The sequence below is a fragment of the Stegastes partitus genome, unplaced genomic scaffold (genome assembly GCF_000690725.1).
Source record: "Stegastes partitus isolate 25-593 unplaced genomic scaffold, Stegastes_partitus-1.0.2 Scaffold134, whole genome shotgun sequence".
Classification (NCBI taxonomy): Eukaryota; Metazoa; Chordata; class Actinopteri; family Pomacentridae; genus Stegastes; species Stegastes partitus.
The window spans coordinates 1-69,945 of NW_007577865.1; the positions used below are offsets into that span (position 1 = coordinate 1).

The 69,945-nt window shown below is 41.1% G+C and overlaps 4 protein-coding genes across 4 annotated transcripts; 1 reads left to right on the plus strand and 3 right to left on the minus strand.

Moving 5' to 3' along the window:
* Window positions 1–2,094: 2,094 nt before the first annotated feature.
* On the minus strand, window positions 2,095–25,922 carry LOC103355149 (E3 ubiquitin-protein ligase MARCH6-like). The gene is made up of 26 exons (XM_008278839.1): window positions 25,774–25,922; window positions 22,271–22,370; window positions 21,925–21,998; window positions 21,675–21,818; window positions 20,110–20,182; window positions 19,279–19,459; window positions 16,136–16,376; window positions 15,438–15,499; window positions 15,103–15,135; window positions 14,821–14,872; window positions 14,574–14,632; window positions 14,398–14,478; window positions 13,932–14,000; window positions 13,690–13,764; window positions 13,336–13,470; window positions 13,116–13,235; window positions 11,499–11,599; window positions 11,196–11,333; window positions 10,810–11,002; window positions 10,652–10,721; window positions 10,351–10,532; window positions 10,127–10,261; window positions 9,649–9,738; window positions 9,379–9,511; window positions 8,139–8,274; window positions 2,095–6,975 (listed from the first exon to the last, which is right to left on the minus strand). Exons 1-26 carry the CDS (start codon window positions 25,790–25,792, stop codon window positions 6,891–6,893), a joined length of 2,781 nt encoding a protein of 926 aa, XP_008277061.1. The 5' UTR covers window positions 25,793–25,922; the 3' UTR covers window positions 2,095–6,890.
* Window positions 25,923–26,044: 122 nt separating this feature from the next.
* On the minus strand, window positions 26,045–28,242 carry atpsckmt (fATP synthase c subunit lysine N-methyltransferase). Its single transcript, XM_008278838.1, has 4 exons — window positions 27,677–28,242; window positions 27,040–27,177; window positions 26,847–26,897; window positions 26,045–26,757 (listed from the first exon to the last, which is right to left on the minus strand). Exons 1-4 carry the CDS (start codon window positions 27,950–27,952, stop codon window positions 26,536–26,538), a joined length of 687 nt encoding a protein of 228 aa, XP_008277060.1. The 5' UTR covers window positions 27,953–28,242; the 3' UTR covers window positions 26,045–26,535.
* A 1,376-nt stretch (window positions 28,243–29,618) lies between these two features.
* On the minus strand, window positions 29,619–41,302 carry LOC103355151 (neuropilin and tolloid-like protein 1). Its single transcript, XM_008278840.1, has 10 exons — window positions 41,275–41,302; window positions 40,990–41,055; window positions 40,085–40,219; window positions 39,764–40,012; window positions 33,809–33,850; window positions 33,337–33,464; window positions 32,600–32,828; window positions 31,752–31,865; window positions 31,526–31,670; window positions 29,619–30,156 (listed from the first exon to the last, which is right to left on the minus strand). Exons 1-10 carry the CDS (start codon window positions 41,300–41,302, stop codon window positions 29,619–29,621), a joined length of 1,674 nt encoding a protein of 557 aa, XP_008277062.1.
* A 4,825-nt stretch (window positions 41,303–46,127) lies between these two features.
* crispld1b (cysteine-rich secretory protein LCCL domain containing 1b) lies at window positions 46,128–58,675 on the plus strand. Its single transcript, XM_008278841.1, has 14 exons — window positions 46,128–46,394; window positions 53,074–53,192; window positions 54,360–54,492; window positions 54,742–54,857; window positions 55,300–55,400; window positions 55,670–55,837; window positions 55,924–55,984; window positions 56,117–56,183; window positions 56,273–56,403; window positions 56,552–56,595; window positions 56,700–56,772; window positions 57,487–57,556; window positions 58,358–58,491; window positions 58,624–58,675. Exons 1-14 carry the CDS (start codon window positions 46,128–46,130, stop codon window positions 58,673–58,675), a joined length of 1,536 nt encoding a protein of 511 aa, XP_008277063.1.
* Window positions 58,676–69,945: the final 11,270 nt, after the last annotated feature.

Consider the following 69,945-nt stretch of genomic DNA (forward strand, 5'->3'; position numbering starts at 1 on the left):
CACATTTTTGTTTATGGTCATCAGGCACACCTCTGGTGACTCCAATTGCATCTATGTAGTCGGGGAATTCTGATATAAGGGTGGCTTGTTATTACTGGCGACCTGGGTTTGAATTAAACCATGTTCAATCCATTTATTTCTCAGTTAACATTAGAGTCTGCGATTCTAGTCCCAAAATACAGCTGTCAAATTCAGTAAGTCTCCTCGTGGTCCATGCGGTCTGATGGAGGAGGAGATGAGGACAAAGGAGCCAGTGGGAGCTCCTGACTGTACATTTTGATGGATGAACCCTCCATGACCTCACCCATGGGTTTCCAGAGAAGCCGTTTTGATCCTCATTGTGGTGGCTCCGGACTTTGTTATCTTGGCAGTGCCTGATTCTTTTTAACTCCTGGCTAATCCAGATAAAAGATGGAGAGTGAGTGGAGCTGAGGTGAGCCATGCGAATGTGTCTGGGTCATGGACTGTCCTCTGATGGCACCCAGCTGTCATGCGGGCTTCAGTTAAGCACAACTTTAAACCTTAATATCATTTAAATGGGTAGGTTGTAAAACAATTTACTCCTTGTACAGTTGCCATGAACGAAGAAATTAACTATAAAGACCAAACCTGTTTCTGTGTAAACATGTTTAACTCTGCTGTACAGTTTGACATTATAACACAGGGGCCAATGGGGATTGATTTACTTTTGGAGCAGCACCAAGTGGCCGTTTGAAGAACTGCAGTTTCTGACATTTCTTGGCCTAATTTTTCAGCCCTGGAGGATGCCTAAAGTTACGCAAAATTAAGGACATGGCTGCTGTGTGTGATAGGTGAGTATCATCACAGCAACCTCCAGAACAGCAACCGAGTGCATGGAAAATTTGAAGTTTGAAGGACTTGGATCCTGCAGTAAGGCGGCTCTGCTAGTTTTTTAAAAAATTTTATCCATTTATTATTATCCATCTCTGTGGATGCAAAGGTTCAACCACAACAATTCAGCCTGTCACTGTTTTGATGGAACACTGGAGCCGCATCTCACAACAACTGTGATCAGTTTTAAAGAAATACAAACAAGCTTACGGTGGCCGGCAGGGGCAAATGACGTGCATATACACAAACGAGCTGCATATACATGAAAGGGTTGCATGTACAGAAACCTGCTGCAAAAGGAAAAGCAATGCAAAAAGAAAATGCTGCATATCCAGTCACACAATGGAAGTGCCACAGGCCTCTAGGGGCAGTAGTGAGCTTTTCACCTGAGAGGCAGACGACTGAGCAAGACAAGTAATGCTAGTTAATGGGAAAGCTGTATGAAAAGGTTTGTATTCTCTCATCTCCATGGATAAACATAAATAACAGAGAGAACACAGGGAGACGGTAGTAAAACACCACTTTAGCATCACAGTGACTGAAAAGCTACAGACTTAAAAACTGCCCCGAGAGGCCTGGGGCACTTCTGTTGTGTGACTGGATACGCAGGGTTTTCTTTTTGCAGTGCGTTTCTGTTTATGCAATGCTTTCAGGTATATGCAGCTTGTTTGTGTACATGCACGCTATTTGCCCCGTCGGCCACCGTACAAGCTTCAACATTTTATCCCCTTAAACAGAATGATAGTGTGGTGCAGACAGACTAATATGTTCTACAGAATAGGCTGGCAAAGTGACAATACCAACATGGTGGTTTTCAAAATCACTGCTTAGGATGTGGTGATCTCTACAGAGAGTGAATGTAGTAAATGTTGCATAAACCAGCTTTTTTTTTTAATGGTAATAATAATCTGTAAAGGTTACAAGAAATGTAATCTAATCTAGTGTGTAGAAGTCAGCCTGAAGATTTCAACACATATGGTCCTCATCACCGGGTACGTCCACCAAATAGTACTTTGAATCATTTTTAGAGGCCAGTGGAGGAAATCTGAAATGAAAAAACACTGTGACGCAGAATTTCTACCTCCTTTCCGATTCCGTTATCCATCTCGCCAGTCCTGACATTTATCCTGCAGCCCTCCTGGGTGCCATGACGACAGCGGGAGCCACAATCGAGAGCCAAAATGGATATGAGCAGCATTCATTTGCATTTTGTCTGCAGTGTGAAGAAACCGCACTCTTGAGGCATCTTTACAACTATTTATTATTGTTTCATACGACTGAACCAACAATCAATAGAGCTTTAGGTTCATGTTACAGTACATGCCACTGCCTTTTTTTTTTTTTTGCACATATAAAAATAGAAATCATTTGCTCCTAGAAATTGAAATTCAACACCAAAATTCAAAGTGTCCAGCTAGGTTCAAAGATACTAAAAAGGTCACTTTATAGCATCATATAATGTGAGCATTCCACACAGCAGCAGCACTACAGCTGTCAGCGCTAAAGTTATTGTAATCCACGATCCATATCAACAGAAAAGCGGTTTATATTTACTAAACTCCTAACGACGCAGTGTGAAAAGAAACGGATGCAAAACCTTCAATGCGTCCTTTGAGCAAAACCCACCGCACGGAGTCACCACAGTGAAATACTGACAGTCTTAGTGGGAGCTAAATGAAAACAGGAACAAGGCTATGACGACTGTTACAGTGGATCCTGACATGACTGCAAACAGTGGTATAAAGTGCAACACATGAAAACATTTGCATGGAAAAACAAAACATCTAAATCTGTACTTGACCATAATTGGTCCAAATAAAATAAAAAAACAAACAAAAACATTTCAAACGTCTCTTTTAGGACTGTAGGACCCGTCGGAGCATTTGATTCTGTTCTCATTGGCAGCAAGGATTAAAAGAATGGCTGGAGCTTGTTTCTCTCAATGAAAACGCCTTTTAACCTTTTCATTGTCCTGATTTGTTCTGCTCTGGGTCTGTAAATTCATATCGACTTTGAGACGTGAAAGAAGGAACTTTCTGGCATGTTCTCGAGAGCAGCAGAGAAAAAAAAAAAGAGACAACGTGGACACACAAGTGACTTCACATTCGCATGCAAAGAGGGATTTCGGGAGAATATGTGGCTGGAGAGAGTGAAATTTTGGAAAATACATTTTCTTGCCACTAGTCAGATGAGTAAACTTCCGACGGTCTTGAGGGAGGCGGGCAATCAGCCGAGACACACGTCCAGTTCGTGACCTCTTCAAACTGCAGCTTCTTACAGTTAGTTAATTAGCGGACTCTCCTTTCTCTTGTTGACATGACAGCGGTGCCCATGTTTTCATCCAAGAAAGCAAATTAAAGTATTCACAGAAAGTTTGAACTATTTCACAAACTGAAGTTTAGTAGAAAGACAGAATTATCATGCGAGCGTCACGGATTATTTCCACACAGCTTGTTTATGCTGGTTTACAGACACACTGTTTCATGCACGTCTATAACGAGTACGCCAGGGCACAAGAACAGCCAGCGGTGTTTAAAAATCCTTCGCTGTGTTCTCCATGCAGCGCAAACTGTCAGACTATTATACCAGCAACAGAGGACCTCTGATTTGTCTGATCCTGAAAGCTTGTTGTTTTTGGAGCACGTATTTAGTGAATAGCTCTGCTACTACTTGTGGATATTGGATGCGGGTAGTGTACGCGTTTGCTCGGAAAATCAACTTAAACGCCCGACTGCGATTCGTTCCTGCTCACCAGAGTCATTGTTAAACTTTAGGTAAATCAGAGATGCAGCTGTGAGAAGGAATGTAGTTGATTTAAAAGAATCCCTGTGAGTCAGCTTCAGCTCTCCACTGCTTTCTATCACATACTGCCGCTTTGTCACTTTGATGTCACATTTAAATACAAAGACCTAAAAAAATAAAAATAAATAGACATCATGAGTCCAACGCCACATGCTCTCATCTGGTGTCGCCACTGCTGTCAAGTTCTCTTTGTAACATGCTTAATGTTGTCAAAGGGTGTATTTTAGCCAAGTTGTGGGAGAGGAACTGGACTCTCTGATGGTGGTGTCCGAGGAGGATGTTGTCCAGAATCAGGACTATTCTGGACTCTCATCTTCTCCACAACATGCTGACCAGCTGCAGTAGACTGTTGCTGTCACAGAGCGACACAGGAAATCATTCCCACCTGTTGCCGTCAAATTGCTAAATTCCTCATTTTAAATATGATACTGTTTCTGCACAAATCTTCATACCATCTGCACGTTAACTATATATATATATATGTGTGTGTACATTTTTTTTGTAGAGGTTGATATTTTTTGTACTTTGATATTTATCTATTACCTTTTATGTATCATTTTATTCTTTATTTTTATTATTCTTGGGCAGGAAATGTGCATGCAAGGAAAAAGAATCTCTCCTCAGGGACTGTTACAATAATTCTATGTTAAGATCCAATGATCTTTGTGCAAAGTCTATTAGAATGCTGTGAATGTCCATTGCCTCTATTGAACCTTGTGAGTGTGAGATGAGGACAAGCTGTTTTTAGCGGGAAGTCAGAACACCATGAGAACTTCGCCTATTCTCACCCTTTTGCAGGAGGTTGTTTTCTGTTTCTCTTCACTGTCTGTATGTGAGAATCACTGCTTCGAATTTCTAGTCACTCACTTGTTCAGAGAATTTTCCAAACAGGGATAAATAAAGTATTTTTGATTCTGATTTAAAGCCAAACAGCAAATGAAAACGAGACTTAACCAACAAAATAAGACCAAGTGAACAATGGTCTGAGACAGAGTGGTAGAGGTTCCACTTCCTTACAAGGCTCTCTTAAACTGGAACAACCCGTAACCATCTATCAGCGTTGAATATTGATGAGGGGTGGCGTCGACACCAAAGGACAGCTTGTGTGCGTCTGAGATGCCGGCTGCTTTGACAAAATGGCAGCATCTGACGCACTGGGAACGAGAACAGACTGAAATATTCCTCTTTTCCTCAAGTCCAGAAGCACCACAAAGGTGTTGTTTAAGCCAGACAGTCTGAGTTCAGACGATGTGATGCATGTTAATGGCCCGACCCGAAAGACGGAGGGCCTTCAGCACAACAATGATCCTGTTAAGAAGCAGCACCTGAAGATTTCCAGAGAAAAAAATAAATAAAGAAAGAAATGTTTTTCTTCTTGTCTTGTGTGACACCCATATGTTCTGACCAATCGGAGCAGAGAACTGTAAAGACGGTGTCAGTGGGTAGACAACCCTCACTGTCTGCAGTTGATGCTTTTTTAGGCTTTTCCAACACAAGAGATGAGCTACATTACGACCTGACGAACTGAGCATTTGGGTGATTAGATGGAGCTATGTAGTGACAAAAGGTAAAGTGTTGAACCTTTCTATTTCTGCCAAGAAAATTCCTAAAGGAAGCCCAGTATTTGATCGAGTAGTGTCTTCTTTCAGTTACAGGCATAAAGCTGTAGATTAGTGTAGATCACGAGAGTCCCTTTCTCCAATCAAAGTCACTATTTTCTATTTAACTTTCACCTCTGATCCACACAGACAGACAGAACAGCTGATTAGCAGCACTATGAGCCTGACAATCGGTTATTTGCTTTATGTTCTGAATAAATATTTCTTTACATAATCAGTGTTCCTCAGCAGACATATTCTGAGACCGTCCACTTTAAATGTTCTAAACTTGGTACATTCACAACACATATCTTTGTCTGTCCTCAATCAAACGTCGTCTTTCTTCCCCCAAAAACGCAACTTTTCCAAACACGTATATCGCTGACAAACCAGACGGTGGCATTTCATAGTTTTCTTGGAACACAATAATAACAGCAGCAACGCTTTGCCGACTTTACACCAGAATTTAAAAGCAAGTTCTGGTTCTGCTGCGCAAATGGAAACAGTATAGTGTTCTGTCGTTGGTGGATTTGTGTGGTTGCCTCACTTGTGTGTCGGCTGCATATTAGGAGGAGAGCTACCTGTTTTAATGCTTTAACGTGGATGGAGATATTGGCTCAAGACTGTTCTTACATGAAAACGATAATTAAAAAGAATCCGGATGCTGCACGCCACTAGTTTTGTGCTGTACTCTGCTGTTTTGTACTTTCTTGCCTCTCCTCTCCTGAAGGTCAATTCACCTTGTTTAGAAATGTGTGAAACCGACCGAGAGCTCAGAACGGTACAACACAGCCCAGAACTGTTGTTAAAACTCACAGGAGGGAGAAAAAAAAAAAAAAACACGTCTCAAGCTGTGTCCACAAAATATGTCATTTTCTTCTTTTCTTTTTCTACGTCTTTAGTTCAAAGGAATCCTCAGAGGACTATCTACCGGCTCACTCCAGAAAAATAACACTAAAAATCAATGAAAACACACCTAATAAAAAACATCTAAAAACAATACAATCACATTGCCACATCATCTATGTCCCTCCTTTTCACTGACAGCCTCGACTTGACGAAGGGTGTCATTTGAGAAAAACCAGCAATGGAAACAGGACCACGGAGGCGTCCCTATTATCGTCCAAATATCTGCTCCACTGCTCCGAAAATGTCTAAAAGACACTCTGTGCGACTGAGACAATATTTCACAACAGACATTCAAAGGGAAGCACAATCTGAGGTAAAAGCTATGCTCGAGTGACCTGACTTCCACCCAAACCTTTGTAAAAACAAAGTAAATACAAATGAAAACATCAGCTGCATCGGAGGCGAAACCCGGACACGTTTACCGAGACGGACAGTTTGTGGTTCTGCTGAGATTCAGTCATGCTGACAGTTCTTGCGGGTTGATAAACAACCTCGTTCGGAAATTCTTCTTTTTCCGTGAAGACTTGGGTGTTTTTGTCTTCCGCGTCTCCCCGACCTGTGATTGCTGTAGGTGTTGATGCAGGTGAATAAAAGGCTGAGGCTGCAGTCCAAAGTTTAGAGGTTTTGTTTGAAGTCGACAGCCAAGCAGGGAGAGAGCTAAAAGTTTTCACCGCAGGAGCTGGCGATGTGGAGCGGAGTGAGTCGGCTCCACTGATCCTACAGCAGAGTCTATGAGGAGGTGCTGAAGGAGGAGGTGGACGTGCTCCTGCCTGCCTTGCGTTCGTAGTTCACCAGTCGCTGCCCAACCAGGTACCTGGAGGAGGAACGAGAAACATAGTTTAGTGGTGTTTTAGAAACATAATTCAACTCTACTAAAACGTTCCACCCTCATTTACAACGACAGAAACATTTCCTCAGTAAGAAAGAAAGGCAGCTTTGGCACACACTCACAGAACGTACACACCATACTAACAGCTGATAACGTGACCAACTGTTATTTTTAACCAGCTACAAAACATTTCAAACACTCTCCAACAGACTGCAAGAAATCTGGCGACTGTGGCTGAACTGTAACTTTGATATTGCATCTGTCACTATTCTGTCATATTTTGGATCCTACAGCCTCGTAAACACTCAGTTTTCGGGGTCTCCTGCATTGACAATAAAACTGAACTGTATGCCAACATGACTTGTGTGATGGTTCACAAAATTCCCTGTTCGATATGAGCCTTGGTTCTGGAGTCACAGTTCGGTGCTCTTTCGGCACAGCAGAGAAAACTTTTTTTGTGTTTATTTTTAATGATTACATTAAAATGCATCTAGTTATTCTTAATATAACAGTCAAGGAATTCAAATGTATACTATCGGTAAGAAAAAGAAGAATCAGAATCAATTTATTAATTTCTAAACTATAAGCAGACAAAACAAGCTCCTCGGCTGATTGAGCCAAACAATGTGAGCGAGAAGTCAAAGATTCTTGCTACAGGAAGGCAGATTAAAACGTGTAGTGTGACTTCACTCATCACATCTGTTTAATCATAGTGTTACAGCATCCTCCCAGCTAATCCTGCTAGCATGCTATAGCTGATAGAAAGGAACAACTGGTGCCGTGCCAAAGCATCTGGGGAGGAACTTAATGTAGCTCCTACTACGTTCAACGATATAAACTTGTAAAGTTAATATTTGGATCTTAGTGTTTATCAAACCCAGCAAGTCTCATCCTGAACCAAACATTGCGTACCAGATGGTAGGACTAATAAATGTAGATTACACTCTGAGTAAATTTGCAGAAATACAATTTTCTGGCAGCAGCTGAGATACATTTCTAAGTCAGATTTTCTACTTCTGGTGAATCTTTATGATCTGAAAACGGTTATATTTTTTGTCTCATATCCTGCAGCCTGTTCTCTGGAAAGACTAAAACCCAAAGCTTGTTTGTTTGTAAGGTGACATTAAAGGTTATAAAGGTCTACTAACTTGTCATTTTTGATGTGTTCGTAGAGGCGCTTGAACTGACGTATCTGAAAGGACAGGATGGCCAACAGCATGACCACCATCAGCAGGAACGGATAGATTCTCCTCTCCACCAGCGTCTGCATCTCTGGCTGCACTCCTGCAAAGAGTGAGGAGGACAGACAGAATAGCAGAATCTCCTTTTAATGAGTGAGCAAGTCTGTGAAGTCCTGTCTCTGGGAGCTGATGGAGTGGAGTAGAGAGGCTGAGAGCAGGTGGTTGGCAAAAAGCAAATAATTCAGTTTAATAAAACAGCATGGCGTGACTTAATCAGCTGCACTTTATTTTGCACAACAGCTACAATCTCTATCCCCACAAGGGCCGCGGGAACTTAATTGACTAGTTGTTTAAATGCAACTGTTGTCCAAGTCAACATCAAAAACACTTGTCTGAACTACAATTGGTGCCTTGGGTGGGCTTTGAATGAAAAGCAGCTCTCAAATGAGCCCTGTGTTCAAATTAGTGAGGATCTGCCTGCACTGTGGCCTGAGCGCGGCTGCTGTCTTTGTTCCCCAATTTCATTTGCTCCTAATTTAGTCTGAAACCTAAACAAAATGAGCAACAAATAAAAGTTGAAGACTTGTTTCAGTTACTTAGAAATAAACACCAAGCACGGCTCTAATTTGATGAATTATTCATGGCTAAGCGAAGTCCTTAAAAAATGTATCATGATCAAATGTTTAATTTCGGTTGATATCAATAACTACTGACAGCCTGGACATTTCACTATCGCTTTGTCGCCCAGGCTTAAAACTACACTTACTTTACTTTACTTGTCCAGACATTTAGTTTTTGTGGTTAAATGAGATACTTTTATTTTTTTTACACTTCCCATTGGAGTACACAGATTTCATGACAGCTTTTGATAAAAAGACAATGTGCACTCTGACCAGGAAACTAAGGCTGCGTTTAAAAAGACAGCTGAAATAATACAACCAGGAAGCACCTATTAAGCAATCTGGTGTGTAAATTACCAATGAATATTAAAAACTTCAAACAGGGAGAACAAAAACAGAGGTGTTTCTCTTCATTACACCATCTTTGATCCCTCTCAGAGAGAAAACTGGAGCAGAGAGACACACAACAGAGGAGCGATGACAGAAGCAAAAAACTGGTCCTCTTTTACCCTGAAAACCGATGTTAGGGTCGACTAAGGCACCAGAAAATCCATGCTCAAGTCAGACACATAAACATTCAGACTTACCCAGCAGTGGTGTGATGCCTTTTGAGATGGTGTAGGGCACGACGAGAGACAGCAGCAGGACGCAGATGACTGGGGCACCCAGCCTTCGCACGATGAAATGGAGGTCGATGTTCCTGATGCCGTTGGCATAGACCTGCAGGAGATGGAGACAGTGATTTACTTGACCTCATTCCAGTACCAGTTCCACTTGTTTTTGTCCTTTGGGGAGCAAAGAGAAGTTCCTGTTTTGTTCTTGTTAACTGAATGCAGTTTGAAGACTGTGAGACTGACCTGCTCAATGACGGTTTTGAGCCACCACTGAGGCCCCATCAACGTTATGGCAGCGATGATTTTAGCATGAAGCACACCCAAGGCCCAGTCCTGCCACGCACACAAAGAGCAGCAGTCAAATTACAACCAAAACACAATGAAGCTGTCACAAAGTTTCATCATCTGCCCAATTTTAAGGCAACATGGTTGCCTTTTTCAAAAGGGCACTGACTGGTAATTAGTTGGCAGTTTGGTCAATGTTTTAGTAGAGGTACAAACTTTTTTTTCCAGATTACATAAGAACACATTCTTCCAGAAACTGCATCTTAATTCAGAATTATTCAATAAAATTAGAATTATTCTTAATGTGCTGCAAAAAACAAACAAACATGAATGCACCACAACATGAACAATTTCTGACAAAAGAACTAAACAGTTTACGGTTTCGCAGATGGATCAGATCGAGTGATATCTAACTTATTTTCACACACAGTCCTACCTGCCAGGGGTAGAAGAGAGGTGTCTGGTCCAGTGGGACTCTGAGAGGAGCGACGATGACCAGCTCAAACAGCAGACCCAACAGCAGAGGAATCACCCCCGCTAACAGCACGGCTACCACAATGGTCTTCAGGATCTACACACAGCAAAACACAGCAGGTTACCATATAACACACGGAGCTATAGCTTTGTCTTCGGCTGACAGCGGAGACACATCTAAATTACCATTAGTGTCCATTCGTGGACTTTGAGCATGATGACCATCCGTCCCTGTGGCATCCAGGACAGCATCACTGTGGCGGCTCGAATGGACAGCCAGCAGACGTATAGGCCGCTGGCTGCTGTGTACAGCTCATGAACCATGGCGCTGCCCATCCAGAAAGACATCAGCCATCGACCCACGCACACTGTGTCAGAGGAAGAGGACAAAGTAAAGTGTAGAAAAAAGAGAGAGGAGAATACCTTTCACTGACTGAGAACAGGGAAGAGCAAAGGTAGTATAAAGACAATGCCTCATGTGACTTACCCGGCAGCGTAAGGCAGATCAGACTAGCGAGTAACAACGTCACGCACATGAAGACAATGAGCAGAACGATCTAAACAAAAGACAGACAAAATAACAATAAGTATGAGCTTCACAATCAACATGACACTGATATGGGTAACTATCCAGCTGTCGGTCACCTTAAGGGGGAAGTTGATGGGCCGGTGGTACGGCTGGAAGCCCACTGGACCTCCCTGCTGCAGGATGGCCTGATGGGCAGCGTGAAGCCCCTCCCCCAGACCGGGAATCCGGTTGTTGTTATGGCGACCGGGAGGGTTATTTGGCTGGTTGTCTTCGTCTTCATGGTCGCCTAGCAGGTATGAGTGAAGGTCACTGTGGGAAGGGGGCCATGAGAGCAAATACTTTATTACCATACACGAAAAATGTCGTGATAGCAAAGGACATGTAGAGAAAACTAACCAACTATGATCGTGGAAGATCTTTAAAGCCGGCAAAGTTTTACATTGTACCCGGTCACATCTAAATGTGCAGTGTGTGTGTGTGTTGTTGCGTATATCCAGCTTACAGCACGTATCCAGCTGTGAATGTCCAGGCGTGGACGAGGCGTTTGAGCCACTGGCGAGTGTGACCCTGCTCCAACAACGCCGGCAGAACAACCTGAAGCAAAAGCAGCTCCAACGACAGCTCGCTGACCGGGGCATCGCTGCAGAAGCACCACAGAAACCAAACTCCATTTACACTTATGATATAATATAGATGGCAGCTCATTTTCTCTAGTGGCTCCCAATTTGAGTTTTACCTGAATAGAAAATAGCCACTGTCATCTCTAGTTTACAGACACTGAATGTTAAATGATGACTTAGTGTACCTGTAAAGCATGACGTTGTAGGGAAGGAAGGTTGGGAAGAGCAGTTTAATGATCCTGATGGGAAGCCAAAGCATCAGTAGAACTATGGAGCCAAACACAACCTGGAAATGCACAAACAGACACATAAACAATCACATACCAGCGTTTCTTTAGTAAACATGCTAAATATTCCAGGACTACCACATGGAAATACAGAAATACTCAATATGCACTGGGTTCCTTCAAAACCTGCACCAATCATCTACCCATAATATCCACAATCTTTTTTTCCCCCATTTTACTCATGAAACTTGTTCAAAGATAGAATTACAAGATCAGTTCTCTCAAATTACAAACAAGCGTTTTCTCATCAAGATCCTCAGGATTAACCAAAAAAGTCTGACATTCAGCTAAATACTGAAAGAAAAAACGTCTCTCTGTATTTGTTTGTATTCTCACACACCTGCTTCAAGCCATCCACAGCATTCCCATACTTAATGAAATACTCCGACTACTGTGTACAACCCTAGCTGACATGTTTACACTGCATTAGCAGCCTTCAAAATGTGCTGCGGTATCATAAAAGATGTCTGCAGCAGCGCATACCCTACTACTAATTTAATAAGTTGCCATGCACGCTGACAGAAGAGTCAACACACCGCAAGTAAACCTGGCATTAGAAGCTAATGCTGCTTCTGACTGGCCCTGACTGCTACCCATTACTGAAGTCATGTTCGTTTTATTTACTGGCGCATAGGTTTAAAATGTCAAACGTTCAATGTTATACGTATACAAGAAATACCACATTCATAGAGAGTCTTCAATACATTTACATTCAAGAGTTCTCCAGTGCATCGCTGTCAAATATCACTACATAACTACTGCTGGAATGAAACATTTTCTCAGGTACAGCTGCATTTGAAATAGAGATTGTGGAAATAATAGACGTGTTAGTTCAAAAACTACTTTAGTAGTAGGAGCCCAAACTCCTAAAGAGAACCACTGTGCTCGTGGTATCTAGCAATGCGGACAGATTTGGTTATATTTGAGCAAGTTATGGGATATCTACGGTTTATGCAGTCACATAAACGCAGCGGTAATGAATCATGTTTCATTGAAAGAGCTCAAAACAGACACAATGCTGCAGTACGACAATCCACTGACTTGCCAGTCAACACTTCTCACTGGGACTATTGATGATGAAGAAGATCAAATGATAGAATAGATTAAATACAAGTTATTGAAGCCTTAGATTTATCCAGAATAACAAGGACATTTCTTTGTGTTGAATTTTTTTAAATGTCAGTTTTAGTGCTGTGAGAAAAAAGAAGTTTCACTCAACTCTATTCATTGAACTCAAGTGGAGAAATCTCAGGGACAGACTTTGTAAAACCTGACAAATTAAAGCCAAACTCTGTGCAAAGTAGATACCACTATACTGCAGGTAAATGAAAGAAAATCCACCTCTTTGGTTTATGTGCTTCAATCTATTATTATGTGCAATGTTTTAGCAAATCTACACAATGCCCGTACACCTCCAGTTCTGTATTGTGCATTTAATGGTAAAGTAAACAAATCTATATGTTGTCATGCCACTAAAGCTAGGGGAAGAATAAAGCAGGAGGACATTTGACTGACCACAGAGAGTATAAACCTCCTGAGGTGTCTGTAGATGGGCAGGTGGATCATCTCTTGGACCGGGTTGAAGTCTGGATCGTTCAAGTTCCTCAGGAACCAAAGCACACCTGGCCGCAGCACCTGCACACACACACGCAAAAGCTTAAGATCTCAGACACCATGTTTTTTGAGTTTTTGTGTCACAGCGCATAACTTTGACTTGATGACATCCTCCACTTACCTCTCTGAGCAGGAGGATGAAGGAGGCAAAGTAGAAGACGTAGACCATACCAACCAGCCAGTGGAGGAACATGGTGGTGCCAGGAGCCGAGTCAAAGCTCTGCTCCCTGTCCTTGAGAGTGGCATCAAACATCTCCTGCAATAAATAGAGAGACAGGCTTTTTAATGTCAAGGACTAAATCTAAATCAGTTTTCATGAATTGGTTCAATCAGTGTAATATTCTGAGACTTTTTCTCTTGATCAAATTTGTACACGATGCATCGCCATGATTGCGTTGTGTTTGAGTGTCATTAGGAACCAGTATGTGGTTGTATCAACAGGATCAGCTGAGTTCACTCTGCGTGTTTGTCTTACCAGCGAACAAATGTCGAGCCACCAACCACAAATCAGCGGGAACAAGCCTATCTCCATGACAACCAGCAGGGACACCTGCGACGTATGAAAAAAAAAAAAAAACAACTTCCAATTTAGTTGCTGTTTTCATGTAATCATCATTTTCCTAATTGCTGTTTTAACTGAGAGCTTCGCTAGTTTGATAAACACAAAATCAACAGCGATTACTGAGAATACCTCAGAGCTGCATCTCTCTAGTTTACCTTGACAACAATGTAGCAGACACCCAGGAGGCGTTTGGACCGCTGGAACTTCAATAATGAAGCCAATGCCTAAAGGAGGGGCAGTTAAGGACTCACACAGTGTGACACCAACAGCTTGCAGCTCTTATTGAGTAGTAATAAAATGGAAAAAAACATCTTGTGTAGGCACAACTTTAACACATTGTCTCAGTGCCACAATGGGTCCCTGAACCATTTCTCTTGAGTTTCCTGTATGAATACGTTACTCGTAAGGCAGGCATGTAAAACTACAGGACAAACATGGATGTCAATAAATGAGTGAGGACCTAAGAACTAATTATAGCAAGTTTATGGCAAATGTTACAGAAATTTTAAACACCTAAGCACAAACTATACTTAAAACAAATTAAACTGCTGATGCAACAACTTCACATTATGTGTAGATCATTTCATGCACATCAAGTAATTTGAAATATGTGGAGGATACATGGCAGACAATGAGAGCTCCAGCCAGGAGGATGTATCCCAGTATGGTGGTGATGAGGCCATCAAAGTGTGAAGCTTTGATCTGCAGTCAAACACAACATCATCATCATCATCAAATAAAAGTCTGAGAGTGCAGGACAAACTCAAACAGTACTCTGGAATTGTACAAGCACTTACATAGTCTTCAAAGCCCAGTCCAACCACTGAGAAATGGCCGATGTGGTACGGACAAAAAGCTAACGAGAAAAACAAAAGCCATGTTAGCACAAAGTGTAAGAAGGTCCACAAGGCTCTCTCCCACCGTTGGACTGTCTCACCATCCCTGAACTATAATGAAAATCCTGTTTATCTCCTCATATCAACATTCATATTGTAGCTTCTCACAGGAGAGCAGTGACTACATGTAGTTGCGTGTTTGACTTACCAAAGACCAGGATGAAGAGCGTGTTGAGAGACACAACCCAGAAGACATGCTCCTTCAGAGGACACACAACAGGGAGCTTCGTTAACGCTGCATGAAATCTGGTTCAGTTTGAAACCAAACTCTACAAACAGCCTCATCTTTGGAGGGGATTTCATCATTTTTGATTTCAAACAGGTCAGATTTAATGTCTCCTAAGGTTCACATTTTAAAAAGTACAAATGATACGTACATGTTAACAGAAGGAACATTTGAAATAGTGTTAGAACAAGGGTGTATACTTACCAAGAAAACTAGGGAACCATCCAGGCCTAGCATCTGGGAAACAAACCAGAGCAATGTCATAATCACCACTTAAAGAAATCAATTTCACTACAACCACAACTCCTATTAACACAAAGGAAAACTCCCTTATTGATCCTACCACAGGTCAGCTACCGACAGCACCCAGAAACGCACAGGAATTCAGAGCGCTGTGTATGCAAACCACACAAAAGCCCTTAGCCCAAATTTAATTGCACCATCCCTCCTTATATTTTGCTTTTTTAGCATCGCGGCCCAGCTACATCACTCCACTTTATGGAGCAGGAGGCAGAGGAATAAAAAAACTAGATTCCCACCCTTTCCCAGGTCAGCTCCTCTGCTGCACGGTCCCACTCCAGGGCGTTCCAGTTCAAGTCTTCTGCAAAGGAGAAACAGACACAACAGAGATGGTAAAGAACAACCACAATGTACTGTCAAATATTCTCCCATTGTTGCATTAATGTGCAGGTTGTTTTCTTGGATTTCTTCAGAGAGGAAACAGCTCTGTCCATTTAATTACAACAACCACATTAAATGACTGATTATCACATTTCAATAAATGTATTTACGGAAAAATATGTTAAGTGCCTACAGTGCAGCTGGTAGAACAACTATCCATCCATCCATCCATCCATTCATTATCTATACACCGCTTAATCCTCACTAGGGTCGTGGGGGGCTGGAGTCTATCCCAGCTGACTCAGGGCGAAGGCAGGGGACACCCTGGACAGGTCACCAGTCCATCGCAGGGCTACACTTAGAGACAGACAACCAAGCACACTCACATTCACACCTACGGACAATTTAGAATCACCAATTAACCTCAACATGTTTTTGGACTGTGTGGGAGGAAGCCGGAGAACCCGGAGAGAACCCACACTGTACGGGGAGAACATGTAAACTCCACTCAGAAAGATTCCGGTGCCCCCATCTGGACGCGAACCGGCAACCTTCTTGCCACCCTGCAGCCCTAGAACAACTATTTAAAGATAATAATGTTTTAATGCTCACTAACCTTGCCCTCCATTATTGGCATCAGCAGCATCCTCTTCCCTGCCTTCCTCATCCTCCTCCTCCTCCTCTTCGTCTTCCTCCCCGTCGTCGTCCTCCTCATCATCGTCCAGTTCGGCCTCATCTCCGTGGTTGCCGGCTTCGTGCGGGTTGGCGGGTGGCGGCTGGTCTGGAGCCGGGTCAGCAGGGTGCTGGGCAGCTGCGGCGTCTGCAGCAGCCTGGGCGTTGACTGCAGCGTTACCACCCTGCAGAAACACGAAAACGTAACAAGACATATTACAGTTCATTAACAACAGCCAAACCTGCATTCAGTTTAATGAGGTAACATTAGAGTTCTTATTTGCTCATTAACTACACTCATAGTTTACAAATTGCCAGTCACCAAGGACGGCTACAAAGTGTGGAGAAAATATAAGCAACTGTTTTGTCATTTGTGAAGATATTTCGGTCCTGAACTGTGTGTCTCATTCCAATAACGACAGCAGAGGACGGACAATATCTGGAAAGCGCTGCTTTACTCATGTGGTTATGTGGAAACGCAGACAAATGTCATTGCTAGCTTGGCAAGCACAGTCTCCATCGGAAAAGATAAATGTCCTCAAGTTTCCCCCTGAGAGAAGAAATGTTGGCCAAACCACACAAGCAAAAACAAATGTGACCCAACACAGAAAAGCAGCAAAGATAAACATGCATTAATTATTTCTCACTATTTCAAGTACTTTAATTAAACTCAATGTGACAAAACAGCCTGGTTTTAAATAAACTTTGTTTTAGAAGTCAACAAAGTGAATATCTTGTGTAAATAGAAATTCTACTGGCTTATCTTTTGCAGATACGAGCCTGTCGCTGTGCCAACTATGCCAGAGAACATTAGTGGTCAAATATGGGGGAAGCTTTGGGTTTAGTAGGTCAGCCTGTACACATCTGTCTTAATCGATCTCCTATTCTGAAGCAAAAGCAAAAATAAGTTGTTTTGGGGGAGGGGGGGATTATAATTGTTTGTATTAACATTTTAAAAATGGAAATAGGGCTGCATTCTGGGTAATTCTACCCTCAAAACAGAATTTTGAATTCTTTCTTTAGAACAGTTTTCATACAACAAATCCAACAGGAAAATGACAGTTTCCAGCAACACAAAACGCAAAAGTGGGACGATTTTTTTAGAGATCTTTGTTATCAAAAGGTGAACCAGGGCTGAGTGGGTTTGGTATTCCAGTGAAAACCTCTGGAAGCGTGCTTTATTTGCCTGCTGTATTGTCAACATGGTTTTAAATGACTGAGCCTATTGTGTTTTTAGTTTTGCTCAAAAGTAATGAAAAACCTGACAGAGAAAAGCCAATTTACTCATTCTGTGGTCAGGAATTTAAAATTTCAATAGTTTGACATTTCCATTTCTGCATGTTTGTCTGATGAGATCAAATGACCTACATCTATGTCTGATCGTAGAGCGATGAGGCTACTGCAGGTCACTACTGACTGTCGATAGGTTCTGTGGCCATGTGAGTGTTCCACACTACAGTGTGTTGATGCTCGTTTCTGTCCTGCCTCGTCTTTGTTTACTCCTGACAGAGGCACTCACCAAAGGATTTACTCCCTCTTGTGGCATAACGGGGCTTCAGCTCTTGTTTTCATGTTAACTCCATCTTACTGCAGATAGCTGGAGCAGAGTGACTGTTTTGCTCCCTACACTGCAACATAAACCAGACTTTAAAACTTAGAAACATTAACTCTACTATACTATGATGTTACAATGAAATAAACAATATAGAACGGCTTCTTCTATGAACTTTTTGTCCTCACGTGATGTTGATTATGTTCAGGTAACTAACCAAACACTAATCAAACATTATAGCCTAATGTTGTGTTATTGTGTAGGCTAGCCTACCAGGTTTAGATTTCTTCTGACCAGAAGTTTTATCCTCCTAAAGGGATCATTATTAGGAGTAGCTTTTATGAATAGGCAAATTTTCAACTAAATAATCACTAACAGACTGTTGCTCGACCACTTGCAGTTATAGCAGGTAGGCAGAGTCTTTAATATGTGCTGTTGTATGTATAACTTTAATTATTCATTTGTCCACCCTGCTAGCCCCAGGCAGTTTGTGTGTGTTTTTGTCACATTTCTATCATGGCAGGCTCATATTTTATTGTAATACTAAGTCCTGCACCTCAATAGAAACAGCACAAGCAAGGCCAAACACAGACAGAACTCAAAAATCTATTTTGTTCAATATGACAAAGCTATAATTTCATAATTCATTTAAAAAAAGAAATTTAATTATTTTGATTGCTCATTTCACACAAAAAAAACTGAAATCAACATTTTACAACATTACAACATTGTACGACACATTTCCAAGCTCCCACAGGTGTTACCAATAATGGAAAAGAAAAGATTGGTTTGATATATTATAGATATTTTGATACTTACTTGATAATTATAATTATTTGCTACATCCTTGTTTCCTGTCTGTTCTTTGTGAGCACAGCCTGCAGTTCAACCCAGCTCAGCCAAAAACGTGACCTAACTATTGTCACGTGATTATTGGTTGCAGCAGAGGGGCTTCTCTTGGATGTGATGAATTTTCACACATTTCTTTTGTTTTTTTACAGAATCTGGTTACAGCTCATGGACTATCCATTCATCCATCCATCCATCATCTATATACTGCTAAATCCTCACTAGTGTGGTAGGGGGCTGGAGTCTATCCCAGATGACTCAGGGTGACGGCACGGGACACCCTGGACAGGTCGCCAGTCTATCACAGGGCTACACTTAGAGACAGACAACCAAGCACACTCACATTCACACCTACGGACAATTTAGAATCACCAATTAACCTCAGCATGTTTTCGGACTGTGTGGGAGGAAGCCGGAGAACCTGGAGAGAACCCACGCTGCACGGGGAGAACACACAAACTCCACGCAGAAAGATCCCGGGTGTCCTCACTGGGATACGAACCGGTGACCCCCTTGCTGCGAAGCCATGGTACTAACCACCGAGCCAACTTGCAGCCTACAAATGGACTATTTTTTGCAATTTTTTAAAAATGGGACATGCAGAATAAAAGTGCATTGGACTGCATATAAGAGGGAACCTACACCGACAGTGAACCTAGTTGGTCTTTAGCAGAATTCGAACTTACCTCATTAGCTGGTGCCGGGCCGTTGGGCTGGTTCGGAACCAGAGGGGGTTGATTCTGCTCCAACCACTGAGGGGCGCCACCGTGGACAATCTGCTCTCTGAGCCACACCAGGCTGATGAAGGCACACAGCGTGCACGTGACCACGAAACAGCCCTGAAGGCAGTCGGCAAGCAGGTTTTGCCTGCGAGGAAGACATTGGCACGTTTCTATTTTTGCAAAGCAGCTCAACTAATTTAAAAGAAATAGAAATTTAGTTGTTGAGGGAAAAAAAACACATATTGAGCAACCTGTAACTTCTGACCCCTGTGTTGCAAAACTAGTGTATAAAAAGCAGTGAGGGAGAGAAAGCGCTGAGGGCTAAACAGTTATGCATAAATGGTTGACATGGATAAATGAACCCCTCCCCCTCCACGTTAACTGTGTGAATTTCATGGTCGGTTCCAATCCACAAAACTGGTTATTCTGCAGAAACATGTACGAATCGCTATTCTGATGGACGTGTGGGACCTGAGGCTAACATCGTAGCTGAGAGGGGGGAGAATAAGATGTGTATTCATCCTGAAACATTCAATACATGATGTGTGGTCTAGTGTGAGCCAAAGACTTACTGCAAGTCTACAGTTGAAAGAGACAGCTCAATGCCATGAACAGAAGTTTAGAGCCAATTCAAATAAACATATTTTCAACATGATGGGTGGCGTGAATACAGCAGTATTTCAGCTCATGTGACAGCGCTAAGGGGTCCATCAGACTATAAATTTGGGACACAGACGTAAAAAAAAACTCCAAGACATGAAGACACAGAACTACAATATATACCCAGAGACTTACGTTGAAAGCATATCTAAGGGCAGGGTAAGGAGAGAGCTCACGGAGCCGGTAAATAGACACTTGTAGATACGACCTGTTGGGAAAGCAGACAAAAACAAGGGCAGTAATGTCAATAACAACAACAACATCACGAGGATCATCTCTTTAACTGTCAGATGGGGTGAACTGAAAACTAAAAACTTTGGTTCAAATTCTTGGAAATTCATTGCTCTTCATGCTAAACTAAATCTTGTATTTGGAGCACAAGTGATTCAATTCACCTTGAACTAAAATGAACTGAGTTGATATGCTTTACTTAATAGTCAATTGTTAAGACTGAAGGATAATAATTGTGGCAAACTGAGTATTTTTGCAAATCTGCTCATATCAAGTGAACTCAAAAGTTTGGAGTTGAACTACAGAAAGTCCTTGGATGTTTCCCAATGCCACACGCTTTCATTGTTACAAAGGTTTCCAAGTATTCGTGTTTGCCAGTAAACATGGGGAAATTAATTTCTCTGTTAAAGAGGTCACTTGTGGTTTAGAAGTAGGGCTGTTTTCATTGTGAATATTTTCATACAGGCATATTATGACTATTATTTTGTCATTAATCGTTTGGTAAACGAAGCAACAAAGAAAACTGTGAAAACATTGCAAAACCACAACTTTGGAAAATTGATCAAAATCAGGTTTTGTTTCACCGCACATAAGAAAAAATATCAACCTTCATCTAACCTTTTCAGATGGGATCATCTAGTATGCACCAAACCAAACCACTACAAGCTTTAACTTGTAAATTGCTTGATCCTAATGAAAAACAGACTCTATGGGTGTCACACAGAGATAAAAATCCATGAAGTCAACATACTACAATGCCGACCTATGATATATAAAACCACTGAATGTAATATCACAGCCTGTCAAAAGTCAAAAAAAGTAAGCTATTATTAAAAAACACTTTTCCACTGAAAAGTTTCAAGGAATTTAAACGAGGTTTTTGTGGAAAATCTACATGAAATAGTGTGTTTTTCAGCTCCAATGGTATATTCAGTGAGGCCAGTCAGCTTTTAATGCACTAGATAAGACAGAACCATATTAACACTGCAAGGCAACAAAATGTAACTGAGGCATTCATTTTTGGAAATTAAAGATTCCTTGTAAAAATAGATTTTTGCTAATTTGATTACTGTAAACATTCAGCTACAACTATTTCCATGAATACATTTTGCGATTATTCTCAGGGTTTCACAGATGTTCAGTGCACATTTCAACTTAATCAAGCAAAATATGTGCAATCGGTGACGTTTAGAAGACAAAGAACTGCATAATTGAATTTCCCTTCTGGGATAAGTAAAGTATTTTTCATTTCATTTCATTTCATAATGAAATTCAGCTCTGAGAGATAAACTTATGTTAAAAAAAACTAACTATCCTTCAGAAGGATTTTTTTCTTTTCTTCGAGAAAGTCCCTGGGAAAAGTTCTTAATTCTGGGTAAATTATCATGGGAGGACCCTAGATTAACTGAGAAACTAATCGGCAAAAAAAACAAAAGTAACCAGTAGGTGCAGCCCAACTTGTGACGTACATGCTGTGAGAGGCACCACGCCGAGCCAAGCGAAGGCCACCAGTGTGTAGTGGAACCAGTATCTGATGGCTGTTCCAATACTGGTGACCAGGCCTGCAAAGATGTCCTGGACAGGCAAGCGAGATGGCATGTCTGGAGAGTAGACTGGAGACAAAAAGGCATCGTCACAGTTAGCTGTTTAGAGGAGCTCTAAATGAAAGAACATGCATTAAAAATATTCAAGCACTTTACTGAAAAACAACCAACTTACTTGGTGTAAATGCAAACCGGTGTTTGCATAATTCACAGTATTCTTTTCTGCTGTGTTTTAACCACTGCAACAAGCTGTGAAAACATAAACGCATAATAGGTTGATGCTTTTCATCCCGTGGCAAATTGTACTCAACGTCAGAGAGGATGCAGTAAAAAAAATCGCACAACTTTTTGAGCACTTCAGTGCCAAAACATTTTCATTTTATCATCTGGCTGTTAATGCTGTTTGTCAGGTGTGCAATTATTTATTCAGGTCTACCTAGACGTCATCCAGCATTTCACTTAAAAGCCAAGAGCAAACAGTCATGCACATGTTTAGATTAGCAGCTTTGTTACCGACATACCATTCCTGATGGATAAACTTGATGCTGCCTGTGCAAACACAAGGGTGGTAGAGCGGCTTGTCCTGGGTCCCCTCTGACCGACATACCCGACAGATGTCCGCTGTACAGGAAGCACACAATAACATGAGTTTGCATACACCAATACCATACTCCTGCAACATTTCATTCAATTAAGGCAAGGAAAGTTTATCCATATCGCACGTTTCAACAACAAGACGATTCAAAGTGCTTCACAGACACATTAAAATGTAATGAAAAACGTCAGAAGAAACACATTAAAAGACACCATTTAAAATCACTAAAACAAACCATTCCAAACATGTGAGGCGCAGAAGCTGAATGTAGCTTCTCCATGTTTGGTTCTGACTCCGGGAGCAGAGAGCAGACCTGCCCAAGACGACCTGAGCGGTCTGAATGGTTCACACTGTGTCAGGAGGTCACTGATGTATTTTGGGCCTAAACCATTCAGAGCCTTATAGACCAGCAGCAGTATTTTAAAATCTATCCTCTGGTGGACAGGGCGTCAGTGTAAAGACCTCAGAACTGGAGTGATATGATCCACTCTCTTGTTCTTAGTGAGGAGTCGAGCAGCGTCGTTTTAAAACAGCTGCAGGTGTCTGATTGATTTTTGTAGGTAGACCTGCAAAGACAGTAATCAAGGCGACTAAAAATAAATGCACGGACAAGTTTTTCCAGGTCCAGCTCAGACATCAGTCCTTTTATCCTTGATATATTCTTTAAGTGGTAGTAGGCTGACTTTGTAACGGCCTTAATGTGTTTTTCATAATTCAGGTCTGACTACACAGGACTACACATGGGATTTAAGTTGTTTAAGTTAGTTTTAAGTGGGCACAGCACATAGCCTGGACCTGATGTAGGGCTGCTGCTGACTGCTTGGCGGCTGTGGCTCAGGGGGTAGAGCGGGTTGTCCTCCAAGGTTGGCGGTTCGATCCCCAGCCCCTCCACAGTTAGTGGGCAAGACACTGAACCGGACGTTGCGCCCAACCCAAGGCAGCACCTTGCATGGCAGCTCTGTCACCACTGGTGTGTGAATGTGTGAATGAGAAACACATTGTAAAGCGCTTTGGATAAAAAGCAGACCATTTGTCAAATTTTGGGGGATTTTGTCTGTAAATAATGAGGCGAATTTGTTACAGGCGCTGGTGGAGTCAAGTTGAGGTGCTACTGACGCAGGAGCCTGTCGACAGCAGCAAATAAGGCATTACTATTGTTTTTGGTGATGATGTCAGAAAAATGGGACTGCCTCGCACTCCTCAGTTGCTCTTTATAGATCTCATAATGAATATACAGATTTGTTTTCGGGCACTCTCTTTTAATATTTCTCACCAGTGTGGCATTTCTCCATGGAGATTTTTTTCCTACCTGAAATATCCTTTACCTTAGCAGGAGCAATGGTATCCAAAACATGCACAATTTTAGCATTGAAGCCATCTATCAGCGCACTGACTGAGCCCCAGGACAGGGCAGCTGTTGAAGATCTGGTTAAAGATCTCACTGGTGTTTTCAGTAACACACTGTTTTGTGATTACTTCTGTTGCAACATTTGTGTGCACTGAGACATTGCTCTCAAAGAAAACACAGGAATGATCAGACAAGCCAACATCAGCCACAGCAATCATGGAGAGGTTCAGACCCTTGGAGATAAGCAAGTCCAGAGTGTGCCCCCTATTGTGTGTGGACTCTGTTAGATGCTGAGTCAGCCCACAGTGGTAAAAAATGTTGCTCGGTCCCTTTGTCCTGAGGGTTGTCGATGTGGATGTTAAAACCACCAACAATAGCAACGCAGTCAAAATCAATACAGATCATCACCAGCAGTTCATTAAAATCATCAAAAAAAAAAATTTGCACAGTATTTAGGAGGCCTGTAAATATTAAGAAACACTGCCTGGGATGAGGCCTACACCTGAAGAGCTATCTATTCAAAAGCTGAAAAAATATTGAATAAAACTGCAACCCCACCTCCTCTCTTGTCTCACTGATTAAACTGAAGCTGGGAGGGCTTGATTCAATAAGAACAGCTGCACAGTTATTTGAGTCTAACCAAGTTTCAGATAAAAACATGAAATCAAGATTGTGGTCAGTGATTAAATCATTGATTGAAGACCTGATGTTTAATAAAGTCAGCTTTAGGAGTTTTATCTGTGCAGTGCTTGGGGGCAGGCTGTCGGCCACAAGGAACATCATATGTGTTTCTCGACAGAGGCTTTTTGCTTCTTCTACGTCTCATCAGAACAGAACAATGAACCTGACCATGTGTTTCTTTATATTTCACATCTTGAGCCACACTAACAACACACCTTAGACGTGATGCCAACTATGAAAATAATTAAAACGAGAGCTGCAGTTTTATTGTTGATTATTCTGTCAGTTATTTTCAATTAATAAATCACTTGTTTGGTTTATAACATGTCAGGAAATTGTGAAAAATGTCAATCAGTGCTTCCAAAAGCCCACGATTAAGTCCTTAAATGTCATGTTTTGACCAAAACCCAACAATAATCAGTTTACTGTCATACATACATGTAAGTGTCTAGACAAAATTGATTTATTTTCTTAAAAATGCACCCAAATGATTCATGAAATAACAAAAGATTAACAACTAACTGATAAACAGTTGCAGCTCTTGCTCTGTTTTCTGCAGAACATGTATGTTATTCAGATGAGTCAGATTTGGAGTGTGTGATATATTAGTGCAGTTAACAAAGCAGGCCAGGTCAGACTAGGGTAAACTATAATCCGTGGATTACCTGTGTCACTGGATGACCAAAATAAAACGACTATAAATAGCCCAGGAAGAAGGAGCAGTGAGGATAGCCCTGGAGCTTACTGGTGACTGACTTTACTTATTACTGTTTACATGTGAGGAAAACATGAACACACATTCTTATTGTCAGAATGGTTATGTAATGATACGACAGTCCAGGAATAAGGACAACTGCCAGATTAGATAGTATATCGAAGATTTTAAAGTCATCAGTGCCATTTTATTTTTAGAATGAATCAGTGTAACTTGGTAAACAAGTCCTGTGCACTGACAGAACCGTGTGCTGCTTATCACACTGAATAACGGTTGCATTCGCTAAACTTATTAAACGTCAGCTTGCAACTAGATAATTATCTACTTTACGTGTCACTTCGTAGTGAATTTGTCGTCTTCTCGTACTTAAATATTGCCGCCACAACTCACTTGTGGTCCATGTAGTGACTGTGAAAGCAAAACAGCAGAAACCCAGCGCTGCTCATTTTGTTTACAGCTAACGGATGGGAGCTAGCACCAGTTAGCTGGCTAGCTAACGCTAATTGGCTAGCGGTTTCTTTAATTCTGGTGCTCCTTTGTCAAAGTTTAGCGAAATGCAAAATCAATATATCACCACCGACTGCAGCTGCGAGTGACCGAGACTATGACACATGCAATGTTAGTGTGAATGGTTTTACAAGTTAACGTTTAACAATTAGGGTAATCAAGTTTCAACATTAGCTACCTTCCTCAGCGGTGTCCATCTTGACTGGCTGCTCCACAGCAGTCCGGTTAATCAGCCTACTGTATGAAAGCCGCTTGTTATCTACATGTAAACATTTCAAGTTGGCGATCAGTTCAATCTGCGGTCATCACGGACGCCACCGTGCGTTGCAAATGTAAGTCAGGCTTTTTTTTCTGTTTTACTTCATAGTTGATCAGCTAGCGGTCAGGACACACTCAAACAACAGCACGTGATTGTGCGGCGTTTTCACCACTAGATGGAGCCCGAGAGCAGCGAGCCACATGTTGATTTTTATTTAGAAGGACACACACAAGGCGAAAAATGTGGTACAGTGCAGGAGATTTCTGTACAAAATTATTTATAATACAGCACATTTGTCATCTTTTTGTCTGTCCACAAAAAAGGTGATTTTAATGATTTCAAAGACTGAAACTTGCACTGCATCTGCAACCACTGATGGCCAGTATCACTTGTTCCTATCAGGACTTTCTCACATCATCACAGTTTACATTCTGCTTAACCCTTGGTCTGTTGTTGACACATGTCAAATATGTCTTTGTGGATCACTCCACTTTAAACATGGCTGACTTTAACACAAGTGTCAGCGCTCACTGAGGGCAGAGTCAGTCTCTTTTTCTTGCTTTCTTCACGCTCCGTCTCAAAGATGGGCATTCAATGCACTTCGTAGCACCTACAGGGATTAAACAAACCTCCATCTCCAGATTACAACATGTGATCACAACAAAACTTAGTGTTTGCATGTCATGTGTGCAAATCCGGTGTCTCCTGCTGATCTGCTGTTGTTTTTCTCGTCGTCCCGTGTTGCAGGTGTGATTTAAATGTCTTGGCATCGTACACCCATACAGTGTCTATGCCCTCCCCATCGGTGTGTTCAGGGACCCAGGTAGGGAAAGGGAAGCGGCAGGCCACCACCTTGGCTGTGCTCGGCAGCTCGCTCGCCAACTTCAGCTCCAGCTGGTCCATCTGCAGACACAGACACAAACAAGACTGATATAGACTAAGAAAATGTCATAAATATAAGGTTTATACAACTTAGAAACATCAGAACTCACCATTTGAGGGACTCCAAAAATAACAACATTGGAGTATTGAGCAAAACTGACCTAGCAAAAGAATCAGAAACATTGAGATTACTATAATGAAAAGTCACCATTTTGTTACTCGGTAAAATCTAATGTCTGGAACTAAAAGGTTTTTTTTGCAGCCTATATACACAATATACTGCACTAATCAGGAACCACTGACCTTCCACAAGTCAGAGATGTGGAAGGAGGTGGAGCGGTGGACTCCCTCTCTCCAGGCCTTGTAGCGAGAATACCACACCAGCCAGGGGTTCAGCTCATAGCCAGATGCCTTGAAGCCATGCTTGGCTGCTGCGATCACCTGAAAAAGAAGGAGGCAGGGAAACACAGTGTTGTCAGTCATGTCCAGCAACAACAGCAATCTTATGTGAGGCGAGTCTGGAAATACTTGTAGGATTTCTGCAGCACAGACTCTGGACAAGCTCTGGAAATAAAACTGCTGCTCAATGTCAGGCCCAAGTTAAGCCACAATCTGGAGCCATGAAAAGAAACTAAAGGCTGAATGGATATAATGTGATGTCTCAACTAGGTGGACGACCTGAGCTGAACAGGGACACTTTTGACAAAAGTCTATGCAATTCAAACTGCATTCTCTAATAAGCTTTAGCAATTTGAAACGCATAACTTCAGCAACTGTTGCAGATTTTTTGTCTGTTTTTAAGTGAGGGTTACATAAAAAGCTTACTATACTGTATATGAGCTCACATTCACTTCTGGTGAGTTGCTAACCCCATTGTGAGAAATGCTCTCAGCCTGTCCACCACCATAAAAAATGTCTAGTTCAGCCTCCCAGCACTTACTATCCTTCCATCTCCGCTCCCGATGTCCACCAGGGTCCCTGATCTTGCCCGCAGCACCCTGAGGACATTCTCCACCTGAGCTGTGGTCGCCGGTACGAACGGGAGGCAGACTTTCCTCAGAGCAGGAGTCACAAACGGAGCCGCCACCGCGTACAGGGCGACCAGCGACCCTCCCACCACCCCGGTGACCACCAGGCCGAGGCGACTTCTGCCTTTCTTCTCCTTCGCATCCCCGGAACTCTGTCCCGAGTCCAGGAAAAGCTCCTCTTGTGACATGATGCTGGCTTAACGGAAACGTTTTGCTTTATAAATCCGTAGTGAACTAATGAACACGGAGCTAAACTCGCAGAATGACAGCTGCTGCTAAAGCTAGCAAGCTAGTAGCTATCCAAGGTTAAAGCGTCGCAAATAAAATTTTACATTCTTCAAACAAATAGAAAATGTTCACTATGTTCACTCTCAAGTGAAAAAAATATTATAAACTGAAGATTTCGCAAATGACAGCAGCAGTCCAGCTATTCCTAAACTCATGCATTCTAAAAGATGACCTGTGCAGCACTGTTATCAGTCCGAGTGGATAACAAAGCCAGGCTGATTAGGGTTCCTACCCTCCGTCTTCTCTCCCGGGCAACACGAGTAGAAAAAAATTTAATGAATAAATAAACTTAATTCGAAATAAAAATAAATTCACACATTAAATGACGAATTTGTGGCGAAATTAAAGTAATGGTAAAATATTTATTTAAATAAATAAATAAACAGAAATAAATTATCCACAACCAGGTGTAGTGCAAAAAAAGTGATAGTCTGCCAAAAACTGCCCACTTTATGAGACTTAAACATTTACAATTGCTTTTGTCTTTTTTTTTCTTTTCATCAAACAGTCATAGCAATGAAACAGAGAGGACTTTAAATTTGTATGGTGTTTAACAGATGGCATTTCTAAATAAAAAGCAGAAAGTATCTCCTTTGCAACAATTCTATGGGCCACAATCTTTGAAAAATAACCCTAATCAAGTCATTCTAATGCATTAACAGCAGTTCAGTTACAGTGTAGGGGCTGCAATCACTTTTTAACGGTGGAAAACTGCACTATATGAGCTGAGTTTGTCTTTTAAAGCTATTTAAACTTGTAAAAGGAGTGGATTGGTTATAATGTAAGTCACAGAATGGGTAAAGCAATACAGAGACATAAGGATAATTGCAAAAGAAATAATTTCTTTATGACTGTTGGACCCAACTGTATACCAACAAACCACAGTTTTTGGCAGTAGATCACTTTTTGGCACAACATCTGTATGAATTACATATAAACACAGGTGACATCTAACATTTACCAAACAGACTTTTTCTCGCTTCAGTGGTGACATGATGAAAATACATAGGAAACAATCACTACAGTCATTCATTCACAAAGTGATTTCAAATATGATCTTATGTCAGACAAGTCAGATTTGACACTTTAAACTAAACAAGGAACAAAAAAAGGAAAAAGGGAACTGTGATCCAGTAGAATGGAAGACATTAATCTCATTGTCTGTGCTTATAAATCCATCTTTAATACATCCCTGACAAATAGGGCAGTTTTACTTCCTTGCCAGTCCCATGCAGGTTACATTGCCACAGCTGTGTGGTATTCAGGACAGCTCCTAAACTCTTTGGCTTTGGGGGGAACTACTATTAAAACCAGTGGTGTGTGTTTCCCCAAGCTGCAGGCTCATATAGTGTCAAACCTGGATTTCACCTGGACTATATGACACAAAGAAACACTCTTACAACTCACTTTTTCTTTTTTAGCCTCAGTAGATTAAAGGTTAGATCAGGAGAGCTTTTATCAAATGTACATTATCCGGCCTACTTTTGGCAACCATAATTCCTCCCATAAATTTGAATGCAGTTCCAATTGGATCCACCATTTTCTTTATTTGCCTTTTGTTTTCAATCAGAAGTCATTAGACAGAGTACGATGGACAGCGTGGTCCAGCCCTGCCATGCCGTGGTGCATCGGATGACGGTGCATGTGGTGCTGGCTGGTGGTGGGACCATCATCCATCATCAAATCATCCTCCTCCTCCGCCCTGTAACCCTCCGCCCCGTCCTGCGAGTAGCTATGCTTCATCACCAGGATGCTCCGTCGACCCGTCGGCGTGTTGTGGTGAGAGAGGCGCGGCGACTGCTGGCTCGCCATCATCGGTGGCACCGGGGGCACAAGGGCAGCTGCTTCGGGTGCAATGGTGGCGTCCCTCATGCTCAGGTTGCTGCGGCTGCCGTGGACGCTGCCGTGCAAGCTCCCCTGATGAGAGCCACAGTGGTGGTCACGGATGCACTTGCTTTCGGCGCGTCGGAGCTTGTGGAACTTGTCAAAGTCCTCGGCCAAGGCCGGGTCTGTCAGTTCGCCCGATGGGGCGCGACGCAGAGTGCAGAGCTCGTAGTGAGGAGGCTCAAGGCCGGGGTGGAGGAGGGCAGGGTCAAAGTCATCTCTGTGGAAACAAAGAGGAGAAGAGTGTGCACATAAAACATACTGTAAATACCAGTATAAGTTCAGGAAGGCACAACAAAAAGCTGATTTTAGTTCTCAAACTCTATCCAACTTTGACTTTAGGTGTCAAGTACAAATCCTCATGGGTATGAATAAACAGTGTGAGCAACAGAAACAACAAAATATCCATCCATCCATTATCTATACACCGCTTAATCCTCACTAGGGTCGTGGGGGGGCTGGAGCCTATCCCAGCCAACTTAGGGCGAAGGCAGGGGACACCCTGGACAGGTCGCCAGTCTATACAAAATATCCATATAAAGTTATTTTCTGCCTTGCTACTCACGTGCAGTTTAAACCTGAAGGCCTGTGATTCATGCATTTACACACAAACAAATTCAAATTTGCTTAAAGTACTTAAAAATTCTAACTTTTTAATCTGACAAACGTTCTTGCAGACGTTGAGGTCTGGGTATTCAGATTAGAGCAGGATCAGCTGCATTTTATCAGCTCCAGCAAAACTGAACCAGAATCCTTTCAAATCCCTTGACAAGTCACTCTGTCACATCATTCATAGCCATACAACGACATTTTTCTGACACATTCAGGCTCTTGCTGTGACATACCAATACTTTTAGATATTATACTGCTATTCTTGGCTCAGATACTTTAGCCAGTGTCATCTAATATAAATAACAATATGCATTTACCTGAGGAGTACCTGGCTACACTGGTTGAGGCTGGACTCTAGTCTGCAAGTTATCAAATGAATAAAAGGTTCTCGTAAATATTTAGAGCTGCTTTATTGAGTTTTCTCTAAAGGGACTAAAAAAATGAAGCCAACGCAGAAGTTCCTCAAATGGCCACTTGAGGCCGACTCCTAAAGCGAGTCAATCCCTATATTAAAATGCCAAACTTGACAGCAGAAATAAACATGTTTACAGCCTGGCACAAAGATTGGTTTTGGTCTCTATGGCTAATTTCCCCACTCAGGACAACTGTACAGGGAGGGAATTGTTTCATAACTCACCCACTTTACTTGCATTAAGGCTCAAAGGACAGTGCCTGATCGAGAGACATTTGCATGGCCCACCTCTGCTCCACTCGCTCTACACCTCTTTGCTAATTTTTAGATTTGCAGGGCGTTAAGAGGAGTCAGGTGCTGCGAAGAGTCAATAACTTTTTCCACCTTGTAAAGTTGTGGTAAACAGTTCCAGTCCAAGCAACATTCACTGGGAGGTATGTTTAATATGAACTCTCCCTTCACTGGTGGTTGGTTTCTACAGAAATGCAACATTTCTGATTTCTAAATAATAAATAATATTATTGAATGAGATCTTAATTCACTGGGTGAGTTTTCAAGCACTCACCTGCGGATGATGTATTTCTTGCGAGGCTGTTTAATCTGGATGATGACGGAGATGGTGAGCAGGATGACAACCAGGCCGCAGGTTATCCCAATGATAGTGAGGTTGGTGTTATCCAGCGTATCCAGGATGCTCGCCTTTCTCTTCTCTAGTTAAGGACACAACACAGAAAAAAACAAAATCACAACCATGTGAATACAGCTGGTGGAGTTTCTCAGCCTGTGCCTACCTTTGCAGTGATTCTCGTCCCAGGGGTAAACACAGTTCTGGATTCCGTTGCAGACCAGCGTGTGGTTGATGCACATGTTGCTATGACAGAAGAAGGTGTCTCCCTCACAAGGAGCTGAAAAGGAAAAGGCAGGAGACATGCAGCTATAGACTGACCAAAACAAATCAATACAATTCAAACTCACTCTTAAATAAAGTTTAGGCTGATATTTACTGGGGGGTAACTGCTTCTTCATCAGTGATTTAATGTTCTGTAATATTTTATTCATGTGCAACTGTGTGCTTTTTTTGTCACTTTTTTTTTCTTTAATGCCAGTAAAGTGCGGAAACAAGACATTTTCTAGTCATAGTGCCTTTAAAACTGCACTTACTAAATAACAACACTGACATATTGATATCTACAAAAGCTATTCTATCAGAGATGGAGCAGTATTAGTGTTGGTTATGTTCACTGGTCACTTTCTAGAGTTTAGCAATAGAACCAAAACAATTATCTAAGCAGCTCTGTAGAGTTGACAGAAACTGTAAATCTAGGTTGTAGTTTTCTGTTGGTTTGCCACCACAAGCATTTCTTTTCATATTCTAATTATTTGTTGAATCAGCTGGTATAAAATATAAATCAGTGCATCCTTAAAATATAATTTCATCACTTAGCAAACCTAATAAATGATTACTTTGATGTCAACATTCTTAATCTACTAAAAATAAAACCACTAAGGTCACTAATCTGATATAATCTAATTAACATCTTTTTCTGACACAACAGTCAAAACAAAAGTAGTCATTCTGCTTTTTTCCCTCCATGTAAACACTAATCTTTTAAAACACATCTGACAGAGATTCGCTCACGTTCATGGAAGGTGGTGAAGAGGATCTTGAACTTGCTCTTCCTGCTGCCCTCGTCGGCCCACAGCCTCACCACGCCCACAGAGGACGCCAGCATCACGTCGTTGGCCACCGTGGAGCAGAACTTATTCTTCAGGTGCTCCACCGAGCTGCTGCCGTCGTAGATGCCGACAAAGTTGCGCTTGCACTCGTTGGAGTTGTGCATCTCGTACTCCAGGAAACGCATGTAGATCTGTGGAGCGAGCAGAAGGGAGAGACGGTGGAAGGGGGAATATTTTAAAGGTGGTTTGTACTAGATTTTTGTTCAGACACTAAAGTGTACCTGTAGAATTGTTAGAACTAGATGGGTAAACCTTAACTTTCTGGAGTTCTGATATTGTTGAAGAAGACATGTTGAAAATGTGTAAAACACTTTTGTATATAAAAAAAGTTCTTGTAAAATATATTTTGGTCATACTTGGCTATCTATTTGTGTGCTGTGTTGTAAAATTTCACTCTTGCTGGCCAAACAAAACACTATTTCATGTGAAAAATGTCATTCTGTACTTTCTCAGGTATAGATTCAAAGATACAGATTCCTGCCAAAATGACCATTTTCTCAATAGCCTCCAATCAGAAGAAGGTTCAGGCAGGTAGTAGGTAGATAGATAGTTTCTAAAGTTTATAGATGAATGGAATTTCATTTGTGATGTGATGCAGCATTTTCTCAGTTCCAAACAGTTGACATTCAGCATACAGACCCGAGCTCTGGGTGGAGCCTTGATGTACCACCTGCAGTCCACAGCTTCAGTCTGCTGCGCTCGGGCCTCCCTGGCTATCTGAGCCGATTCCACAAACCCTTCTGGACCGCTCAGCTCAAATTCACAAACTGTGAAGAGTGAACAGTTTTGTGTTCCAGTTAAAACAGGTCTACTGATGCTGATGGCACTGTTGTCAACAAAGTCATTTTCTGAATATCGCTCACTTCCAAATAACGTGGTTACAAAGTTCCCCGCTTGTTATCTTGTTGACCTCTTTTTTTTTTTTTTAAGCAAAGTCACAGTGTTCCAAAATGTAAGCAACAAATGAAGCTAGGTTGTTATAAATGGTAATTTAAATTTGAAACAATGCCCTTCCTGCAGTATGAGCATTTCTTTTAACCACTTAGGCTTGATGCATTCATTTTCATAACATCTGCTTGGTGCTGTTTTATCACACAAGTTAAATACTCACATGGTAGAGCTGGCAACTCTCCAAGCTCTTTAAACTCGGGATCTAAAAGCAGAACACAACAGTAGTTTGTGAGCAAGTTCTGAAATGGGCTTCGTGTGCAAAAACTGATGAAACGTAGAGGAAATTATCTCCAATAATTTGAACGGATGAATGGATGCATATAACATGTACCAACACCGATCAGCCGCAACATTAAAACCTCTGAGAGATAAAGTTGATTATCTTGTTACAATGCAATGTTCTGCTTGAAAACTTGAGTGCTTTTAATGTTGTGGCCCCATTCATACATGTTTTTCTTCCTACTTTATTGTATGTACTGATGGAAAAACAAGCGTATGTATGTTTAAGTGCATGTTAAGATATTAGGTCAATGCAGGTTCCACAGAAGATGATGTCGGCATGTAATATGTACATGTAGCACTGGCAAACATACTGATACCTACAGTATAGGAGGAAGAAAATGATGAGAAACATTTGCAGAATAAAAGTATGTCATCTCCTGCACGCAATATTCTCTGCAACAAATTTTGTCGAGGAAAAAGAGCAGCGATTAAAACACAAGTCTCTGACCTCTTGATTTTTTTGGTTAAGTACAAAGAAATAAACGCTGTACAATGACAATAACAATATTGAAGACATATGGCAACACAGAATAAAAACACAGCTGGTGGACGCTTGTGTAATCTTTGTACCAGCACATTGCGTCTGCCCTCATTTAAACCCCCCCTGAAACCCTGATGCCCTTCATCAAAAAGGAAAAAAAACACACTCAGCATCAGAAAGGGAACAGATATTGTGTTCTAAACCTTTGTGCTGATGAATCTACTTGCTAGGTGGATTATAAATCCTGATATACCGGCTTAGGTCAGGAGAGATTAGACTCCGGCAGCAGGGACGACCTGCTGATGGAAATGTCTACTTTTGAATTCTCTTGGATGCGCACGGTTTAAGATTGAGTGAAAAACCCAGACGTTAATGTAAGTAAAAAGACCAAACAGTGTAACATATAAAAACAGCACAGTTTTTAATGTTTGGAGATAAACAATGCGGGGTAAGGAGCAAGGATTTTTTCAGCTAAAGTTTATTTTAGAGCTAAAATTTCACAGTTGTTTTTTTCGTTTTCGTTAAAGCAGCATCGTGGATAGCGGTTGGACTCGACTGAGGCTCACATCAGCAAGAAGTCTTATTAATCCTCTCATGTTTCTTACCCGTTTCTGCTTCAGGCTTGGCCAGATTATTCACATTTATTCCTGTGTGTGTGTGTGTGTGTGTGTGTGTGTGTGAGTGATGCAACAATATATTCCCACAGACTTTGTACCCAATAAAAGAAAAAAAAAAAAATGCAAAGATCAAATAAAGATGAGATATAGGATGGTTTATGTAAATCCTCTTCTGGTGTTATATAGCTTGAAAATGTATGGTACAGACCAGAACAGTGATGGCAGAAGCACACATTCAGCCATGTGAAGCAAACCTTCAGCTAACACTGTATTACTGTATATGTCAACGGTTTGATTTTTTAGTGCATTTTCCAAGAAATATGTCAAGAAATATGTCAAAAAGATCCTGTAGCACCACTTACATGCTGAAGATATGGTCGTAGACTTCCATAAAGGAGAGTTGTAGATGACTTTTCAATAGAATTTACTCTAGTTTTAAGATGTTTGATCTGTTCAGTATTATCAGACGCTGCAGCAGCTACAATTTCAGGGGAAAAATAGGAGAAAAAAAAATCTCTATGCCATGAAATTAAGTTTACTTTCATAGGTCTCTTCTTACATTTAATCCTCTTGCTTTGATTACATCCGGACCAGTATTGCGTGTTTCTGATTTTCTTTCCGTATGCCTTTTGTTTTTGATTGCAATGAACAAAGTCCAAAGTCGTGATCATTCACATCAGAAGCTTGCAAGCAATTCCTATGGGTTTAGTTAGGTTTAGGTTGGAGACAGGCAGCCATACATGTTATTTTGTCTATTTAAAACCAATCTTGGACAAGTGATGTGAGACGGAACACTTCACAGTTTTACATTTACACTGCGCATTATGTGGTGATGCTGATTTGCGATCTGCGAAAGCGAAGCAAGACACACTGTACATGGAGAGAGGAAAATGTGCAGAGAGTACCCAGTCTCCAGGGACCACAATCACTACCACCATATTGTTGTATATGAGCTTACAAGCTTTTCCCAGAATATCTGTGCATAATGAAGAATGGGGGTTTAGTGTGTTTGCCTTCACGAAAACACACACAACAAAAGTGAGTACACTCATGTGCAATATCTCTTGAAATTTGCATCACCTCTCAATAATTGCACTATTTCTAAGCTGACAAATAGAATTGTTTGTCTTATGAAGAATAAAAACCAAATGCTTTACAAGGCTGTATAGAAACTAAAAAGTTTCAGTGCCTCCTGTGATCCCGTCAACTAAACTGACTGTGATTTCAAATTTGCTAAGTCGATAAATATGGTTAGAAAATGAGCTGTGAACACCAAAAGTCTCCAAGCTTTGGACCTTTGGGCTGTGTCTATCTGCATGCACACCAAGATCATTTTAGTTGTCCCACATATGGTCCAGCACGTTTGCTGTGAATCTGGTCAGGACTACCACAGTGAATGCAGAGTCCCAACAATGAAGCATGGAGGAGAAGTGTGGCAACATCGGGCTGCATGAGTGAAATGGGTGTTGGGGAGATGACATTTATAGATGGCACTGTGAATGCTCATGAACATACCAAAAAAACTGACTGACAAGATGACTCCTTGTCTGCAGAAGCTTGGCAGAAGACAAATATTCCAGCTTGATATTGATACAAAGCACGCTACCCTTCCAGCAAACAAAATCGGGGACCTTTAGGTTCTGCTAGACGACTTGCACCATCTTAAAAGTCACTTTGAATTAGAGGAATCATGCACTAAAAATACATCCTCTGTCAAAGTATGAGCAATGTTAGCACTACCTTGTGCTATAGTTGCACCTAGACCACATGGATGCTAAATGTCTTGAGCAGTAACCTCCTATTACTTGCTTAAACAGAAAAGACATTGCTGTTTTCCAAATTGTATGCAGGCATGTTGGTGAATTTATTCCCTCCCGCCACCCGTGATGGGCGGAATTAGACAGGAGATTAACATTTGGCATTAAGGACTCATTACATTTGATGTAAACACACGGAAAACGGCTTTTCCTGATCTGATCTGACAATAATGCTAAGTATCTTCTTAGAGGGATAGTTTGCTAGTTTAAGTGCTTAAATGTTTCAGTCTTTTAAAATATAAATTAGTGAGTTTTCTTAATGAGTTATTAATACTGGAAGCTACGGGGGACTTAACAAAAAATTGTGGTGGATTAATACCTACGTTTTATCTGATGATTAATAAAGGTTTAGCAGCCTCAGGCACTTAAGTGTAGGTGACGTGAATTCCTCTCTGGAATCAAAATCATCATCATCATCATCATCATCATCATCATCAGGAGTAGAAGGTCTCAAACTGGAACAATCCCTTGAGGAACAAAAACAATAACGTGCAGAGCCTCAATCACGTTAAGAACAAAAAGAAAAGAAAGATGGCTGGCTGGATGGATGGACAGAGGGATGCAGATTAATCTTTGGCCCTTGTCAGTGTAGGTGGCCTATAAAATCTGTTAATAAAGCCTCTGCCCCTGACTCCCTTAAGCTGCTACTGCGGCTCAGCGCTGACAAGCTGTATTCCCCTGAAGACAAGCTTTCATTAACTCTCGTGTGTGTGTGTGACACGGAGGGAACGTGTGTGTGTGTATGTGCACGAGTGTGTGTGTGTTTGCTGCACGCCCCCTCCCCTGTCAGCTGCAGCTGCACTAAGACTGGAAATAAAGCACATTTCCTGCAGCATGCAACCAAACCATTATCAAAGTTGCAATATGCCACTTTTGCCAAGATGCAACGCATGTATTTCTTATACTGCTCCATTGATGCATTGTGATCACAAAGCTGCACTGACCATCATGGCACTGGAAATACATGGGTGCATGCAAATGTGTGCTCGCTGTGCAAACTGAGTGAGAGAAAAGCCAGAAGCCAACAGACAGGGTAAAAGAGGTGAACGACTTTGGCACGAGGCAGACAACAATGTCAGATTCGCAGCAGGGAGGGCGACTGGGAGAGAGTTCCAAGGAGAGGAGGCAGAGGCTTAGAGCCGTAGTAATACTCTGAACGGCCGTCCTGCCAGCCAGACAGAGCTGCAGCAACAACAGTGGAGCAGAAATGCTAATTTATGAAAAGCGTCTGTATTTTCCTTTTTTTTTTTTTTTTTTGGACACACTCTCACAAGAGCATGAAATCTACAGCAGAGTATTTTGTGAAAGCTAAACCATGATTACAACTCTTTAGCTATACAGCCCTGATGTCTGGATGCAGTTTTTTATAGGTACACCTAGTGTCCTAGTAATCCAGTATAATGCAACAACCCACTCCATACAGTGTAGTCCAGTGACTACAGTTGATATCGTCTCGTAAGATGGTGTATATGTATGTAAACCAATGACTGGACAACTTCCCAATTATCACTTTCTGGTGTTGAGTCGGAGCAACATGCTACAACTTACATACACAATGCTGTCAGTAAGGTCAACACTTTGTCCTATTTTGAGTGAAATGACCCTGTTAGTGTGGTACCCAGACTTCTGAATTGCACCTCGCTGCAAACAAGATGGCAGACCATGTCAACACCACCGCAGTTGACAGAAAATGGTTTAATCTCAGCAACCGAAGATGGTCTTCTTTGTGTCCTTGTTTTTTTAATATAACATGAATCAAACAGTTTGTATTTACCAGTACGGTACCCATTATAAACCTAAGTTACAGAAATATTATTTTAAACGTATACCTATGCTCTCTGGATTCTTTGATGAAAGTTTGATAAACAACATTAATTAAAAACTCAGAAAAATCTAATAACTTTTTTAGCCTTATCACTGTAAAGCTATCCAACCGCACTGCTACCATTAGATTACATAATAGATGGATGATTTCCGTCACTGAGGTCATGTGACTTCCTGTCAGCCACAGAGGTCACACACCTGATTTGTTTATGTTGATTCAAATATTCAATACAAAAGTGTTTATTATTTAATCATTATTATGAATGAAATTAGATACTTCGGTGACACTGAAATGGTGGATCAGTGACATAATCACTGGACTTCTGCCATAAATGAGACCCTGGATGTAAGATTGGGAATACTTTAAATTGAATATTACCTTCCTCGATAAACTAGGCTCTGTAGAACAAACTGGATTTTATTTTTATTTTCCTTGCTTGAGTAAAAGAGCTTTGGATGAAGGTAGATTAACTGACTTTTTGGGCAAACATGTTAGCATACAGTTGCATATTTGCAATATATCATTAATTAAGAGTCAAATATTTACTCTTCCTTCTGCACTGCTTTTGTGAAAGTTTCCATGATTCTGTTTGGCATAAAATACAGTTTTCTAAACAGGTCATACTAAAACTTTAATGAATTCGGAAACTTCCATTTACCCATCTACTTAAACTATCATACAAAATAGCATTTACACCGGATGATGCAAAGCAACCTTAAACTGTGTGGTGAATACACACTACAAAGGAATATCTGTTTCCTCGCTACATGCTAAAAGCTCTGCTGCGCTGAATAGTTGCTAACTTTGTCCGTCTTCTCTATTTGATGCTGGAAAATAACATGCAATGATGTTATTCAAGCTTTTTCACTGAAAAACAAACCAAAACAGTAAAGTTTGGCCTTTAAAACCCAAATAAAGAGCAGAAGGATGCTGAAATTCACCCTGAAACTAAAGAGAACTGCATAATTTGATGATAATTCTCATGGGATTTGTCACAACGGCTGCTTTTCACACATAGTCAGTGCATTTATATTTGATTTAAAACTATTGATTAGTGCAGCTTTAAGGTCAACTCCCCTTCAGTCTCACTCACCTTTCGTGAAGTTGTATCGTGCAGAGAAACCAATGGCCTCCAGCTCGCCATCCGCCACAAACTTGATGTACAGGTACCTCCCACTGGAGCGGACGTACGCCGGGCTTTCCTGCCCACAGTAGCGGCCAATGATGGGCGAGAAACCAAAGGGGCCGTCGCGAACTTCGATGTGGTCAAACTTGCACTCCCAGGACGGCTCGATGGAGTACTTCTCGTCGAAGAACAGGTCGATGCACTGCCGGGGAGAAGCTGCAGCAGGAGGAGAGGTTACCAGGAGGTCAGATTAAAGGAAGAGGGTTTGTGAGGCTAAAAAAGTCTCACCTTCTATTATGTAAATGCATTCCCTCTCGGGCGGGTATCTCTCGGGGTAGTTGGGTGAAGTGAAATAGCCTCCATCAGGCTCCTTTATCCAGGTCCCACACTGTCCGGCCGGGGTCACACCTGAGTTGTTCTTCACTGCAAACAGTGTACAAACAGATAAACAGGACCGAGAAATTACACAACCTGCCATTCATTCTACAATTCTTCCTCTAAAAATCGTACTAATTTGGTTGCTAAATTAATTTGACTTCACATTGCGGATGGTAAACATAACTTTCTTGGAGGCTTGTTAGCATCACAGTTTGTCTGCTATTTTAATTGTGAGAGACTACAAACATAACCAGTGTTTTTGTCCATCTTAGAAGGAAAAAACAAACAGAAAGATTGTTATTTATTATCCTATGATGTGGCTCTGAGTCCACTGAGTGCTCATTAGAAGGCTGTCAATGCTCTGATCGACCCGAAGAATACGCCCACGTTCCCCAAATGACTTTTACCAAAGGAATCTCATTTAATGTATCATTATATTATACTGTGGATTCGGCATTATGTGGTCACAATGACAACTTGTTGGTCTTTTTTTTGTCTTTTTTGCATGTTTTGTCATTAATTAATTAGTTGTTCATCATGTCAGGATTTCGCAAAAATCAAAAGAAAGAAAAATGTGCACTACAATTTCAGAGCTGATGTCTGTGGTTTTGTCTGACTGGGAAAAACACATATTTATATGTACTAGTACATTTGAATACAATCTGGCATCTTAGCTATGTAGATTTTTGTGGCCATATCAATCCATTAATCCATCAATGTGTAAATGATTCAACCACTGTTATCTTCGCCGAAAACATAACCAAATTGTCCGAATGATTAATGGTGAACAATGATGTCAGGATGTGACAGGATACCTTGAGTTTTGGTTTTGGTTGATGTGGCAAAGGACAGCTGGGAGGAGAGGAGACTTGCTGCAAAAGCTGAGAGAATACAAGAGGAACAAGATTACAAGCAGCTTAAACTTCTGAAAACATAGGAAAAAAAATAAGTTCTACCAGACGGGAGAAAACACAACAAATGGGATTCTAAACCTTTGCTGTGATTCATATGAATAATCGATGATGTTTAAAGGTTTAACACTTGTTTTGTTTCTTTTAATCAGATGCAGCTATGAAACATGTCCACAGCAGTAAACTCACCGACGGGCAGCAGAAGTTTGTGCACCATTTCTGTTCCCTGAGGATGAGCAGCTCTGTCTCACATATTGCCATTAAACAGTTTAGACTGAAAGCAGCTCCTACGCATCCTTTTTGGGTTGTAAAAATATAATATAATAAAAAAAAAAAAGTATTGTTCAACCCATCAGTTCCTTTTAAAATGCATCAAATCCGAGAGTAAATACTTCGGCGTGTCCGTCCCTCTCTGTGTGTCTCCCCAACAGCTCAAAGGATTACTCTCCCGTCCGCCACAAAACCTTCACAATTTTTTGCTCCACCTTTAGGCTGCATTAATCCGCTCACAAGATATACACTCATTCACGAAGCTGTGTGTGTGTGTGTGTGTGTGTGTGTGTTCAAGATTTGGTGGCTTAACTCGCTCTCCATCATCACAGCATTATCAAAGCCACATCACAATAAAATAAAAAAATATTTCCAAAATACATATTCAACTTATTAACCATCATCATCATCATTATCATCATCATCATCATCATCATCATCATCCTTTTTGCTACTACTATGATTATTGTTATTATTAGTAGTCGTGTGATTGTTCATTATTTCTATGGCGGACCACAAGTGCCATGGAAATGGTTCAAGCTTTTCATTTATTATTAGCTAATTGAACAATAAAAGTAATTACTCTTAATATTTGTTTATCTGCAAATTCATTATTAAATCTAAAAATGAACACAAGGCAGATGATTGTTTGATATTTCGGTAAAACTTACAAACATTATAAAAGGAATGTGTTAAATATTATTAATCCACTAATGAGCATTTCAGATTTCCTTCCATCCATTATCTATACACCGCTAAATCCTCACTAGGGTCATGGGGGGGCTGGACTCTATCCCAGCTGACTCAGGGTGAAGGCAGGGGACACCCTGGACAGGTCACCAGTCTATCACAGGGCTACACTTAGAGACAGACAACCAAGCACACTCACATTCACACCTACGGACAATTTAGAATCACCAATTAACCTCAACATGTTTTTGGGGAGGAAGCTGGAGAACCCAGAGAGAACCCACGCTGCACGGGGAGAACATGCAAACTCCACGCAGAAAGATCCCAGGTGTCCATACCGGGACGCGAACCGGCGACCTTCTTGCTGTGAGGCGACGGTACAACTGGTACAAATAAAACAAAACAAGCACCAAAATTGTCATAGTACAGAGGAAAAGAGGGCAAAAGTAAGTCTATAAAATGGGTTTTAAGAAGACACTGATTCTGCAAAGCTTTTCTCCTCAGGAGCCATAATGTCAAGAGCCCGTCACCTTTATTTAAGCTTCGAATCTAAAACAATCAGAAGGGCCCCACCTTAGGGAGCTTAGGCTACAAACTGGCTCATATGGGGGTCAGCATTTCTGTGATACAGCTTGGAGCCAGACCCTGATGAGTTTAAAATGTGATCAATGAAATCAAATCTAAAATGAACAGTCAGTTCAACAAGCGTCTCTGTGCAGCATCTCTGCTGGTTGCCTGGCAACATGAAGAAATACTTACATATCTCCCTGATAAACAACTAATTATTCTTTACACATGTAACTGGGTTAAGCAAACAAGATAGCATGTCCTCAATACTTTATCTTTTCAAACACACGTCCTGGTTTTACCCTTGCTTCTTGGCCATCTATTCAGTTTCAATTCACCAACAGTATATTTGCAGTGTGGAGATTAATATTACTGTTTCTGGAGGTCATTTTTTTCACTCTGAATTCTTATTAGCCAGGCTGCTTTACACTGCTTTTTACCACGGACTGTAAACTACTGATGTAACAGTGACTTGCTTTACAACATCTGCAACATGGCAAAGAACATAAACCACTATATGTTGCTCTTTCGTTGTTTGTTCCCCTGTATTAATGCACTGTACATGTGTTTGTGTGGCCCCAAAAAGAGTCTTCAGAATGACTTTACAGTCGCCACATGAGGAGTTTCTGGTTGTGTTGCAATTATAAATGAGCGTCCATACAGCTGAAGTTCATCATGAATCACTGCATGCAGGAAAACGTCCTCTTCTTGTCTTTAAATCATTTAAAAGTGTAAAGTAAACGGCACCTCTACTGGCTACCATGGGCCTGCTCCACTCAGACACCACTGATGCATGGATGGTTTGCTTTGGTTTTCTTTTTCTTTTTTTCTTTTGAGGGGTCTGAAAAGCTCTGCTGTATCCAAGAGGGGGCAGCAGATGCTAGTAGAAGATAGCAATTACTGCACGCCTTAGTCAGCGCCACTGAATTTATTATACTGTAAAATCCCCCAAACTTGGAAAACATAGACAGTAATCACTAAATCCTGAAAATGTTTGCTTGAACTGTTTGTATGTGAGGCTGTTCTAACTAAAACACTGTCGACACCACCGTTTGCAAATGACATACACTTGAATTAATCTCATTCAGCCAGGTGAGGTTTATTTTAACCTTTATGTGTTGCAGTCATTTGGAAATTACATGTTTTTGTGGGTGATCAACAGGAAAATGATCAGTAGCTATTTAGATGATTGATCAGTTGGTTTCTTTCAAGGCAAAAACGCCAAAAATTCCAGACTTCTCTTACTGAGAATATGCTGCAGTGTCTCAGGGTTGCTGGTAATACACCACCTTAACACTTTCCTTCACATTCTTAGGTTTATTGGTGCAAAAACGATTCACTAAATCGAGGAAATAATGACCAAAAACATAGATTTGTCAGGCTGCAGTGTTTGGATTGGGTACAATATGCCTTTCATTTCATATTTCTCACTGTATCCTCGTTTTTTTACTGTCGCATCCTTGTTAATGCCTTCAGATCTTAGTGTGAGCGTTAGTCTTGGTACATTCTCACATCTCCATTTACTTGAGCATGGCAAGAAGTGAGTGTGAGGGCAGTTGAAAACAGTCTACATGTAGCTATTAAGCTATAGAAAGTAAGCTTTGATCATTTGGTCACGTTAAAGTTGAGGTCTGGGTTGAGTCCTAGTTGAAATTTTCCATCCATGTTGCAGATATAAAAGTTAAATATGATTCTGTGCAATAAGCAGGCTTCTTTGCATTATTTTATGCTTCTTTTTTTTGCTTTTTTTCCATTTTGCTTTTGTATCTTAATGGAAGTTTTAAAAGAAATGCCCTTTTCTTTCTTCTTCTTCTTCTTCTTCTTCTGTGCTGATGGACAGTCAGCACAGAGCATGTCGGAGTACAGGAAGCAAAAAGAGGGGGCGGAAAGTATATAAACAGACACACACACATGGACACACACAAAACCCACAAACTTTCACAAATGTTCTAGTGTGTGTTAAGGCAGATGAATCAGTGCTTTGTGGTCGTGTTGTAGGGGGAATACTGGCCACCCTGCTGGCTGCTACTGCTGCTGCTGCTGCTGCCATTCTCACAAACAGTAATGATGTGGAGCAACAGGGCCAAGCACGGATGCTCATGGATCGGATGCAAATCTAACTATAGTTGTTTTTGCACAGACACTGCACAGATACAGAGAACATGTTATCATGAGAGGCGATATGATGACAGAAAAAGATCTATCAGTTCATTATAATTGGGATATTTGAGTTCTTAAAATGTCAATTCTTGGGCATGCACTGAAGACTGTGGTCATTTTTTCCTCTCCCATTAACTAAGTGTTGACTTTGTCTTCCTGTCCAAATAAAAAAAAAATAAAAAATGGAAACAGCAAAATGTGCAATATTAGTAACTGGAGTGGGCTGCTCTCACAACATCCACAAGTTTACCTTCACGTCACTTCTAGTGCGATCAGGTGCCTCCTCAAATAGATCAACCCTGGAGCTGCAACAGATCCCTGCCGACCTGTGTGTGCGTGTGTAGGTGTGTGTGTTAGTGTGTGTGTGGAGCCGGAGCGTTTGCAGAGGCGTGGTCCGCTGCGTTGAGCGTTGCTAAGCGCCAGTTTGGCATATAAGCGCAAAATGAGCAACGGTCCCGTGCAGCCCGCTTCGCACTGAGCGACCTGAGGAATTCAACAGGTACCTACAGACCTTTGTGAGCTCTCCCGTCCTGCAGAAGTGGATGTACAGTACGAAAAACTGCCTGCGCTCATTTAGTGTGTGTGTGTGCATGTGTGTGTGTGTGATGGATGGATTTAAAGGCGCCCTAAATTGGAAATCTGTCACTCTGCACTAATCTCCAGGAGGATCATCATCTGGAATATTACACCTGGAGGATATTTTTTTTTGTCACTTTAGACGGAATTTAGAGGTAAACTTGCACTATTCTTTATTATGAGTCAGTCTTACTTTTATCCTTTCATTGTGGCACCTCACCAACATATTACACAGTGTTGTGCTGTTTTAACGTTAAAATGCATTCATATTTTTAGCTCTCATGCAACCATAATTGAATCTCTGTTTGCATCTCACAAATTCCATATCAAAGTCTCCCCAGAGGGCATGTTGGCACACAGAGTTCAGTAACTTAAGCATGCGCACTAAGTCCTGCGCCCTGTAACATAACGTGTGAAAAGTCCGTTTACACTGGTCCTACTGTGTGCAGTGATGCAGTGACCCGCAGATGCACTCAGGCTGCTGAAAGCTGTGTTAGACTTACTGTTTGAAGTGAAGTCCCCCATAATTAAAACATTATTAAACTGAGACAGAAGATAGATTCAAGGTTTCAGGCTGGAAGGGGAGTTGATTAATATGCACTTTGATAGAGTTCTTTTTTGATGGAGAAAAGGCGCCCAAAAAGATGCATGCAAGCTCTGTTTCCACATGCAGATAGGCTAATAAAGCAGAACTGAAGCTATTCTACCTCAACACGTGTTCTCTCTCTCTGTTCTGCAGACAAAAAGTATTCCCCACAGCATCAGTTATTGTCCCCGTCATGAGGAGGTCTCTTCCTTGCCCCGGCTGGGTTAGAGCAGCAAGCTTGTTCCTGTGCCTGAGCCAGACCGTCCTGGCCGCCGTCCTCACCAACTCCACGAGGCTCGAGTCCATCCTGGACAAGTACAGGAGCAAGGATGATGAGTGGTGGAAGGCCAGGTCGAGAGGGAAGAGGGCCATCAGCGAGGGAGACATGCACCTCATCCTGGACTTGCACAACAAGCTGAGGGGTCAGGTCCACCCTCCTGCATCCAACATGGAGTACATGGTGAGTGCTGAGGACGCAACAGTCTGCAGAACCAGTATTAGTTACACTTTGAAGCTAGAACTGGATATTAATGTGTCGGGATTAAACTCCTGATATAAAATCTGATCATTTGAGTGTTCACTAAACACCATCAAGTCATACTTCAGCAGCTGGAACTAGGCACAGCAGGCCTGTCAAGCTCTGGACTTCTAAACACGATAAAGTGGTTTCCCTGGGACAGTCCACATTTATACTAACTAAAAGCACATTCTGCTTTATTTTAAGCTGCAACCATGTCCGACTCACTAGTACAATAGTAATCTAGCGTCACTTCCAGACAAAAGAGTTCATTTGTGGTGTAACTGATAAAAAAAAAAAAAAAAAGATCAGTTTGTGACTAGTACATACTACAGCGTTTACATAAAAGCTGGTCCTGGATGTTACTAAATTTTAGGCTGACATTATCTTTGACATGTAGGTGAGCGTAGCATCTTCACTTTGTCATGACATATCAATAGCAACAGTCCAGTTTGCCTTGTCATACTTAGACTACTGAGAATAATGAGCTCAACACTTCACCGTGCTCCACTACATTCTGCAGCCATCATAAACTCTGACTACAGGGGGCGCTGCTTTTTGGATGTAACCATGGACTGCATATAAAGATGGACCATTCTGTGACATCGCTGACAGGTTAATTGAAGAGCAGTGTGGTGGCTCTTCCAAAATTGTTGTGAGCACTGAAATTACCGATAGAGACCAAAATCATTTTGTGTGCCAGGCTGTAAATATGTTCATTTTTGCTGTAGAGTTTGGCATTTTAACATGACAGTCTATGGTGACTGACTCGCTTTTGGAGCAAGCCTCTAGTGGACTTTCAAGGAACTGTGGTTTTCTGCACTTCCTTGTTGACTTCATTTTTCAGCTTTCAGTGTTGCCTCTTGGTTGTAATGTTGTAGTGGTTGTTGGTATTACTGTTAATCAGTCTTCAGATTAAAGAAGGTGAAGTACTGGATGTTAATCAGCTTTTTTTTCTTTTTCTTAATTAAGTTACCAGGCATCGTAGGATGCTTCTGATCACGTGTCTCTGAAAGCAAAAAAAAAAAAGCATCCTGTTATCATCAACTACTTTGCACAACTCTTACCTTCTTTACAGATTGAATAAAACAAGACAAAAATGTGTTAATAATAACCTGAAGCACAGGCCATCAGAAATTGTGGCCACACAGTGTTTACAACTTACGAAAGCACGTTGCATTCACAAAAAGATCTGATCACTACAAAAAACAATCTCATGATAATTACACAACTTTAGGCCTTTCATCAGTCATCACTATACTTAGGAGGTCAGGGGGGATGGTACTACCTAATTTAATGTAATAAACCTGTTCATGTTTTGGCACATGAAGTATGCAGAATTAGCTCTGCTCCTAATTGCCATTACTTTGTAGAAATTGGTTTTCACTTTGGCATTAAAGAGTCTTGTTTTGAAAATTTAAAAAATGCCACTTGCTTGGCATTTTCTTCAACTTGTATTTGAAAGCTGAACAGCATTAATCATAACAGTCATGTATACAAGATGACATCTATCCAGCAGTGGTCACAAACTAACGATGGTCACGACCATGATATAGTGATTGCTTCATTAGTAAGTGTTAACATAATTATTCAGTGCGCTGATGACATCTGCAAGACACAGAGAACAAAATCAAAGAGAGAAATGAGAAGCAGCTTTTGTTAATTGCTGTCTGAAATCAGAGACTGATTAAACTAATTTCGGTGGTGAATCTCACTGAGCACATGCAGTGCCACAATGGAGAACTAGACAACATTAACTTATGTTCAACTCTATGCTGCTCTGATTTGTTCTCTCTTGTACGTGAGTTTTTTTCCTTAAAGCAAAAAGAAAAATCAGAAGAGCATGTCCCTGTGACTGCACTAGTATCTGCAATCACATCTATCGAACAACTTCGAGTGACCCTGGCCCAATCAGGGAGGTTTGACACTGAAGTCTTTCCCAGCGGAAAGCACTTTCTGCCAGTTATGCTCTGCCAGCTAAGGACAGCAGATTAGGGAAGGAAAAAGAGAAAACGAGATCTGCAAGCCAAAGCCACCGTCTGGCCGCCTCCCGCCTCCTGCCCTCGCTGACCCTGGCTCGGATCCAGCTTTCACCCCCGCAGTGTTGTCCTGCCCTCTACCTCAACCAACCTGCCTTCCCTCTCCTTACTCCGTCACTCCACTTCTCCTCTTTTTCCTCGCTGCTCTGCCCATTTACTTGCTCGATCTTCAGCCTCGCAAACTTCCCCTCAGGCTTTTCTTCACCCTCCTCCGCTTTCCCTCTCCATCCATCGCAGCTCACTCAAACTCGGGCCAATGTTATCTTTTGTTTGATCCTCCATGCATCTCATTTCGAGTGCCACAGCGGTGAATCTATTTCAAACATGGCCAGCCTTGTCTTTTGAAGTGCGGGGCATGGTAGTGCAAATGTATGTTATGTACACTAATCCAGTGTTTCTTCTGGGGGGATACTATAACTGATGATAATGATGTGGTAAGACAGGGGGCTGATGAGGGCCAAGTATTTGGTTTTCAGATTGCAGGATTTGGAGGCCAAAGGGGGCTACATCTCCACTGCAGCTCTGACTCCTTAATTTCATACAAAAGCTGTTTAGTAGGTGACTTTAAGGCACCTTTTGCATGTAAGGCAAGTCACTTAGAAAGCTCTTTAAATGTCCCATAACCGCAGCCACTTTCCATACTGTAAGATGAATTACAAGCATTTCTATGAAGCACTTCTTAAACAAACTTCTTGTTTTCTTCTTGAAGATTTGTCTTTGCAAAGCACAGCCTTGAGCACCAACTTTGCTGTAAGGACACACGTTTTGCACTTAGCTCTGTAGCAGAGGTGGTCCTGGCAGATGGCTGGAAGCAGGTTTGTGTTTTAGAAACTTAATGCTCTTTGGAATGCAAAAGGAGATTGGTAGTTGTTACTGTGACCTTTCTCAAAAAGGCTGGTGGGCAGTCCATCTTCCCCTCTACTGGATAATTGAGGGGGAAGAATAACAAGAACACGGAGAGAATAATGAGCTGGCAGAGATCATTAGTATCCGCTGTAGATTGTTTGCACTGAAAGCTTTGTGCTGAACTCAGATTTCATTATAACCTGAAGAAGTATTGGGCCGTGCAGGTGGGCACTATTGCCTCGTAAGTAGGGCTTAGGGTTCAGCTGTTTTAAGCTGTGAGGCGTTGTCAGAACACGTTTAAATGTTTTTACTTGTTGCGGATGCCGCACCCAAAGGCAGGATGAAAACTCTGATATCCTAATGTGTAGGAACGGGGATAGCAATGCAGACTTCCTCTAAAGCATCAGTGGTGTTACATGAATGGTGACTTGAAGTAGATGTAAAGAATGAAGAAACAGTTTAAATCCTCCACAGACGGTCTTCTCCAGACACCTTAGCAGATACTGGGTGAAGTGGTAGCGCTTGTCAAACTGGCAGCTCTGGAAAGTTGTTGAAAAGGTCAAATGCAGCCCATAGTATTTGAGCATGATCAGCCCATTAAATCACATCTATCAGTTGCTATCATACCTTAAATATCGACAGTAGAGGCACTCATTCTTATGCCAGAAGGCCAGATGGTGCATTGTTATCAATTCCTGATCACCAACTCACCAGATTATGTAAAATATCAACCTGAAAACCTACAAAATGGAACTTTGTAACATGCCGTCAACGTAGCGATGGGGTGTATTTTAACCAAAAACGATTATCTTTTTCTAAACCTAACCAAGTAGCTCAGGTGCACAAGGTTAAAAATGTAAATAAGCGTCTCGTCAATACGAAAGTAAAAATGGACCTTGAGCTTCAATCTTGTAATGTAGACATTTGCTGAACTTTATAAGTGGAAACCTGTGAATTTCCTCAATGATGGATCAATAAAGCTGGTCTTAACTTATCTTATGATAACTTGTCCTACTGTCGGCTCAGAGGCTGTAGAGGAGGCCACCTACTGGTTATGTCTATGGGCATAATAACAACTTAAAATGATCATTTTGGTGTCATAAAGGTGTGATGGGGGAGTCTAAATTTAGATTGGACAATTATACAAGTAGCCCTTTATTCAGGATTTGAATTAGGATTGGTTTGAGGGGATGAAATAGTTTTTCTCCCCCAAAAAAAGAAATTGTAAGAAAATACTCTGTTATCGTTTCTGAGAGACTACCCCAATTGTTAAAGTCCAACTTAAATCAAACAGTATTTTTTTGTTCAGACTTGCATTCCTATGATAGAATAACACTGTCTTCTTCAGCGTATAATATATTTTCAGTCATCAGCAAACAGTAGCTGCCACATAATACAAGAGCCACAGACTCTAAGCAACAACCCACATTTCAGCTAAATTGCCCTTCTTATCTAACTTATACACCTCTTGTCCAGCACCTTAGATGCACCTTATGATTTGATTACTGCCCTAAAATCACCACGATTAGCTCTATGAAGGTTCACAGCTCCATTGTTCTGTTAAACGAGACCACCATGTTGCAGAAAGCAAATGACGCACAAGACATGGGTAAAAGAAATAAATAAATAAGACCTGGATATTTCAGTCACAATGCACCTTTGGTCAAATATGTGCTAATGTGCATTCTTGGTAAAGTAGTTTTAACACAATAATTCTACTGCTAAATGCAAGGGACAAACATGGCCAAAAATGTTGGCATCTGTTATTCCTGAGATTAAAGGCTGTCATGCACACCTGCCTCCCTTTGGGTTGCCATAGAATATTACAAAGAGGCAGCGAAAACAGATGAATTCCTGCTGGTTGTATAAAGATTTTCCCAAATGACCTGGACAAAATTATGAGAAATAGTGATAAAATATTCCAGCAGCAGCATTATCAAACAAGGCTTTAACATTATAATGAAGAAGTGTTGTTTTTTTGGTTTTTTAGGTGGAAAGGAGCCAATAGTTTCTCTATAGTTGAGAAGTATTTTGAACCGATTGTGATGCAGTTTTTTCTGTCTGGCAACTAGGAGTTGTCAGAGGAAATGTTGGCTATTAGAGCTGACACTGTCAATATTTATATATATATTCTTTTTTACCAATTCTCGACCAAATATGCTAATTTACAGATGTGTTACTTTGGCTCTTATGCAAATGCCGTGACGAGTGGCCCTCCCTAAACACGTTTTAACTAAGTTTTGTGATGCATTTTCTTTTCTTTCTTCTGCAAATGCATATCTGTTCCAATTAAACTGTATGTCTCCATGGTAACTAATCATCGGTATCAGTACCAGCCCTCCTACTGGTAACCCTTTAATTCATTGATATTTATACTAAACTGCTACTAGATCATATTTCATCAAACCTATCAGTTGTTGCTGTAGCAGCATTCTCACATCGCAGTTGTGTTTTTGGTCTGAACACTCACTAAAGGTTACATCACACTTATCTTTGTTGTCAATAGAACTTTTATGCAATATTTTAGCTGAAATGACAAAAAAAATAGAATCAAAATGAGCACGATGAGAATTCTGCCTAACAGCTACAATACACCATAATGATCCTGGTAAAATACAGCATCACATGGCAAACATGAAGCACTTTTGAGCAGAAAATCTCCTCAGCGCTGCTATATTGGCCACAGCTGGTTTGTGGCCAAAGAACTAAACAGTCCAAATATCACTTTACCAATCAGGCTTGAACAGTAAGCAGCACCACAGTGAATGGGCAGCAGTAAGAAACATATGGAACACATTATGGCGGTCAAGCAGAGCAGTTACAGCTCCACACTTAAGCATTATCCTATTAGTTTTGACGCGTGATAGCCGTAATGCAACCAAACAGTGGGCCAACAGCACAGCACACTGCGCTTATTCTTCTCCCTCCCCAACAGAGTCAACAGTAAATTAACTTTGCTGCGGCGTTCAAATTGCTCGGCCACGACCCACGGCCTGCTTTGTTCAAAACAAGAGGTGTGTGAATAGTTTTCAGGTATTTGGAACTCAGTTCAGCTTGATTTTGTTAAGCTTTTACGGTAAAGATGGCATCAAGCCCCCAAACAGAGACTCTCTGTGCTCCTTTTTTTAATTTTTTTTTTGTGTTGGCTTTTTTCCCCTCCTCCCCATCTCTAAGATTGTTTTATGCGACCAAAACTTACTGGAAACAAGCTATGAAACAACCGCGCTGAGGAGTGGCACAAAGCTGCAAGTTGATGTGGTGGTCTCTCATGTATGTGTCTGTGTGTAGCAGAGTGGATGTGTGTGCTTAATAGGAGAGGCCTAGTTTTGACTATACTGTGTCAAATTTGCGAGAGGCCAGCCTACAGCCTTTCAAGTAAAAGACTTTGCCTCAAGTGTGTATACGGTTACTTCCATATTGATTTCAATGGAATTTGTGGTAGTGTCGTTTCCTTCAAGAGACTAATGAGATATTTGAACAAGTTGTAATGAAAAGCAAGTAAAGCCACAACTATGGTAAGTGGCCACTTAAATCAGAAGAGTTTCAGGTTTGCAGCCTTCTGTCAAAGGCAAAGTAACCCTGGACTGGATGTTTGAGATTAACCTGCTGCCCGAGAGAATACTAATACTACCATGCTTAATAACAATAAAATATTGGCTGCTTATCCTATTTAACTATGAGAGCTGATCATCTTTCCAAAGCAGAATAATTCCTACTGTGTGTTCATGTGTTCTCAGGTGTGGGACTATGAGTTGGAGAGGAGCGCAGAGCACTGGGCTCATACGTGTCGATGGGAACACGGACCAAGCCACATGTTGACACAAATAGGCCAAAACCTCGGAGCGCACTGGGGCAGGTGCGTATGTACGAAGAAGTTGGGGGAAGTTCAACAATGTTTTATGTGATGAAAAAAATGGTGTTTCCTCACAACATGAGAACAAAAAGTTAATATAGACAAACAAATTTGCCTCACGTTAAACTTTTCCTGCAACCTCACAACCCAGAATATATTTTGTTCTTTCTTTGAATGTAAATATTCATAGTTTGTTGTGTATTTTGAAAGTTAGTCATCAGATTAGTTGAAAACTTATCAAATGAAAAAGGTTTTCATCGTGACTAAAATGCTCGACTGTGTAATTCACCTCAGTTTTAGACTGAGTCTGTGAGCTGATCTGTCCAGCACCCAATGGCGGACAGTGACGAGCTTCTGAGCTACAGCTAGCAGCTGGTTAGCTTTGCCCAGCTTTTCTCAAAGACTGAAATGGGGAAACTTAGTCTTATTCATTCATATCATATTGAAACAATTTGCTGGCAGCAATCGACTTTCATAACAATTTGCTGTTTTTATATGTTTAAATTATGTACCAAGCTATTTTTTAGCTGGACCAGTAGCCTCCTAGTCCCTGCTTCTTCCCTAGTAAGTGCTTCTAACCAAGAAATTTGGAACATAATCCCCTTTAACACCATTTTATACCTTGGTTTCTGTACATATTAAACAAAATGAATGTGTAATGTGTTATTTCGTAAGCTTGAAAGATGGACAACTTTTGTTTCCTTTGTGCAGTCTTTCAGCTAAACTATGCTGACAGTCTCCTAGTTGTAGCTTTAAATTTACTCTACATATTTGAAAATGGTATAAGTGTTCTTAACTTTTCTTTTCTTTTTTTTTTTTTTGCCATGAGGTAAATAAAGCTATTTTCTAAAATTTCAAGCTCATCTTTTTGCAGACATTTTCCTTAGAAGTTGGTGGAGACCAAAACAGAGCTAAAAAAAAGACATGACTTCAAATGAATGTCTGTTGGATATGTGCGTCTTAGCTAACACTTCTGAAAACCGTATATGGCGGTAATATGTCAGTGTTGTGTGTTCTCTGGGAAGTGTTGAGTTTAACACAGAATACCTGGAAGTTGCCCAGAGTTGACCTCACTAATGGAAACTTCAGCTAAACTGTCTGATAAATGTATTCATTGTTTCTGGTGACATTATGAAAGGACACAATTAAACACCTTTTGTGTCACTTTAGGGACCGACCCCCGACCTACCATGTCCAGGCCTGGTATGATGAGGTGAGGTACTACAGCTATCCATACTCCCAGGAGTGTAACCCGCACTGTCCGTTCAGGTGTTCAGGACCGGTTTGTACTCACTACACTCAGGTGAGGCCTTTCATAATACTTATCCTGCAATGTTTAGAGCTCTTTTAGGCTTTTACTTTCAAAAAAATTATATGAATTTTAGATATCTACTTTTTTTTAATGTTTTTCTGGCTGATTGAATCTCAAAGAAGAAACAGGGTTGGCTAAAACTAGTCCAAAAAAAATAAATAAAAAAATCAATTTACCATAAGTGTCTTTTAATAATTCAGCTCCATGCTCCAACTCATGTGTTTGAATTTCTTTTTCCAGTTGGTTTGGGCGACTAGTAATCGTATTGGCTGTGCCATCAATGTATGTTACAACATGAACGTGTGGGGAATGATCTGGGCCAAAGCTGTCTATCTGGTCTGCAACTACTCTCCACCGTAAGTTTTCACCAATGACAACAACATACATATTATAAAACTGTCCAAAAAATATCTCCAATAGTGAGCATTAGAGTAAAAACTAAAGGTTGACATTTAAATCATTCACCAAGAAATGCCTCCATTAACTTAACACACACAAATCATTCCTGATGATACCAGAGGTTTGTCATCAATGAATGTAGTGTCACATGCATGAGGAACAAAGGTTTAGCAAGAACAGGAATTTGCACAAGTCACAAGAGAAACAATTTCCCAGGTATCTCATTCATTGCTTTTTTTCTCCCATTTCTCAACCTTTAAATATGGTTAAAAAAATCCTGCTAAAACAAATAACCAATAAAAGCTTGTGTAGATTGGTGACAATAACAATGCAGATTTGAAACAACTGAAAGTTTTGGCTGTTTTCCTTCTTGACAAAACCTATATTGTGTTTTTTCAGGGGCAACTGGTGGGGTCATGCTCCGTACAAATATGGAACTCCCTGTTCTGCCTGTCCAGCCAGCTACGCAGGGGGCTGCAGAGACAACCTCTGCTATAAAGGTGGGTTAGGTACAGATTTGTAGTTTCCCAAAGTTCTCCTCTCTTTACTTACCTCGTCCAAATGAGCTAGTTTGATAATTCACTGCATTTCACTGTGAAACCTTCCCATGATTCGGTCCATTTTTATGCACCCAATACTGAATTTCCCCATAGAAAATATTCAGATTATAGTTGAGTTACATGTACAACTTCAGTCAATAAAAGTGCACGTAAAATTCAAAAATCTAGCCAGACAGCGCAGTGAAGTAATCTGGCCTCTGTGTTTTCAGATGGAGGTGTGGACAGACGTCCAGCACCTGAGATCGAGGAGACCAACTACATTGAACCCGAACCAGAACCAGTAAGGGACAGGGAGCCCCAACCCAGGGCCCAGTCCCCAAACCCCTCTCCCAACGACAACCTGGAGAGAAACCAGGTCGTCAGTACAGAGCAGATGTGTAAGGAAGCCCCCGCAATACTACCAATATCCTATTAATATATGCATTTTTATCAGACTTGCAATGAGTTTGTGTTGTTCCTGAAGCCCAACAGGTCGAGTGTGAGACCAAACTGAGGGATCAGTGCAAGGGAACAACCTGCAACAGGTAGATACTGATTCCAAAGATGAGCAACAAAACTTTACATGAGTAGAGTTGTATCGTTATGTATTCCTGTATATGTTTATATTGAAAGCATTAGCATTAGCGCTGTTACTTCACTGTGGTTTCTGTCCGTAGATATGAGTGTCCACCTGGTTGCCTCAACAAGCCTGGAAAAGTAGTTGGGACTGCATATTATGACATGGTAAATGATCACAAATAACAGACACCACTGTATTTATTTTATAGAATAGTATATACATAAAGACTGTTTGCCTTTGGTTAATCCTCCAGCAATCCAGTGTGTGTGGAGCTGCACTACACTCTGGTGTTATTGACAATGATGGAGGATGGCTGGATGTGACCAGACTGGGCAGAAAACAACAGTTCAACAAGTCATACAAGAATGGTATTCAATCCATTGGGTAGGAATCAGTTTCTGTTTTTAGTTTGATTTTTTAACCATTTAATTGTATGAGTATTGTTGGATGTTCACCATTTGTGTTTGGGTTGTTTGACTTGTAGCTACTGTGCATTGAGCACAACTTCATACTGTTCTGTTTGAATTCACAGGAAAAACAGGAGCGCAAATTCCTTCAAAGTAGAGTCAGTGCCTGGTAAGATGCGCATTTCACAATCATGTTTTACTTTATCTTGCTATTGGTGTACAGAAATACTGGAGGGTCATTTTTTTCTATGCTTTGTTTACTTTTTCTTCTAGTAAAAGCAGTACGATGTGATACCACAGTGGCACTTTTCTGCCCTTTCAAGAAACCTGTACGACACTGTCCCAGGTAACAGGAGATTTTCATGTAAACAATCACACTCATTCTAATGGTGTGTGTCCACAAGGTGTTTTTGGACGTGCTGCTTCCCAGCATTGATGGATGTACAGCTACAAAGTGTCACAATAAATGAACAGGAAAGCAATAAATGCCATACCCTCTGGCAACCACACAAACACTGGCTGCACCTGATTGGACAAACAGTTCACTTGTAGGCAGTCTTCTCCTGGATTTCATACTGGACCAACATGGCGGCTTGTTTGAAAAATTTTTCTTTCTCTAGCTGCTTTATATGTCTTCACTTTACAACAACAATGTTTAACTTTATGCAAACAAGGAGCGGCCAACCCAACGGCCTATCTCTCAAAACGCAACACTAACAGAATGCATTGCACAGCTACTTACATAGACGGTGAAGGGGAAGCAAAGAAATCATTTGGACATGAACCATAAGAAATAAACGTTGGCTATTTTACCCATGTGGCCTTCCTAATTTAAACTGGCAGAACCAACCTATAGACAAAATAAAACACTATTTGCCATGATGCTAAACTTTCTGCATCTTCATTGAGGGATTCTTACATTCGTTGTGTATCCTTTAATTTCCATGGTAACACTTGGTATCAAATGGTACTAACTCCACCCAGTTAGTCAAGTTCTATATGTATTAAGTTTGCACTGAAACTATTCTTTGGTCTTACACAAGTTGTTGCTTTATTTCAGGTTGTATTGTCCCAGGAGCTGTTTGCGTGAGAGTCAAGCCCGAGTCATCGGCACAAAATACTACTCAGATGTAAGTTCTTGCATCAGTGACATCAGTTACAGACCGCTGTTGTCTGTTACTACTTAAATGGTGTGTGAGATGATATTCGTAAATGTCAGCAGCAGTCACCAACCTTTCTACTCTGTACAGAACACAGCTCAGTCTTCTTGTGTTTTTCAACATTCTGCCTCGCTGCCAAATTTGGTGGTCATTATTGGTACTGCAACTAAAAAAATCCACCACAAAAGAGATCAAATCAAGTTTATTGTCATTTTGCTGTACATACAATAGTAGTACAAACAAGATGAAAGGGTGTTTCTTCAGGATCCAAAAACTAAAAGCAATTAAACAAAGAAGTGTTTGCATATCTGGATCAGCAGTTCAGCATTCTGACAGCTTGCGACATGAAGCTGTTGATCAGTCTGGAGGTTCTTCCTTCAGTGCTCCGGGAACGTTTGCCTGATGGCAGCAGTTTGAAAAAGAAAAAAAAAGATAAAATAAAGTCATAAATGAAAATAAGATACAATAAGATAAGATAAGATGAGATAGGATATAACTTCATGAATCCTGAATTTTCTCATAGACCAAAAAAGAACATTAGTAAAAGTGTTGACAGGACACTTCCAAGTGCAAACGAGGTCATTATTCATTCTGTCTTGTGGGATTTTTTTTTTTTTGGAGGTTTCTTACACACAAACCTATAATCCTGAAACTTTTGGCTCATGTGGCAGGCGAGCAACTTTTATTCAAGTGAGCAGATGTGATCTTTTAGTCTGGTATTCAGTTCACCTTAGTACATCTGTGGGTACCACTCATTCTTGTTTTACCCAGAAATCCAGTATCTGCAGAGCAGCCATCCATGCTGGAGTGATCCAGAACGAGTCAGGAGGTTACCTCGATGTGATGCCGGTGGACAGAAGGAGGCAGTACAGTGGCAGCTATCAGAATGGCATCACCTCAGAGAGGTAACATCTTATGGATTCCAGATGAGATAATTGGCTCGAAATACATCAAATATTAACATGTATTTTTTGATTGGTATTGTAGAAACCTCTTAACTTGACAGTGCTTCTGACTCTCCTGCTCTTTTCTTCCAGCCTACTGAACCCCACAGGAGGAAAAGCCTTCAGAGTGTTTGCAGTCATCTGAAAAACCACTCTCAACGGACAAAGTACCATCAAACATGGCCACTTCATATCCAGCAAACCCACTCATTAAGAACTTACAACCTATAATTACGTTCGCTCCTACAGTCAATAAATCAGCGTTTCTGCTCGTGACACTAAAAGTGTAACATGGCTCTATTCAAGGCTTCTCTATCTTTGGTCATGAGCGAATCACTGTCCAATAATAGAGCAGCAAATGATGTTTGGTTAATGATGAATTAGGATGTCTTTTGCCTTACATCTTTCCCTAAATTTGAGAGCTGACTGTTGCCATGCATCTTTGGCAGACATGACATCATGTTTTCTTAACACTCAAAGTTGCATATACGCCACTAAATTTAGCACCAATGTCAACCGCCTCTTGTAATTTTAGAACCTAAAGGTAAAAGTCTAATATCAGAGTTTTTTGCAGAGTAATTCAAGATGTGGTATACATCATGTCTACGTACGCCAGGGAAAACAACACGGCAATTTAGCCTCTACATTGGCACCAAAGTTAGATACTGAGTCATAATATCGTCTTAAACAATGTGCTCTTATTTAATCATACTATTGGTGGTCAGAAGTTTCCCGTACGACTTGGCCAAAACAGATGTCTGGTGTATATGGAGAAGCAAACTGAACAAACAAACACAAAAATATTAATCAAATAAATTGGATGACTGAAGAGAAGAATAAAATAAAGAAGTAAATGCACTTTTTCTCCAACAGCAGATTTTATTATTTACCTTTAACATTGTTTTAATGTCTTCAGTATGGTAATCATTTTTTTCCCCCCTCAAGTATCCAAACAACAGAAACTTCAAAACCTCATAAATGTAGTTTGTAAACTTCAGTTAAGGTGGGTTTTCGAAAAAGAGTTTCACAGGAAATGGAAATACCTTTTCTGAATAAGCTCCAATGGAGAGTACATTTAACTCACATGACTGATCTGCTGTTTCTGCTTTTTTCATAATCTTCAGACAGAATGAAACATGAACCATACCAGTTGACATGAAACACTGAAAATGATTCCTGAAGACTTCTGTCCATTTTTCCCTCATAGATAAAAAAAAGTTTTGTTCGTTTTTCTTTCGACCTCAAGGTTTTATTGATAATCTGGTTTAATTTCATAAAATGCATGTAAAAGAGGGACATAGCAACCATGACGTCACCCATTGGTTTGGGTTCCTGCGTTGAAGCCATGAGTTTGGAACTTGGCCGTAGCTGTCATGCTCTGTTGAAACCGGACGTAATAAGCAAAGGGTGGATCTGCTTTGAAGTCTTGAAATTAGTGACTGAGACCATAAACGCATTAGGATGTTTACTGAGGAAATAAGCCAAGGGAGAATTAGGGTCATTTTCTTATTGACCTTGTACAATTCAACTTTTGTTGCACCGGAGGAGTCGCCCCCTGCTGGCTGTTAGAAGAATGCAGTTTTAAGGCACTTCGGCGTTGACTTCACTTTTCAGTCCTGCAGGCTACGTCCATCTTTTTTTTTTTTACAGCCAGCTTATTTTTCTCTCGATTCCGATCCACAAACCTCTGTGCAGTTCATCGCACACGTTGCAGGGTTCCATTTCAGTTTAACCAGTACATAATAAAATATATGTATATTTTAGATAAATGTAGCACTAATGCAGCAGCAGTAGCATTAAATTGCCACTCTGATGTGCCACCTCTTTTTACGATCATTATACGCACTATAGGGTGATTAAGGCGGTCAAAAAATCATGTTTATCACAAATAAACTCTAGTTAAGGTAAGACAACTACAACATTTGATTAAATTTAGGAAATCCCAGCTGCCCTACCTAAAGTATTCTGTTTGCCTTGATATATAAAGGGCACAATAAGTCTTATTTTGCCACTCGACACTGGCATTGTCTTTTTCTTCAGTCTGGTTAGGGCCTCCATGTATTCTATCTCTGGTAATATACAGTATAGCAATAATGCAGGCAGGCAAAATGCAGATTGTATATTTTTGTACATAATACTGTAAATAATATTGAAAACGTGCTTGAAATGCTTGCTACTGTTGCCTCTTTCATTTACATTTCTAACACATTTTGCAGACCCAACAAGCAATAAACAATAGATTGTGATACAGCTTCTGCATGCGAAACATATATGTGCCACTCGAGCTTTTATTTTTTATAAAGGACCAATTCCACCATAATGCCAGAATATACATGAGTTTGTAAATATTGTGTGTGTAACATATATATGTATTTTTTATGTTATACTGCATTTCCCAGCTTTTGTTTGTATAATTGGAACCTGGCTGGCCAGGTATGTGCATGGCGGAATCACAATTAAAATACTTAAAACTGAAATGTGTATTTATTTATTGTGTTATTTGTTACTATATTAAAGACTCTGTGCTATAAAGCCAACAACCTGTATATTTCTGCTCAGGATTAAAGTCACAAATGATTCAGCTGCAGCAGCGGTTCAACTCTGCTAACCCCAAGTTAAAAGCATGAATTTGCTCCACAGTTTATTTTGTATTGCATTACACTTGTTTTCAGTTTTTGCGGACATATGGTTGTAGACATATGGCTGAGTGGCCACACTATTTTAATATCAGCGCCCGCAGCTTCCAGATAGCCTGCGGAATCTGGGCATTAACATTTCAACATCTCAAATTCAGCTGCGGATCAAACTTCCAGGAGAAATGTCTTTCTAGAAAGCTGTGGGTGTTTCCAGGAACCGAGGGGAACATAGAGGAAGGGAAAGTTGCTTGTTTCAGGTCCAGGGAAGAGATCTTATCTACCAGTTGGCTTTGCATGCTTCAAGTAAAGTGCAAGAACTACATAAACTGCTCACAGTCTGACATGGGATGTAGTTTTTTCAAGTAAAACGTGGTGGGCTTAAATACCTAAAACAATCCTTTTTAGTTCAAGAGTGCAGAGTTTGGGTTTGAGATTCGCAACATTTTGCATTCTAGGAATAAAAAAGTCATAGAAAATGTCATAGTGTCAAAGTTAATTTAGGAAAAAATCAGTTGTAACAACACTGGCCCGACCTGGACTCTGTCTTAAAGGCTTCACTTTTCACTCATGTTCCTGCGGTTCTCTGTATCATCTCTGTTTTCTGGAGTTTGATCTCAGTCCTGTGAGTGAACTGATGTCAAAGTGCTTAAGCCCCCTCGCTGTGCCAGCGGGCACACAAACAAAGACCAACTTTGTGTTTTATTGATCTTTATCGCTCTACTTCACAGGATGCACTTCCGCTCCTTCCCCTGGGCTGGCACAGATGTGTCGAGGCTCCAGCTGAAACACACAAAGGAGTGCACACGTGTAAATGAAGACGCACAAATTATATAAGAAAAACACTCAATATCACAGGCGAAATTTTAAAATGATATCTGTAGACTGGGTGGAGCAGTTCCTGACAAGGAGATTATACTCAAATAGACAAACACAGCCTGAACTAAAAAGGCTAACAATTACATGAGCTTTCTTGAAGTGGACGTGACCTCTTGCCCAATGTACATCACATTAAGAAACTGTACCCGACATTTAAAAAAAAAAGAAAAAAAAAGCTGGGTTTAGGCCAGGTTTCCTAGAGAAAAGAGTCAAGCATCGCAGCGCTGTTAAAATTCACAGGACCCTGTTGCAGAGGCGTCCATTGGCACCAGACTCCTCTGAACTGCTCCGGTCAGTTAGCGAGCCTGTCAGTCAAGAAACTGCCATCCAGTCACTCAGCCATCATGCCAGTCGATTAAAGGCTTGCTCGAGCGTTCAAGTTTGTGAGAAATTACTCCATCATTCAGACAGGCAGCTAGTTTGGTCAGACAAATAGCCACCCACTTGGCCAAGCAGTCCATTACGGCAGAAAAGCAGGTTTTCCAGGCAGTCAAACAGACTGTCAGTCAAGAAAAGATTTTACAGTGGATTCTTGGACTTCTCGTATTCCTCATATAAAGCAACAGCTCACCATGTTTGGAAATAAACTTTTTTAACAGGGAGTCTGTGTCTACATAGAAAGCATTCAGGTGCAGTCAGTGTAGTCTAGTTAAAAAAAATAAAAATAAAAAATCGCAGAAAAATAATAATAAAAAGTGCTTTTCTTGTAATATGAGCGAACTGGACCTTTTAAATGCCTCTGAAAACACACACACACACACACACACACACAAATAGATATATGTATTCATCTTTGCACAAGCGTTTATTGTAAAAGTTTAATTTGGTGCAGTTGGTATAAGAAGTGGATTTCCTAAATTAAAACCTTGACAAACACACTGCAAAGTCAGCTGCGACCAGGGACCCAGCTAAGAGCAAGCAGCTACCCAGAGGTCTGCTTTGTGGACTTGGCACATTGAAATCATCTTCTTTTCTTAATTTTGATATATTCAAACCTTGCTAACATGTCCATACGGTGCTTTTCATGTTCTAGAAGACCCACAATGAGTTAAACAGGAAGTCAGCACTGTGGCTGAGCATTTCCCCCTTGAGAGTCTCAAAGACATCGGTTGTGACTTCCAGGGTTCCAATCCTGTCAAGAGTCATAGGTGAGCTGGTGTGCTCCAGCTTCTGTGAGCACTGAGTTGTGAATTTGTACATCCGCACATTGTAAAGGAGGCAGTGGTAGAGTTATATGCCAGCCATCTGAAGGCACAAAGGGATCATGTTAACAATTTCCCTGAGGTTTCCGCCAAAGGGATCAATAAAGTTCTATTCTATTCAATTCTATGTTAATGGAGAAAAAAAATTCTGTGCTGATATGCAAACATGAATTTTTTGGAGTTAAATCATCAACCATAGATGGAATTGGATTAATCAAAGAAGACGTCATTGTAGTGTTTACATGTTCTCCCCGTGCAGCGTGGCTTCCTCCCACAGTCCAAAAACATATTGAGGTTCATTGGTGATTCTAAATTGTCCGTAGATGTGAATGTGAGTGTGCTTGGTTGTCTGTCTCTAAGTGTAGCCCTGTGATAGACTGGTGGCCTGTCCAGGGTGTCCCCTGCCTTCACCCTGAGTCAGCTGGGATAGACTCCAGCCCCCCCGCGACCCTAGTGAGGATTAAGCGGTGTACAGATAATGGATGGATGGTGATGGTAAATTGTCCGTAGGTTTGAAAGTAGTGTAGCCCTGTGATAGACTGGTGACCTGTCCGAGGTGTCTCCCACCTTCGCCCTGAGTTGGGTGGGATAGACTCCAGCCCACTTGCGACCATCGTGAGGATTAAGCAGTGTATAGATAATGGATGGATGGAAGACACCATTGCGACCAATGCTAAGTGTAGGAGAGGATCACAGAACTTGTACATTTCTCTGTGATTTCTAAGTGATGCTCATAATGAAAAGTGACAAAGAGTGGTTTATTAAATCCAGATCAAAATGGGTGAAGGGGTCATAGGTGGTCAGTTATTAATCAGTGGATGATCAGAGAACACTGATCCCCACACCTGCACCATTCTTCAGCCATGTGATGGCGATTAGTGAACATTAAGCCTCCCGTGACTGATTGCACAATCAATGCTGCTTCAATAACAGATAATACAACACATATATTGTGATGAAAATGTTTAAATACTTCCAAGATGTTTCTCTGCACTCTGTGAAACAAGTCAAAGTTTGCAGTATTTAAATGGGCCCAGGTGCACTGCTAGGAATCCTGGGCCCCTTGTTGAACTCAACACAATATAGCCTGGCCCCTTTGAGATGGCCTCCACTGAGCTCCATGTTCCACACTTCTCAGCAAGCCGCTGCATACGCCGAATGCTTCAGTAAATCAGCATCAGAGCCTTCAGAGTGTCCACTCTCAAACCAAACTAAACTGAGTCACCCTACTTTGCTTCTATACTTTGCACTTGTAGTCATAACTGTCATCTCATGAGTCTTTAAATAATGCTAGTTATAGGCCTGGAACACTTAATCCATACCATTTAGCTGTACGGGAAAGTATGAGTCTTTTCATAGCGGATGAATAAATAGTCATGGCTGGTATTTGTGTAAGTCTAACAACATACTCCTGTGCTGCCAGTTTTAGAGATAAAACCTTTTTGATTGTGTGTGTTGGTCAGTAAAATACAGAAACGTCAAATGGACGTAGCAATTATGAGGGTTTTTTTGAGATATGTTTGAAATTTGGACACAGCTGGTCATGCCTGAAACACACCGGAGTGCGTGTGCGAATGTGTGTGTGTGTTTACGTATGCATGCACCTCCGTGGACAAATGTGTAGTCGTGCATGTGAAGAAGTGAGGCACTTTCTAAATATGACCCGTGCAATCACTCTCATGCTTTACGGGCCGCTCCGCCGGCGGTTAAAGTCCTGGGCGGACACACACCATGCATGTGGGCTAACAATCACCGCGGGACAGGATGAGATGTAATGTGTGTGTGTGTGTGTGCTGCTGTGTGAGTTGTGTGGTTGGACTTCCTCCTCTCAGCCCTCCACCTCTCATAGATTTAGACGTTGTTATTATTTTAACATAGTTAGCAGCTGTGTTTTGGTGGCGAAACATGGTAATCATCTGCCTACCGCGGGGTTTTCTGTCGGTTAAGGTGTATTTATAACCGTGGACTGTTTCGCTCCACTTTCTCATGACACAACACAGATCTGGAAGCCTCTCCAAGTCATTTTCGGTTAGTCTTCGTGTCAGTCTCCGTGAATCAAAATCACATAAATCATTGTAAGTGTGTTTGAGGCAGTATGGACGATACAACTCTCCTCTCTTCCATACATTTATACATCACCACTACATATCACTAACTCTGTGTTTCCCCCGAGGTTCTGTCTTTGTTCTGTCTGCGTACGTCTCTGGATCTGGAGCTTCATGTCTCTGATCTGCAGTCGCTGGCTTCATCGACACCCAAAATATTTATTATTGTTCTGTTCTATTGCTGCTCTCTATCTGCTGTCCTACTACCCCCACCCCAACCCCTCCTGTTACCCCTGCCCCCCTCATCCCCACTCTCACCCCAACCAGTCGAGGCAGATGGCCGCCGTCCCTGAGCCTCGTTCTGTCTGAGGTTTATTTTCCCCCCCCTCCCATTGGGGATTTCTTTTGGTTCTTTCCCACCTTTCCCGAACACTTGCTCAGAGGGAGTCCAAAGACAACTTTGGATTGTTGCGTTCTTTGTAAAGTCTATACCTAGTTACTATGTTAAGTGCTGGGAGATGACATATGTTGTGACCTGAACTATACAAATAAAATTGAATTGAAAAAGATGCTTAGTCCTGTAATCCACCAAGTTGCTTTGAACTACAGCAGGTTACATGCTAAACTCTGAGTGACATCGTTATTAGCTTCATACACCATAGGTTGCATTTAAAGACCACATCAGTCTATGAGTAGCGCTAAACAAAGTACAGCTGAGGCTGATGGGAACTCTCAGTGGTACATTTACTTAAGTGCTGCACATAGGCACAATCCCCGATTACTTGTACTTTACTTGTGTATTTCCATTCAACATTGTTTAATAAAAAGTATTCAGTCCCCGAGGAAGTTTTCCCTTTTCATTGCTTTACAACATTGGATCGTTGTCACTGTAATTTGGCTTTTTTGACCAGAATTTCCAGAAAAAAGACTCTTTCCCTTCAAATTGAAAACTGATTTTTCCAAAGTTAACTAATCAAATAGATCAAATGTTAAATAAGTGATAGCATAAATATTCACCCCCTTTGAAATCACTCACCCAGTTTCAACAGGAGTCGTGTTTTTGTGGTTGATGTGCACAAATTTGTTCACTTGATCAATTCATGTTTGTGTCTGTGTTCTTTCTTTCCTCTGTGTGGTTGTTTCTTTGCAGTCAATTTCCGGCTCTCTGTAGTCATTTTGTGTTTACTTTGGAGCTGTTGTGTCTCGCTGCAGTCATTTTGTTTTGCTCTGCAGTAATTTTGTATGTCTTTGCCCATCTTCTCTAAGGCATATATTTGTAGTTGGTTCTAACATTTTTCTGCTCCTTTGATCGGATTCCCAACAATGGCATTTATGGAACACATACCAACTCTATGTGCTTTAAAATAAGAGACAACATACAAGGCCTAAACTTGAGAAAACAGGTCTTGATATAAGCAGCGTAAAATGCAGAATTGCTATAGCACACACCCCGGTGTGTATCAAACATACCATACAAATAGCAACCCCTGCTCAAGCACGTAACCACACATTTAACAAACAGATGTTAACAAACACTTGTGTTGAAAGCTTTGGGCAAAGGCCCCACTAACCCCCTGGGCTTGTCCCTAGAAGGCCCCGTCTGGAAGCCGGTCGTGTCCTCAAGTAGCAGGAATGAAAGATATAAATTTTGCCAACAGCATGGAAGCCATTTATTGGTCGGAGAGCTTTTTCCACGTACCATGTTCTACTTCTGTGGAATAAACCCCGGCACTCCATCAGAGAGACACCCTCAACATACCGATATATATTTTTAATCCCGATTTACGTATGATTGTTTTTGTATATTTTACATTTGCTATATATATTGCCGAGACACCTATTTACTTTAGCTAAATCAGTATCCAAGAACACCACGGGCGCTTTCATTTTTTTGCGCCTACAGGTTGCAGGAGAGAGGATTTCTGCCAATGCTCTGCCCACTCTGCCGGAAAGTGAGTGGGTGTTGACAGGTGACAGAAACATGGATGAGAACGATATATCACTCAGCCACGTCCTGCTGAAAACTACAACTGGCCTCTAAACCGCCCTCCTGAATAAAAGTCCCTCCAGTTGCCCACCAGGTTTGTGACGCTTGAGCCCCCGTTTTTTTTCCCCTTCTTTCTGCCAGTTATCACCCACTTCTTTGTGCATATCCTTTATAGTGTACATTCCTCTGTTCTTATTTTCTGCCCGCAGACCGCCCTCTGCCTCCACGGTGTTCTCCTCAGATCTGTCTTGTCAGTTTTGTTCCTCGATGCCGGCATAAAGAAAAACACTGACTTGATTCCACCCTCCAAGACTGCGCTACTGGGCTTATTTTTTGCAGGTGGAAAGCATTTTGAGGATGATGAATCCTGGCTTCTCCACACCTCCCACCCGCCAAACACACTCGCGCACACACACACACACACACACACACTGATCCCAAACTCAAATTATGGGCTTGGCATTTCTCCCTCTCCTCTTGTTTTGTTGGTAACCCGCATGTGGACCTCCAGCGCCAGCAGAGTGTGGCAGAGGGTCACTGTTTCCCACAGTCCCACAAGATTCACAGACTTTCTTCTTACCCCCCTGATCCTTTGCTGTTGGTCTCCCCCCCCCCTACTCTACTCTCAAATACAAAATTTTCCGCTCGCACCAAAAATAGTTGTCGGACTGCCGGGCATGCTTGCATGGTGCCCTACTGTCGCTTACGGCGAGCTGAGTACACACAGAATCTTAATAGTTAGGAAATTCATTAATTTTTTGTTTGTTTGTGTTGTTTTTTTTCTCTCACTGTGACGAAAGAACATCCAGTTTTTGTGAAGTGGGGTGAAATAAATGAAAATACTGCCGGGCGTTCTGGGCATGTAGAGTGAGTGGGCATCACTCTAAAAAAAAAAAAAAAAAGTTGAGGGATGGGGACAAGGTAGGCACTATATGATCCTCAATGCTACTATACAGTATCGTGCTTGTCCAAAAATACCCAATTTATTATTTAATCAAAACGTTTTAAAATAATATGGTTGAAGGATTATAAGGTCACATTGTTGTCTACAGTACACAAGTACTGCACTTACAATCAGGAATCTCTGGGATCACGTCTGCAAATCTGTTGCCTGAAAAGATCTGAGCACAAAGCTTGTTATGTTTTTGTTAATTTCTTCTTACATTTGAACAGTCTGCTTCTTTAGAACGGTGTGGAACTTCTGTCTCCCCCTTCTGGCAGTCAGAGTAATTACACAAACACTGTTGGTACGTGTTTATGACATATACATCCCCATCAAGCCCTTTGTTTTTAGACTGTACTTCTACCTCTTAACACTATGGTTCTTTTTTTGTTTGGCGCATCAAAAAAGTTATCCAGAGACTTCTTAGATATTTCCACCAAAATCTCTGCCATACTCTGAGTTGCTGTAGTCTGTTTTGTGTCCGTTGCGATGGTTACCCCCTTTTTTCAGCTCTGGCAAACCAATCATTCCTGGTTGATGTAAAATGCATCACTACGGTGCCCAAATGGTGGCACAGAAACCAGATTTAAAGCTCCAGGATACTGAATACGGAAAGATTCACCTGGAACCGCTAGGCTAAGCTAATCAGCATTGTGTGAACCCATTTACAAAGTTCCACACTCTGGTTTTAATGTAAGATTTGTGCACAAATCAAATTATGCTGGGACCTGTCAGCTGAAAGGCTAACTAGCATGCAGGTCTAGCTACGTTCGAGCTAGCTAACATAGCATTTACTGGCATACAAAAACTTTCTTGAAAATTGTCACAGCTAAAAGCTTGACAAAGGTCATCAACAAATGTCCATACCTCATTGGCTGCTGCTATTCATTGCAATAATGTTTTTCTATTATGCTCCAGTAAAGTTGCACCAATTTTCCAGCTGCTGTTTGTCACAAATAGTTGATTTACATACAGGGTTACCTTATACATAGTAACAGTACTGTTTCTAAAATATTATATTTAAGATTCACTTCTTATGTTAATTTCTAAATACCTCATATTCTTTTTTATTCTGTTTTTTAAATGGATTGTTAAAGGGCTTTAATTATATGATTTTGTTTGTAATTTTGGAAGACAAAAACAAAAAAACCCCTCATAATTGCAACACACATTTCAATTTTTATTTTTTATTGTTGGCAGGTTTCATAATTCTGTTGTGTTGAAACTGTTCTTCATTGGGGGAACACTAGTATGCCTGAGCCTGGAGACCACCCAAAGCTACAACTGATCTTTACTATTTACATTTTTACCCTCAAAAGCAATGACAGTGAAGCTGTTATCTAATAAGCCCGGAGCAACTCCACTTTTCGTACTTACATGCATGTCCGTCATGTCTTTGAGACAAGCTACAAGCTACAGCAGCAGTCGAGCACATGTGCGGAACATGTAGCTGTCAATCTTCTGCACATGTTCGGACCAGAGTCCTCCAAGCAGACTCAGAATGTACTAGGAAGTAGTACAACAACAACAAATGAGCGGTCATGGTGTTTGCTTTCCATACATGCACGGTAAATCGACATCTGTGTATTCTTGCACAAAACTGGATGTTCACACAGAACCTCGAATACTCACGGATGTGAAAGTTGTTGCAGTATCCTACAGCGACATAACTGAATGATGAATATAATTCAGCCTCTTATTGATATACTAAAGATGAGTGTAGGGA

What these genes read in the sequence shown, in the direction of transcription:
- LOC103355149 (XM_008278839.1), bottom strand. An exon ending in CTCTCTTCTACCCCTGGCAG is followed by an intron (nt 9,739 to 10,126) that starts GTAGGACTGTGT and finishes TGTGCGTGGCAG; the next exon opens with GACTGGGCCTTGGGTGTGCT. An exon ending in GAACACATCAAAAATGACAA is followed by an intron (nt 6,976 to 8,138) that starts GTTAGTAGACCT and finishes TTCCTCCTCCAG; the next exon opens with GTACCTGGTTGGGCAGCGAC.
- atpsckmt (XM_008278838.1), bottom strand. Translation starts at nt 27,952, where the DNA reads ATGTCACAAGAGGAGCTTTTCCTGGACTCGGGACAGAGTTCCGGGGAT. An exon ending in ACATCTCTGACTTGTGGAAG is followed by an intron (nt 26,898 to 27,039) that starts GTCAGTGGTTCC and finishes TTCTTTTGCTAG; the next exon opens with GTCAGTTTTGCTCAATACTC. An exon ending in TTTTTGGAGTCCCTCAAATG is followed by an intron (nt 26,758 to 26,846) that starts GTGAGTTCTGAT and finishes CTGTGTCTGCAG; the next exon opens with ATGGACCAGCTGGAGCTGAA.
- crispld1b (XM_008278841.1), top strand. Translation starts at nt 46,128, where the DNA reads ATGAGGAGGTCTCTTCCTTGCCCCGGCTGGGTTAGAGCAGCAAGCTTG. An exon ending in AAGGGAACAACCTGCAACAG is followed by an intron (nt 55,985 to 56,116) that starts GTAGATACTGAT and finishes TTCTGTCCGTAG; the next exon opens with ATATGAGTGTCCACCTGGTT. An exon ending in CCTGTACGACACTGTCCCAG is followed by an intron (nt 56,773 to 57,486) that starts GTAACAGGAGAT and finishes GCTTTATTTCAG; the next exon opens with GTTGTATTGTCCCAGGAGCT.
- LOC103355151 (XM_008278840.1), bottom strand. Translation starts at nt 41,302, where the DNA reads ATGGTGCACAAACTTCTGCTGCCCGTCG. An exon ending in ACGATACAACTTCACGAAAG is followed by an intron (nt 33,851 to 39,763) that starts GTGAGTGAGACT and finishes TTCTGCTTTTAG; the next exon opens with ATCCCGAGTTTAAAGAGCTT. An exon ending in CTTCACCACCTTCCATGAAC is followed by an intron (nt 31,866 to 32,599) that starts GTGAGCGAATCT and finishes TTTCCTTTTCAG; the next exon opens with CTCCTTGTGAGGGAGACACC.